Source organism: Phyllobates terribilis, unplaced genomic scaffold (genome assembly GCF_046119375.1).
Source record: "Phyllobates terribilis strain yellow unplaced genomic scaffold, ASM4611937v1 Scaffold_3__8_contigs__length_932513732, whole genome shotgun sequence".
Lineage (NCBI taxonomy): Eukaryota > Metazoa > Chordata > Amphibia > Anura > Dendrobatidae > Phyllobates > Phyllobates terribilis.
In genome coordinates this window covers 7,984,042-8,055,689 of record NW_027362763.1, presented here as the reverse complement: position 1 = coordinate 8,055,689, position 71,648 = coordinate 7,984,042, and the positions used below count along the sequence as shown (strand labels likewise).

Below are 71,648 nucleotides of genomic sequence, written 5' to 3'. Positions count from 1 at the left end.
ACTGCATATTTGGAATGTATTGTAAATTGTTCACTTATTAAGGCACTTTATATAACATTCTTGTTCTAGTGTACTGTGCTTAATATTACTGAGCACACATTATGGGAATAGTGCAATTTGTGTATATGGGAATATTGCAATTTTTGATATAATAGTTGTTTATAGCTATTTATTTGGGACTGAAACAATACTAGCATTTCTATAGATACTTCCAATAGGTAAATAACATTATATGTGATTAAATTGATCTGGAAGGGCCTCCTTGATTAGCTTTTTTTAAGGTTCCTGCTTTTTCTTATCTTTTACTATGTTTTTAAATTGATGAAATAAAAACAATGATTTTACTGGATTTTGTAGTATATCTTCCTTAAAACCAAGTCTATGCAACTTTGGTTTATGTGTGTAATATGTCTATGGTGGAGGAATATTCATTGACCCTTTTGATATAAACTAAAGGGGAACCATGTAGTGGGTGTGGGTGGAGGACGTAGTTAAGGGGAGCACATAGAAGAAAGATATAAGTAGAGACACCATCTTAGATCAGTGTGTTCAGTCAGAGGAGGAGAAGTGACAGGAGCAGAGTCTCTGTACGAGCTCTGCTCCAGAGGTGGGCCTGGACAGTGAGGCCCAAGTCTGGGAGGAGAAGGAGAGAAGAGAGGAGAGGGAGCGGAGAGGCTCCAGGAACAGAAGAAGGGACCCTAGGGGTACGAGCCATGCAGGAGGCCACTTGTACGCCCGCATCTACCGGGAGGTGGAGGGGTCAGGCTGCATACAGGGTACCGGATCCCTCAACAAGCAAAAGATTGCACATCTTAACTAGAAACCAGGGCTGCAGTATTTCATGTCCTGTAGCCAACATTCCATATCAGTCTCACTAGGAAGGTAGCCATATAGGACCCAGGGGACGGAACAGACGTCGCCCGCAAAGGCCCGCAGATACTGGACTGGGACACTTGGTATGAGGTTCAGGGAGACAGCCAGAGAGAAGACACAGAAGAGGGTCCCGCTAAGTACTCCGGAGATATCTCAGGGTGGACTGAACACCAAATTGAGTAAATGCAGCACGACGTGGGCAGTTATACTGAGCTCTGTAACTTGGACTGCAATAACCGTGAGTAAAGACCCAGAGGACTGCACTTCCTTGTCTCTGTGTTTCTTGCTGCGCCATTAACCCCTGAACTACAACGCCCAGCACAACCTGCAATATAATCTACACTGCCTTGGAGCTAAGCTCTACCTGTGGAGAGCTACACCATCCCTGCTGCAGTAACATCAGCTTCAGAGGACCTGCTCCGCAGCGCCGGCTGCCTTTAGCCGCATTCCACAGGTGGCGTCATGAACTCTATAAACATTATAAATCCCCTATACATAACCCCTTTTATTGACAGCCCCGGGTCACGGACCGGGTCACCGCCACTGCGACATTCCCACAGCATCTACCGGCCCGGCACCGGGTACCCCACGGCCCAGGGGGCACGTCATAGTCTCCAAAGTCACAGCTGTTCTATCCCAGGCAGGTGGAGAAGGAAGGGTGAGACTGTTTAATGTTGTACTGTGGCGCCCCTGAGGGTTCGACCGCCACAGGGATGCTGCACTTCTTTAATGGAGTGTAGTATTCCTCCTCTGAGGTAAGAACAGCGTGATGGTCAGGACCCAACCTTCACATCCAACACCACATTTCTCCACCAGAGGGGGCGAGAATGCACTAGGTGCTGCCCTCCTGGTTACAGGGAGACTGGGGAATAGAGATGAGCGTTGTTCGACTCGAACTGTTCGCCAATCTCAAATTCGAGCTGTTTTGGGCGGTGTTCGAGCACTTCGGCGAACACGAACGATTTGAGAAAAATTCGGCTTTTCGAGGTTATGTTCGATAACTGTTCGTGCACCAAAATCATAACTGGATTTTTTCTCAGTAATGATGAAAATTTATGTTAATACGCAGTTTGAGTGTACAGCGGGGCGGGGGGAGGGGCAGGGGATGGATCTCATTTTTTTTTCTCTTTCCCGTATTTACAGTGGGGAGGTGCAATCTGTCAGCCTATCAGCAGCGCACACATGGAGCGAAGTGCTTTTTTTCACACAAGCAAGGGCATGTGTCATTGGCAGTGTATGTCACATGTCCTTGCCCTATAAGACCCAGCCATTTTCCCCGTCGCCACCATTTTCTCACTGCTGCAGCTGCGTGTTAGATGGTACCGCTGTTGCTGTGTGCGCTATACCTTGTTAATTTCAAGCCAATTTTCGCACAAATATACAGATAGCTTGGGAGTAGGGAATAGTTGTGATTGCAGTCCTTTTAAGGACTAGGTTACAGCATTTCCTACGACTTTTATCAGGCAGGTCTGTGCTCTTAAATAGATAGATTGTGGGAGTAAAGACTAATTGTAATTGCAGTCCTTTTCAGGACTAGGTTACATCAGTTCCTATCAGTTTTTGCCAGGCAGGTCTGTGCCAGTGCTGTGCAAGTTTTTTTCACAGCATATGGCTGAATCTAGCAAAGCTAATCCTTTTTGGCCTATTGCAGAGTGTGTTAGTCAGTGGAGTAGCCTATCTGTGTTGCAAGATATACCACCTGTGTATAGAATACCAATTTTTTTACTGCACCTAGTGAAGTAAAATCTTTTGGGCATAGCATCATTCTATTAGTCCATCTATACTGACCTCCATCAGGTTGCAAACTGAATATAATTTTTTTCTGCATCTAGCTCTGAAAAAATATTTGGCCTTTAGCAGTGTGTGGGACTTTCTCTATTAGTCCATCTATACAGACCTCCATCAGGTTGCAAATTAAAAATAATTTATATCTGCATCTAGCTCTGAAAAAATATTTGGGCTTCTAGCTGTGTGTGGGACTTGTTCTATTAGTCCATCTATACAGACCTCCATCACGCTGCAAATTCAAAATAATTTTTATCTGCATCTACCTCTGAAAAAATATTTGGCCTTCTAGCTGTGTGTGGGACTTGTTCTATTAGTCCATCTATACTGACCTCCATCAGGTTGCAAATTGAATATAATTTTTTTCTGCATCTAACCCAGCCAATAGTTTTGGCCTAATACCACAGTTTGGCCACTCAGCTCTGCTCGGTTCCCATCCATTGTTTTTTTGTGCAAACAACTCCAGAGTTGTGAATTAGTTAACCACCAAAATGAGTGGAAAAAGGCCTGCTGCTGGTGGAAAGGGGAATAGGCGTGTTGGGAAGGGGAAAAAAGGTTGTGTCCGTGGGGTAGGTGTTAAAGCAACAGTAACATCTGCAGAAGAAAGACCATCTTCCAGCCAAACTAAAATGTCTACTTCTTTTAGCGGACATTGTGATAAGATCCCTTTCTTACGGCCACGCCAATCGCTACAAATTCCAGATGAGGCACAAAAACAGCAGGTGCTTCAACGGATATCAAGTGCTCCTTTAAGTGGGCTCTCCTCCACATCAACTTCAACATCACAAATACTCCAGTCCTCAAAGGTGTCACCCCAATCGCACTTGCTTCCTCACAGCTCCCAAATCTCCAGCTGCCCGTCTGAGTATGAGGTAGAACAGATGGTTGAGTCTGCAGAGCTGTTTACTCATACTATAGCCTGGGAATCAGAGGTCGACTCCAGCGCTTCTGTGAATCCAGACGAGGAAATGATCTGCACTGATGCCCAGAATCTTTATGAGTCGGATCCAGGACCAGACACAGAAGGTTCTGACCATAATGTAGACCCTCATTGCCAAACTGTAACTCCTGTTGGTGGAGACAATGAGGAAGACGATGATGAGACTCAAATACCTGATTGGAGCGACAACTTTAGTTTTTTGTCAGGGCAGGAACAGGTTGGCTCTTAGGACGCCGGGTGTGATAACGCACAGGGTGATGATGATGAGGTTGGAGATCCCACTTACTGTCAACCCACAGTCAGCCAAGAGATGAGGTCAGCAGAGGAGGTGGAGGAAGATGCTAGTGACGACGAGGTCAGGTTGCACCTTCCTGGACAGAGACGTAGTACTGGAAGCACGTCAACAACTGCATCCTCAAACACAACTCTGCCTCTCACCACAAGTCGTGGTGGCTCTTCAGGTCGCATGGGTGCTAAGCCTTGCATAGCCTGGGCATTTTTTCAGATCGATAAAGATGACCCAACTCGTGTTATTTGTAACATTTGTCAGCAAAAGCTAAGTAGAGGCCAAAAAATACATAGTTTGAGTACTTCATGCATGAACCGGCACATGGACATGAAGCATAAGTTGCAGTGGGAAGCTCAGTGTGCTACAATGCGGCCTAGCCGGCCGGGCCAACCACCGTCTGCCATATCTTGTGGTTCCGCGGCCTCTTCATCCTCTGTGACTGGGGGGACAGCAGTCACACCTGTTTTGGGGCGCAGACCTGCCACCTCTTTACCCACAACAGCCAGCGTGATTGGCAGGTCATCATTTTCTTTGGAGGTGGTATCACCAGCTGGTGTTGAGCGCTGTCCGACATCGATAGCACCACCTTTGGATCAAGGCAACCTAACATGTCCGCCTGCATCTTCCTCACAGACCGGCAGTTTGCCGGGGACACCCTTATCAACCCCGTCTAAGCACAATAGCCAGCCCTCGGTCCCTCAGATGTGGACAAGTAAAAGAGCATTTCTTCCTAGCCATGAGAAAGCTAAGAGGTTGAATTTCACCATCTGCAAGCTCTTGGCTACAGAAATGCTGCCTTTCCACCTGGTGGACACAGAGGATTTTCGAGACCTTATGTCTGTCGCAGTGCCCCAGTACCAGATGCCCAGTCGGCACTACTTCTCAAAGAAAGGTGTGCCTGCGCTCCACCAGCATGTCGCACACAACATCACCGCTTCTTTGAGAAACTCTGTGTGTGACAGGGTGCATTTCACCACAGACACTTGGACGAGTAGGCATGGACAGGGGCGTTACATGTCGCTGACTGGGCACTGGGTAACTATGGTGACAGCAGGACAAGGGGCTGCTGTCCAAGTCTTGCCGTCCCCACGAGTTGTGCGCCAATCCTCTTTATGTCAAAGTTCCTCCACTGCTTCTGCCTCCTCAACCTCCTCTCGGTCTTCCACCTGCACCCAAAGCCTGTCTGGTCATGCCACAAGCTTTCTAACTGCGCAGAAGGGATCCTGCACACCTCCTTACTATGCTGGCAGTAGGGCTCAATGTCATCAGGCAGTTTTTACTCTGAAATGTCTGGGAAATGTGAGTCACACAGCTGAGGAGTTGTGGTCAGCTCTGGAGAACCAGTTTCATGAATGGTTGTCTCCACTGGACCTGAAACCAGGGAAGGCCGTGTGCGACAATGCTGCAAACCTGGGTGCGGCCCTTCGCCGGGGCAATGTCACACACGTGCCTTGTATGGCTCACGTGTTGAACCTGGTTGTCCAGCAATTTTTAGCCCACTATCCCAGACTAGATGGCCTTCTACAGAGGGCACGGTCGCTGTGTGCTCATTTCCGCCGTTCGCATCCCGCAGCTCAGCGACTTACATCTCTACAGAAGTCGTTGGGCCTGCCACTTCACTGGCTAAAATGCGATGTGCCTACCCGGTGGAATTCAACTCTGCACATGTTGCAGCGACTATGGCAGCACCGACAAGCCCTGGTGCAATACGTTCTGACGTATAGCCTGGGCCAACGAGATCCATAGGTGGGGCAAATCACGCTGGAGGAGTGGTCTCAGATCAGGGACCTATGCACCCTTCTGCACAGTTTTGAAATGGTGACGAAGATGTTTAGTGCTGACGATGCCATTATCAGCATGACTATTCCGGTGATTTACTTGCTGGAGCACATGTTAAACAGAATTCGGAGTCAGGTGGTGGCACAAGAGGAGGTGGAGGAAGTAGAGGAGGAGGAGTTGTATGCGGAAGGGCTAACATCTGCAAGGTCCAGACGGTCGGCAGCACCAAGGCGGCAGGCATGTGAGGGTGGAGGAGATGGTTTTACCAGGGCGTATGGTAGCAGCCAAACTAGTGAGGAAGGTGCAGGAGCCCAGGAAGAAGTGGAGGACGAACTGATGGAAGACTCATCAGATGAGGGAGACCTTGATCACATTTCTGTTGTGCGAGGTTGGGGGGAGAGGACAGAGGAAGGAAGCATGATTGTTACCTCGCCACCAACACAGCAGGGACTTGGTGCTCCTGGATGCGCAACACACATGAGTGCCTTCTTGCTGCACTACCTGCAACATGACCCTCGAATTGGGAGAATTAGAAATAATCCTGACTACTGGGTTGCCACACTGTTAGATCCCCGGTACAAAAGTAAATTTGCAGAAATTATTCCTGCCATAGAAAGGGATGCACGCATGCAGGAGTATCAGCAGAGACTGTTGCAGAATCTTACATGTGCTTTTCCACAAAACACCAGTGGTGCACGTAGTGAATCTCACAGTTCCAACTTGCCAACCGTGGGACCGTCAAGTGTTCAGCACTCAAAATGTAACAGAAACACAGTATCTGCTGGTAACATCAATTTTGCGGAATCATTTCACCACTTTTTTAGCCCATCCTTTGCAAGGCCACAGGAGACAAGAAGTCTGACACATAGTCAACGACTAGAGACGATGGTACAGGAGTATCTCCAAGTAAACATTGAAGCCATGACTGTGTCACTGGACCCTTGCTCTTTTTGGGCTTCCAATCTGGATAAATGGCCGGAGCTAGCCACTTACGCCTTGGAGATCTTGTCATGCCACGCAGCCAGCGTTCTGTCTGAACGTGTGTTCAGCGCTGCTGGTGGTGTGCTGACAGATAAGCGCACGCGGCTCTCCACTGATAATGTAGACAGACTCACGTTCATAAAGATGAACAAATCATGGATCCGAAACGACTTTTCTACCCCTGTGTCATCCTGGGGAGAGTAAAAGCTTGATGATTGGTTAAAATCACCTCACCAACCGTTTTAAGCTTTCAAATTACTAATCATGTTTATCTGTATCTTGGCTGGAAAATAATTTGGGCTTTGTAGCTGTGTGCAGCACTGATTCTATTAGGCCATCTATAATAAGCTCCACCAGATTTAAAATTACTAATCATGTTTATCTGTATCTTGACTGGAAAATAATTTGGGCTTTGTAGCAGTGTGCAGCACTGATCCTATTAGGCCATCTATACTAAGCTCCACCAGATTTAAAATTAATAATAATTTTTAGCTGCATCTAGCCCGGAAAATAATTTTGTGGCTCCGAGATGCGCAAGACATGCTGCACTACCTGCAACATGACCCTCATATTGTCAGAATTCGAAGTAATCATGACTACTGGGTTGCCACACTCTTAGATCCCCCAAACTTTTCGATCAACCTTTTCATTTTAATAAAGACCAAAAAATGGTCATTTTTGAAATTATAAGCATTAGCAGGTTATTAGAAACTGAAATCAAACAGTTTTCAACTCAAAACTTTATTCTAGGTGATGTTAAATTTTCACATAGGACCCCTTGTTCGAAAGGAGCTTCTGAACTCTCTCGTCCATTGAATTTGTCTGGTTTTGGATGGTTTCTGCTTCAATTGTTTTGCATGAGGACAGAATACCCTCCCAGAGCTGTTGCTTAGATGTGAACTGCCTCCCGCCATCATAGACACTCCTTTTGATGATGCTCCAGAGGTTCTGAATGGGGTAGAGGTCAGGGGAGCATGGGGGTCACACCATAAGTTTGTCCCCTTTTATGCCCATATAAGCCAGAGATGCAGATGTTTTATGTGCAGCATGAGATGGTGCATTATCATGCAAAAAAATGATCTTGCTGTGAAATACACGGTTCTTCTTCTTGAACCATGGCAGGAAGTGCTGTTTGAGAAAATCCACATACATTATGGAGTTCATCTTTAGCGCCTTCAGGGATCCTTAAGGGGCCGACAATCTCTCTCCCCATGATTCCAGCCCAAAACATTACTCCACCTCCTCCTTGTTGGCGCTGTAGCCGTGTTTGCGTGGGGTGTCCATCAACCAGCCATCCTCCACTCCATCCATCTGGACCATCGAGCGCTGCACGGCACTCATCTGTGAACAAAACAGTTTTGAAATCAGTCTTCATGTAATGTTTGGCCCACTGGAGCCGTTTCTGCTTGTGTGAAGTGGATAGAGGAGGTCGACAGGATGGCGTATGCACAGCTGCAAACCTCTGAAGGACCCTGCATCTTGTTGTTCGGGGGACGTTGGAGGCACCAGCAGCTTAAAAAACTTGTCTGCTGCTATGACAAGGCTTTTTTGCCGCTGCTCTTTTAACCTGACGTAATTGCCTGTAGGAAAGAGTCCTCAATTTGCCCTTATCAGCACGCACATGTGTGTACTGTGAATCAGCTACATACTTCTTGATTGCCAAGACACTTCATCCTGATCATCGCACAATGTTGATTGTAGTCATGCCTTGACCTAAACACTCCACAATTTGTTGCTTCTCAGCTGCCGACACATCCTTTTTCTTTCCCATTTTGGCAGAAAATGTAGGCTGCTTAATAATGTGAGACAGCCTTCTTAAGTAGTCTTGCCTTTCATTGGACACACCTGCCAAACTAATTAGCACAGGTGTCTGCAATTGCTTACAGTGATATAAAGAGCCCTGACACACATCACCATCAATGAGTTTAACTGACAAACAAACAAATTCTTCCCTTATCACTCCTAAACACTTTTTGCATAATAATTTGGAACACAGTGTACATGTGCTTTTCCACAAAACACCAGTGGTTCACGTAGTGAATCTTACAGTTCTAACTTGCCAACCGTGGTCTGTATGGAGTTGTTCAATAAAGGGCCCAAAATTAAGATAACATAGATGGGAGAGGTCTCTATGAATAGGAATTCCTAAGTATTTGATACCCTGTGAGGGCCAGGCAAAGGGAAAGTTGGACTGGATGGAATCCTATATGGATTTGGGGAGGGAGACATCGAGGGCCTCAGACTTCGCTGCATTGATTTTAAAATTTGACCATGTAACAAAGTGATCTATTTCAGCCATAACAGCATGGATGGATATATGTGATTGAGTGATATATACTAGGACATCATCAGCAAATAGAGAGCACTTGTACTCGGTGCCTCCCACCTCAATCCACCTAATATTGGGGTTATGGCGAATTGATGAGAGCAGGTGCTCCATCACTAGGATGTATAAGAGAGGGGACAGAGGACATCCCTGCCTTGTCCCATTGGTGATTGTGAAAGGTGATGAAAATGTTCTGATGCACCCCCTGGGCCTTGGGACACCCGGAGCCGGACCCTTTTTGGTGGATGCTGGTGGTTGTAGTCTTCGTGGCGGCGACCCGGTTCCTTGGCTCAGGATGGTCAAACCAGTGGCGGAACTATTTATGTGGTTTTGATGTTTAAATGTCCGACTACGCCACCCGTGGATTGCGGTCAGAGTGAACCGCCGCTGCAGGGCAGACCGCTGAGGCTGGTGTTGTGGGTGCAGCAGAGCGTAGCATAACTCCCCACGGGAGGAGTATAGCCTCAGGGCAGTGTATGCGGAGGATGGGGGTGATGGTGCAGGGCAGCAGCAGTAATGACACGGAGTCAGTGATGCAGTCCAGGGCCTTTACTCACAGTTCTTATTATCCAGACCACGTCTGCAGGTAACGGCTGCCCACGTCGTACTGTGCTCACCAGGTGAGGGGCTCAGACAACTCCCAGATAACTTTGGAGCGCTTCACAGGACCCCCTTTGTGTGTCCTTTGTCTGGCCTTTCTTACCAACCCTTCTGTCCGGCTGCCTCGGGCCTCCTCTTGGTAAACTTGGCGCCAGTTTCCCTGACCCTATGTGGTGCCTTCCTAGCGGGTGTAGCGAGGGGCTGCGCCACATAAAATGTCAGAGCCTCCGGTTTCTAGCTGAGGGTCGTTTCCTGCCTCCACTAGTTTCGGGGACCGGTCTCCCCCTTTGGCCTGACCCCTCCACGCAGGTGGATTCGGGCGTGCGGTGAAGACTCGTCCGTCCGCACCCCTGAGATCCCTTCATTCCTCGTTCCTGGAGCCTTCTCCGCTCCTCTTCCTTCCTTCTCCCTCTTCCAGGCCTGGGCCTCTGTTACTAGGCCCGCCTCCGGAGCAGTGCTCATGCAGAGCCCCTGCTCCCTGCCACTTCTGCTCAGACTTCTCTGCACTGAACTAAGATGGTGCCCACCTTTTATACTCCCTTCTCAATGCACCCAGGAACTGCTTCCTCCCTGCTCCTGCACTACAGGGTTCCCCTTCCTCAGTGTTCCCTCCCCCCACTCCAGCCAGGGACAGGGACTGTCGTGCCCATCTCAGAGGCATATTGGTCGCCCTGCCCCACGGCAATGTGGTGTAACGCATGCAGGTGTCGGGTCCTGATCCACACTCCATCCTTACCTGAGAGTGAGATATCACACCTCTGGGTGAGGTGCAATACCTCTGTTGCAACCGAGCCCTCAGGGTGCTACAGTTCCATTTATCTTCAGCCTAGGTGACGTATTGTGATACAGGGCCGTGATTTTGGCTATAAAAGGGTCCCCTAGACCCCTACCCCAAGCTTTTTAAGAGAATCATATATGGCGTGCAAGGAGACTCTATGGAATGCTTTCTCAGCATCCAACGAGAGTATCTAATTACAAATTTTTAACTGCATCTAGCCCAGGAAATACTTTGTGCCTAGTAGCAGTGTCTGCTAGTCAGCGGATTATCCCGGCTGTTAAGCAAGCTACACCACCTGTAGTTTGGACGCTTAATTTTTTCAAAGGAAATGCTTCGGGACCACGGGATACTCAGTGAAGAGCATCAGGAGGCACCCCAAGGCATAGGGGCTGGGACTGGCAGTAGGATGCCTTGCGGTGGACAGCCGAGCTCGATCCTTATAAAAGCTTTTTAACTGCAGCAGCTTTAGTGGACGCTACTGGAGCTGGAATTACGCGGCTGCTGGCATGAGACTTGCCCTCCAATAGATCCTTGTTAATGGATTTAAAGTGTATTCATTCAAATTAGAGAGACAATTTAAATTAAAAAGCTTAGAGCTGCCTCCACCACAGGGGGGCTCGCTCGACCCACCAGCGGACAGGCACCAGTATTGGGAGAGGGGGGCTGGCCGTCAGGGTTCACCGCGGCTCTGGCACAAACCCGGCGACACGGAGGTGGCACGGGCAGGAGCGGACTGAACGTGTCGGCTTCTCACTTTTTGGATTTTAGAAGGGCATGACATGCCTATATCTCTGTCTCCCCCTCCTTTTACTCCTCCACCTCTTTTCTTTTCGCATGACTATATGTACTTGTCACTTTTCCATGTGTTAGTTGTGTCTTCTGAGCAGTTTGTCAGCTTTTGGACACCTTTGAAGGTGTTTTCTATGTGTTTCTATGTGTTTTTGTTTGCCTGCCATTGGTTTTAACGGTGTTCGAAGGTGTTCGACGAACAGTTCGACGAACAGTTCGGCGAACACACGGGTGTTCGACGAACCGAACCGAACTCGAACACTACGGGGGTGGCTCAACACTACTGGGGAACCAAGAGTCAGGGGAACCAGTTAGTGGGTGAGTGTGGAGGACTCACAATCTAGTGACACTGTAAATTTGATATTTAATAAGAAACCATCTTGGTTCTTGGTCTGTGTTCTCAGTTCTTTTGACTGTCCTTGTTAGTCAAGTGTACTGGCTGACTCGTACTGTGATCTCCTACCCGGAGAGTGGATCCTGTGTGGGCCTGCAGGGGATGGAGACACAGCCCTCGGACCCTGGCCTTGGGACGAGGGGCAGGTTGCAGACAAGGAATGTCTCAACCCGGTCAAGGACCACGACCAAGAAGGCCCTGAGCTTAATCTGCACAGAGATTGAAGCGTCAGAGACTGGGAGTTCTGTGGAAACTGTTTGGGTAAGAATACAAGGAGAGAACAACGGAAAGGACACCATTGTAGGCACTACAGGCCACCTGGGCAAGCTGAAGATATGGATGAACTCTTTATGTATCAAATGACCAAGTTCTCCAAAAAATATGACGTAGTGGTCATGGGGGATTTCAACTATCCAGACATTTGTTGGGAATCTCTCTCAAGTAAAACTAACAGGTCAAGCAAATTCTTATCCTCTCTTGCTGACAACTTTATCTTCCAAAAGGTAGGAGAGAAAACAAGGGGATCTGCTACTTTGGATCTAATCCTTATAAACGGGGAGGAAATGGTTGAGGAGGTAAAAGTGTCTGGAACCCTAGGAGGCAGTGATCATGCTATTATAGAATTTTGGATAACTAGAGCAGGAAGACATGTGAAGACTCAAACTTCAAAGTTAGATTTCAGAAAGGCAGATTTTAAGCGACTCAGAAAGAGAATAGGAGGAATCCAATGGCTGGATGTCCTTAAGGACAAAAATGTCCAGGAAGTATGGGAAATTTTTAAAAATGAGATTCTCAAAGCGCAATCGTTAACAATCCCGAAAAGTAGGAAGAATGGGAAGCATTTAAGGAAACCAGGATGGATGAAACAGAACTTAAACACATGTTAAAAAGAAAGAAAGAAATGTTTATCAAATGGAAAGAGGGAGGCATATCTAAAGAAGATTATAATGCAGTCTTCAGAACCTGTAGGGTATGTATGAGGTTAGCTAAAGCTGACAATGAAGTAAGGCTTGCAAGAAATGTCAAAAGCAATAAAAAAGGATTTTGGGGGTATGTCAAAAGTAAAAGAAAAGTCAAAGATGCTATAGGATTTTTACAGGATCAAAATGGTGAAATGGTAAGAGAGGATGTTGAGAAGGCTGAACTTTTTAATTCCTATTTCGCATCTGTTTTCTCTCAGAAAGAAAATGTAACATCAACTGATCTTCACTGTCCTATTAAAGGAATAGAAGAATCCAGATTATCTGTAAACAGAAAGACTGTGAGGGAATATTTAGCTAGCATAAATGAGTTCAAGTCTCCAGGTCCAGATGAATTACACCCCAGAGTACTGAAGGAGATCGTAGAAGAAATTTTAGAACCACTCTCCATAATCTTTGAAAATTCATGGAGAACAGGAGAAGTCCCAGAAGACTGGAGAAGAGCAAATGTTGTTCCTATCTTCAAAAAGGGGAAGAAGGTGGACCCAGCGAACTATAGGCCGGTGAGTCTGACTTCTATACCAGGAAAGATCTTTGAACAAATTATTAAACAACATGTATGTAAGTACCTGGATAAGAATGAAGTGATTAACCAGAGTCAGCATGGGTTTGTAACTAACAAGTTATGTCACACTATCTTAATTTCCTTCTATGACAGAATCACTGACTGGGTGGCTCAGGGAAATGCTGTAGATATAGTATATCTTGACTTCAGCAAAGCATTTGACAAAGTATCTCACACCATCCTAATTGAAAAAATGACCAAGTATGGAATGGACAAGGCAACTGTTAGGTGGATTTATAACTGGCTTAGTGATCGGACTCAAAGAGTGGTCGTAAATGGCTTCACATCCAGTTGGATGAATGTCTCAAGTGGGGTACCACAGAGCTCTGTCCTGGGACCTGTATTGTTCATCATCTTTATCAATGATTTAGATGAAGGAATTGAGGGTAAACTGATTAAATTTGCTGATGACACAAAGCTAGGAGGGATAGCTAACACTAGAGAAGAGAGAGAGAGGCTTCAAAAAGACCTAAATAAACTGGAGCAGTGGGCAGCAACTAACAGAATGGTTTTTAACAGGGAAAAATGCAAAGTACTACATCTGGGCAATAAAATTGAAAAACGCATATACAAAATGGGAGGTATAGAGCAAAGCAACAGCACATGTGAAAAAGACTTAGGTATACTAATAGATCATAGACTGAACATGAGTCAACAGTGTGATGCAGCAGCAAAAAAGGCAAAAACAATTCTGGGATGTATTAACAGAAGCACACAGTCTAGATCACGTGAAGTCGTTATCAGACTTTACTCCTCTTTGGTCAGACCTCATCTGGAATACTGCGTCCAGTTTTGGGCACCACATTTTAAAAAAGACTAATTGGCCTCTCTCTTACTAAACACTCCCCTCTCCAATCTGCACCAAAGGCAGCAGCAAGGGTCATATTTCTATCCAGCCGCTACACCGATGCCTCCACTCTGTGCCAGACATTGCACTGGTTGTCCATTAACTGCAGAGTACAATATAAACTTATCTCTCTCGGCCACGAGGCTCTCCACATTTCTGCACCAACGACATCTCCTCCTCATCTCTGCCATATCTCTCCTCGTTCTCTTCGCTCCACTAATGACCTAAGATTGAAATCCTCTACAAGATTTTTCTTTTGCTGCACCAGTTTTCCAAGTCTCCACCCCAGGCAGTCATACAGTATTAATTCCAAGTCTCCAGAGTTTTAAGCGTGCTCTAAAATATATTTCTTTAGACTCATCATCATCATCAAAATGCCCTGGGGCTGAAGGCAGGAGCTCTTCACGCTCTTTTTACAGGACCTTTTCCTGTTTTTTAATTGGTTTTAAAATGTTTTCTAATAAAAAACTGTTTTTTAGTTCTAATTTCTTGGTCGCTTCTGTTTTTTTCTGGATTGAAACTATATATCCGGTAAATTATTGCTAAATTACTGTTAATGCGTATGCAGTAAGTGCAAGGGCTGCCAAAAATTAGGACGCGCTCCAATACCCCTTTGAAGAGATGTAGTGGAGGGCCTCAGTAAAAAATGTTTTCCATTATTAAGGAGTGGGTCTCCTAGACTGGTAATGCCCATACACTAAGTGCGTGCGCTGAAAAACATTGACCCCTGGGGGGTATACATATATATTATACAGAATGTTAGAGGTAGGCCTCTAATAATAGTTCCTACGGGCATCATAAACACCCTGAAAAAAATTAATGGGGGTGCTGCATGATGGTCACCCAGTTGAGATGGTGGTGGAGGAGAAGGAGAAGGAGGAGGATGACATAAAAAGTCTAAATGTTGAAGCATCTACCCATGTCTGGGTGTGAAGGGGTGCATGGGAATAGACCAGAAAAAATGTATTTCAGTTTATGTTCCGCTGATGTCATCTGGTAGTGATGAGACGTCGGCTCCAATCCAGAATTTATTCATTCTGATAAGAGTCAGACAATCAGCATTTTCAGTTGACAGGCGGAAATAGCACAATACAGCAATGCCAGTCACATCAACCAAATCTGGCTGTATGCTGCTAACTAGCAAATGGAGCAGTATGAATGGAATATTATATTACTTCTTGCCAAAAGTATCAGGATCCAGAGCAAAAAGAATATTATCAGCCTGATATCTAGGACTATGGATAGGAGATCCAGCAGCAGAAAGAACGTGCAGCGGCCCCTATTCCGTACTATACGAGGTCTCCACAAACTCTGCCTAACTACTGCTATCAGCGGGATTAATATCCATCAGAATTAGTCTTTACAGGGACTGTTAGTGTAGATTAAATAAATAATAGTGGTGGGATCACAGCCTAAATGCAGGTAAAAATCTCTCCCTGACGCAGCAGCAACTCTCCCTACACTGTCTGATCCGGAGTGACTGTGACGAGCATGGCGGTGCCCGGTCTGATATACACCTGATGACGCTGTGCAGCCAGCCAATCACTGTAATGCCACAACCAACATGGCTGCCGCATTACAGTGACTGACAGACAATCCCTGCATGTTCATTGGCTCTGTAATGAGCGCCAAACATGCAGGGAGGGGACCGGAGCTCCCGCCAAGCAACCCCAGAAATACTCGGTGAGCGCCGAGCATCTCAAGCAATGAGATGTTCAGGCGAGTAATGAGTAGTGACGAGCACGCTCGCTCATCACTATGGGTCACTCATCGGAGGTCTCTTCTGTTCTGGCACCTGGGGGATCGACAAATGATACAAGTCACATGGAGACCTTTCAAGCAAAATCTGCCCTCCAATATGGCGCTCCTTCCTATCTGTGCCTGGCCGTGTCCTCGGACAGTAGCGTCTGATCACATGTGGGGTATTACTGCATTCAGGAGTGATTGCAAACCAAATTATGGGGTCTATATTTTCCTATTACACTTAATGAAAATGAAAAATTTGGGGATAGGCAAGATTTATGTGGAAAAATCTTTGGTGAATCACCTGTGGGTTCATGTTCCTCACCACATCCATAGATGAATTTTTCCTTGGTCAAGTTTTAAAATGAAGTCACTTGTGGGGGTTTTCTGCAGTTTTGGTCCTTAGGGGCTCTGCAAATGCAAAATGACGTCCACAATTTATTACAGTCAAAATTGTGCTTCAAAGGTCTAATAGCGCTCCTTCCCGTCCTGCCGTCTGGCCAAACAGTAGCTTCTGACCAAATGTGGGGTCCTGCTGTTCTCAGGAGATTGCTCAATACATTGCGGGGTCCACTGTTTCCTGTTATCTCTGTGAAAATGAAAAATTTGATGCTAAAGTAAAATTTTAGTGAAAAAAAAAAAAATGTCATTTTTTCCTTTTCTTTTCCTATGAAGCAGCTGAAGGGTTCATACAATTCCCGAATGTGCTCTGAAAACTTTAAGGGTTGTAGCTTTGTAAACGGGGTCTTGTCTGGGCACGATATGACATATAGACCCCTCAAAATTACTTCAAGACTCAAGTTGTCACAAAAAAAACAGGTTTTGTAAATTTTGTACATTTCATTGAAATAATAAAAACTTTTAAGCCTTCTAACATCATAAGAAGATAAAAAGCGGATTAGAAAATGATGTGGAAGTAAAGTTGACATTTGGTGACAGAAGAGACTGAAGGTTTTCTCTCGAGCTCTATTTTTCGGAGGAGGATTTATTATACACAACTCAAAAAACTAAGGGGAACAGTGAAATCCCCCCTCCTAGATCTGATGAATGAAATCTTCTCATTGAATACTTTGTTCTGTAGAAGCTGAATGTGCTGACAACAAAATCACACAAAAATCATCAATGGAAATCACATTTATTAACCAATGGAGGCCTGGATTTGGAGTTACCCCCAAAATTAAAGTGGAAAAACACACTACAGGCCGATCCAACTGTGATGTAATGTCCTTAAAACGAGTCAAAATGAGGCTGAGTATTGTGTGTGGCCTCCACGTGCCTGTATGACCTCCCTACAACGCCTGGGCATGCTCCTGATGAGGCTGAGTATTGTGTGTGGCCTCCACGTGCCTGTATGACCTCCCTACAATGCCTGGGCATGCTCCTGATGAGGCTGAGTATTGTGTGTGGCCTCCACGTGCCTGTATGACCTCTCTACAACGCCTGGGCATGCTCCTGATGAGGCTGAGTATTGTGTGTGGCCTCCACGTGCCTGTATGACCTCCCTACAACGCCTGGGCATGCTCCTGATGAGTCTCAGTATTGTGTGTGGCCTCCACGTGCCTGTATGACCTCCCTACAACGCCTGGGCATGCTCCTGATGAGTCTCAGTATTGTGTGTGGCCTCCACGTGCCTGTATGACCTCCATACAACGCCTGGGCATGCTCCTGATGAGGCTGAGTATTGTGTGTGGCCTCCACGTGCCTGTATGACCTCCCTTCAACGCCTGGGCATGCTCCTGATGAGGCTGAGTATTGTGTGTGGCCTCCACGTGCCTGTATGACCTCCCTTCAACGCCTGGGCATGCTCCTGATGAGGTTGAGTATTGTGTGTGGCCTCCACGTGCCTGTATGACCTCCCTTCAACGCCTGGGCATGCTCCTGATGAGGCTCAGTATTGTGTGTGGCCTCCACGTGCCTGTATGACCTCCCTTCAACGCCTGGGCATGCTCCTGATGAGGCTGAGTATTGTGTGTGGCCTCCACGTGCCTGTATGACCTCCCTACAATGCCTGGGCATGCTCCTGATGAGGCTGAGTATTGTGTGTGGCCTCCACGTGCCTGTATGACCTCCCTACAACGCCTGGGCATGCTCTTGATGAGGCTCAGTATTGTGTGTGGCCTCCACGTGCCTGTATGATCTCCCTTCAACGCCTGGGCATGCTCCTGATGAGGCTGAATATTGTGTGTGGCCTCCACGTGCCTGTATGACCTTCCTACAATGCCTGGGCATGCTCCTGATGAGGCTGAGTATTGTGTGTGGCCTTCACATGCCTGTATGACCTCCCTACAACGCCTGGGCATGCTCCTGATGAGGCTGAGTATTGTGTGTGGCCTTCACGTGCCTGTATGACCTCCATACAAGGCCTGGACATGCTCCTGATGAAGCTGAGTATTGTGTGTGGCCTCCACGTGCCTGTATGACCTTCCTACAATGCCTGGGCATGCTCCTGATGAGGCTGAGAATTGTGTGTGGCCTCCACATGCCTGTATGACCTCCCTACAATGCCTGGGCATGCTCCTGATGAGACTGAGTATTGTGTGTGGCCTCCACGTGCCTGTATGACCTCCCTACAATGCCTGGGCATGCTCCTGATGAGGCTGAGTATTGTGTGTGGCCTCCACGTGCCTGTATGGCCTCCCTACAACGCCTGGGCATGCTCCTGATGAGGCTGAGTATTGTGTGTGGCCTCCACGTGCCTTTATGACCTCCCTACAACACCTGAGCATGCTCCTGATGAGGCTGAGTATTGTGTGTGGCCTTCACGTGCCTGTATGACCTTCCTACAAGGCCTGGACATGCTCCTGATGAGGCTGAGTATTGTGTGTGGCCTCCATGTGCCTGTATGACCTCCCTACAACACCTGGGCATGCTTTTGATGAGGTTGTGTGTGGCCTCCACGTGCCTGTATGACCTCCCTACGACGCCTGGGCATGCTCCTGATCAGGTTGTGTATTATGTGTGGCCTCCACATGCCTGTATGACCTCCCTACAATGCCTGGGCATGCTCTTGATGAGGTTGCGGATGGTCTCCTGTGGGATCTCCTCCCAGACCTGGACTAAAGCATCCGCCAACTCCTGGACAGTCTGTGGTGCAACGTGATGTTGGTGGATGGAGCGAAACATGATGTCCCAGATGTGCTCAATCGGATTCAGGTCTGGGGAACGGGCGGGCCAGTCCATAGCTTCAATGCCTTCATCTTGCAGGAACTGCTGACACACTCCTGTCATATGAGGTCTGGCATTGTCCTGCATTAGGAGGAACCCAGGGCCAACCACACCAGGATATGGTCTCACAAGGGGTCTGAGGATCTCATCTCGGTACCTAATAGCAGTCAGGCTACCTCTTGCGAGCACATGGGGGTCTGTGCAGCCTCCAAAGAAATGCCACCCCACACCATTACTGACCCACTGCCAAACCGGTCATGCTGAAGGATGTTGCAGGTAGCAGGTCGCTCTCCACGGCGTCTCCAGACTCTGTCTCGCCTGTCACATGTGCTCAGTCTGAACCTGCTTTCATCTGTGAAGAGCACAGGGCACCTGTGGAGACTTTGCCTATCCTGGTGTTTTGTGGCAAATGCCAAGCATCCTGCACGGTGTTGGGCTGTGAGCACAACCCCCATCTGTGGATGTCGGGTCCTCATGCCACCCTCATGGAGTCGGTTTCTAAACGTTTGTGCAGACACATGCACATTCGTGGCCTGCTGGAGGTCATTTTGCAGGGCTCTGGCAGTGCTCCGCCAGTTCCTCCTTGCACAAAGACAGAGGTAGCGGTCCTGCTGCTGGGTTGTTGCCCTCCTATGGCCCCCTCCATGTCTCCTGGTGTACTGGCCTGTCTCCTGGTATCGCCTCCAGGCTCTGGACACTACGCTGATAGACACAGCAAACCTTCTTGCCACAACTCGCATTGATGTGCCATCCTGGATGAGCTGCACTACCTGAGCAACTTCTGTGGGTTGTAGAGTCCGTCTCATGCTACCACGAGTGTGAAAGCACAACCAACATTCAAAAGTGACCAAAACATCAGCCAGAAAGCATTGGTACTGAGATGTGGTCTGTGGTCCCCACCTGCAGAACCTCTCCTTTATTGAGGGTGTCTGGATAATTACCAATAATTTCCAACTATTGTCTATTCCATTTGCACAACAGCATGTGAAATTGATTGTCAATCAGTGTTGCTTCCTAAGTGGACAGTTTGATTTCACAGAAGTTTGATTTACTTGGAGTTATATTCTGTTGTTTAAGTGTTCCCTTTATTTTTTTGAGCAGTGTAGTTAATGTTAAAAAAAAAAAGTTTTGCGTTAGCCAGGAATCGAACCCAGGTCAACTGCTTGGAAGGCAGCTATGCTCACCACTATACCACCAACACTTGGACTGGAGGATGGTGTTTTTTTCTGGCTTCCATCGCTCTGCCTGGGGGAAGTACATGAAAGCTCACAGGATATTTCCCATACAGCTCACATACAGCTCAGGTACTTTTTTTGATGGAGATTCTACAATCTTTTCTTTCTCCCCTATCACTTCCGGACTTGTTGCTTAGTTCCTTTCCATCATTCTAACGCCAATGTCTCACAGCTGTGTCTCTGCCATGTGGTCTAGCGGTTAGGATTCCTGGTTTTCACCCAAACGTCCTTGAATTGATTCCCAGTATGGGAAGCTGTTTTCCCTATTTTTTTGTTATTACCTTATTATTGTCACAGTCAGAATCTTATTGACCAGTAATTAATGTACATGTATAATATATTATAGAAATGTACAGTATTATGTGACCCATACACCTGGAGACACAGTGAGGTGATGACGGCAGGAGAGCTGCAGTACACAAGCCTTCGATAGCTCAGCTGCTAGTGCGGAGGTCTGTAGTGGGGCACAGACATCCTTAGGTCACTGGTTTGATTCTGGTTCGTAGGACATTTTATTACTTATTGTTAGTAGGGTATAATTATCTCCAGAATTAAGCAGCCACATTACTGATGGGGTCACATTGGCCACAATATTAATTTTCCTTAACAATCCCTCCTCGCCGTCCGCTCTTCTGAAGTAGGGCTTCTATTAGGGTCATTACGGTTCTTCACTTACAGCGGATTATCCGGACAGAAGTTTCCTCCCTCTCTTCCTCTTCATTTTTGCCTTTTTCGGAAGATGATGTTTTTAGCTCTTTGGCCTCGATTCATGATTGTGTTTTTCGGCTGTACCTCAGTCATTACTTACTTTGAGCCTTTTTTAAGTCTATTTGACGCGCCCCCTGGGACATATTCCTTTTTGAGGGGAATACCCGGCACCGGATCAGATGGGGGGTTGTAGTCTCCGAGCGGCTGTGACCCGGCCCGTGCCCAGGGCGTCAAGCTCAGTGTTATGTGGCAGTCCTACAGATGTTATTAAGAGTTCTTTTGTGTCGACTACGCCACCCGTTGTGATGCGGTCACTGTGGCCGCCGCTGCAGCAGGGTCCGCTGAGGCTGATGGTGGGTGCGCAGCTTGGTGGGATAACCCCCAACGGGAGGGGTATAGCCTCAGGGGGGACAGGTGCAGAGGATGGGGGTTGTGGTGGTGCAGTGCAGACGGCAATGAAGACAGAGTCGGGTTGTGCAGTTAAGGGTGTTTACTTACTGCAGATGTTGTACTGGTCACTCCAGCTTCGAGTGACCACCCGAGCCGTGCTGCGTCCACCAGGTCCTGGATCCAGCCAACCCCCAAACAAGTCCGGAGCGTGACCCTGAGCTCTCCTTCTGTCCCGTTCTCTGGCCGTCCCCACCAGTGATCCACCTAGGTCCAGCTCCCTCGGGCCTTCTGTTGGGACACCCTTGGCCTTGGGTTCCCTGACCCTTCATGTGGTGTGCCTTCGGGGTGGACGTGATGGGTGGCCGTGGCAGATGCTGCCCACGGCCTCCGGTCTCTGGCTGGGGTGTGTTTTGCCCCCCCACCAGCTTGGGTTCCGGTACCCTGTGCCGACTCTTCACCCGGGGATTTAATTTGGGTTCTTGGAGTCCTCTTTTCTGTTTCCCCCTCTGGGTCTCTCTTCTCCTCTCTCACTCTGGGTCTCTCTTCTCCTCTGCTGGCTGACTTGTTCTCTGCATCTGACCCTGATCTTAGTTGGTGCCCACCTTATATACACCCTCTATGTGTGAGCTCAGGTGACCAGCACCCAATGAGCTCCTATCTTTACCCAGGCTGCTCCCCCTATCTGCCCCTACACTACTTGGGATGTACCACCCCCCTCCCACTCCAGCCAGGAACAGACTCGGTCGTACCTGCACATTTCTAAGTGGGAGTACCGTCGGCCTGTTCCCCGGAAATGGGATGTATGTAGTGCATGCAGCCTACCGAGCTCAGTTCCACACTCCATCCTTACCCGGGAGTGGAATATCACACCTCTGGGTTGAGGTGCAATACCCCTGTAGCAGCCGAATCCTCAGGGTGCTACATTCCCCCCTGGTAAATCACAGCACGTCCTCGGGCTGTAAGACATAAACAACACCAAAACATACAAATTTTTTTTTTTTTTTTTCATAAACATATAAAATATATAAAACATTATATATATAAAACTTTCTCGTCGCCTCTGGCTCCTCCTCCGGTCACTGTGCAACGTGTGACCGGGTAAAGTGCGACAGTCTCTCTGGAAAACTGGTTTTCCTATAAAACCGGTAGGGGGCGCTTTAGGAAGCGCAACTATATACAGGGGAAGTTGGCCGCTCTCAGTCCTCGGCCAGTTAAGGAGGGAAAGGGAATGGCTGCTCACAGTCCTCAGCCTGGTATGGATACGGAATAACGGGTACACAGTTCACTCATGCTGGTCCCAACGGGGACTATATATATGTAGCAACAGTTTCTTTGTACCCCGGTCGGGTAACTATTTACATCTACTGCTCTGCCGCACTCAACGGCGTCTTCCTCCTGCTCTTTGCTTGTAGCTGGTTGTAACTTCAGACCCGTCCGGGTCCTCTTGCTCCTCCTCCTCGCACCGCAACTCCTCCTCCGTCAGGCGGTGTACGTGGAGGGCGTAAGGTCCTTTGGCACACTTGTGCCGGGTGAAGGTGACCTCGTCTCCGATGTAGAGGTCACGACCTCTGTGCCCCTCCGGCAGATGGGACTCCACGTCTCTGCGCGTGACAAAGACGTCGCCGGGGGTGTTGTTGTCTCGGATGAAGCCCCACCCATGCTGCTGGTTGAACTTGATCACTGTCCCGATGGTGCGGGGACAATGCGCTGCACGGGGGTCCCTCCTGGTCCGGCTCTTCTGCTCGGCACTCCGTACTTGGGCCTGCTGTTCCCGGACCCGCCTCTCTCTCCGCTCCCTCGCAAACTCTTCGAGCTGCTGTCGGCAACACTCAGCACGCTCCGCTGCAGCTGCCCTGGTTTCCTGAGTGAACCCCATTAGGTCTTCTCCGGTGGGGTCCCACTCAAATTGGGCCTCATCAAGCGGGGGCGAGATCCGTGCCACGGGCTTCGGAGCCGGAATCAGGGGCTCACACAAGGGCCCTAGTCTCTGCTGCCGTTCCAGCTCATGGAATTCTTCGGGCCAGATGAAGGGCCGCCCGTCCGGCCATGTGAGCTGGCTGAACAAGTCCTCCCCCAGGTGTGGCACCCTTGGTTTTACGGGCGCGGGCGCGGTGGTGGTGGCGCCCGGGTTGCCCAGGCCTTGCGGCCAGGCCTGGGGCACCTGGAAGGTGAAGGGCACCGTTAGGACGGCGGCGCCCTGGGCTACCTGGCCTTGCGGCCAGGCCGGAGGCTCCGCGGAGGTAGGGGGCGCTGTTGGTGATGCGGCGCCCGGGGGTACTAGGCCTTGCGACCAGGCTGGTGGTATTTCCTGCTTTGTCACGCTCCGGGTCGAGGCGCGTGACGTCACAGGGGTCGCTGCGGCGGCTTCCGGTCGGGGCCTAGTCTGTGTCGGTGACATGGCGTTTTCGGGCACAGCAGGGGGACTTTCGGGCTCTGCGACGGGGAGCTGGGGCAGGTGGGCGGTTTCCCGGCTTGGGGTATAGGCGTCCCCTTTACCTGCCTCCATGCGTTCGGCTCCCTTCTCGGCGCCGTCTCCGGCCTTGGGTCCTCCCGCGCCATCCTCAGAGGCGGTCTGTCTCCTCATCTTGGCTGGCGTGCTCCGGGTCTTGGTTTGCTGGGCCATCTCTCGGCTCCACTCCGCCAATGTCTCTCGCTGTACCCGGGCCATCCTCCGTGCGAGGCCCTCCAGGGCAGTCTGTGCACACTCCCGGTCTCGGGGGAGCTGTGCAAGGACCTCCACTAGGCCTAGTGGGGTCGTGGTTTCTAGCAGGCTCCTGACCAACGGGTCGGTGCTGCTCTGCTCTCCTTCCTCGGTCTCTAGCAGACTCCTGGCCAGCGGGCCGGTGCTGTTCTGCTTTCTCTCCATCTCCGGGCAAGCTCCTCCGCTACTCCTCTCCAGGCTTCTTGCCTCCGGGTGCGCTCGCTCCAGACTCCTCGTTAGACTTCTTGTCTCCGGGTGCGCTCGCTCCAGACTGCTCCAGGCGGCACCCATCTTCGTTCTTTTCTTTCGTCTCCTCCCACTTCGAGGGCGGTCCCGGGGCAACTCGGTGACTGTCAGCTCCAGGGGTAGTTCTTTCACGCTGACAGACACCTCCAGCATCACAGTCTCTGTTGGTGGGGGCGGTTTCCACTTTTGGCGCCATTTTCTGTCCTGGCCCACGATGGGAGGTGGCCTCTTGCCCTCCTTTGGCACGCCCATAATGGCGTCCGCTGCTCTTCCAAGGCGGGAAATCTGCGGATTTGGCGGGAAGCGTCGCCCAGTGGCGGGAAACTCTGCAGATGGCGGGAACAAGCTGGAAATGGCGGACAATCGGCGGGAAACGAACTGTGATGGGGTCCGATGGCGTGGACCCTCCGGAACCGGCGGGAGACTTCTTTCTGAGGTAAACTTGCACTTTTCTTCAGGCACGCAGTACCCGGTTTTTGTGGGCACGTAATCCTGCCGACTACGCCAAAGTTGACGCGCCCCCTGGGACATATTCCTTTTTGAGGGGAATACCCGGCACCGGATCAGATGGGGGGTTGTAGTCTCCGAGCGGCTGTGACCCGGCCCGTGCCCAGGGCGTCAAGCTCAGTGTTATGTGGCAGTCCTACAGATGTTATTAAGAGTTCTTTTGTGTCGACTACGCCACCCGTTGTGATGCGGTCACTGTGGCCGCCGCTGCAGCAGGGTCCGCTGAGGCTGATGGTGGGTGCGCAGCTTGGTGGGATAACCCCCAACGGGAGGGGTATAGCCTCAGGGGGGACAGGTGCAGAGGATGGGGGTTGTGGTGGTGCAGTGCAGACGGCAATGAAGACAGAGTCGGGTTGTGCAGTTAAGGGTGTTTACTTACTGCAGATGTTGTACTGGTCACTCCAGCTTCGAGTGACCACCCGAGCCGTGCTGCGTCCACCAGGTCCTGGATCCAGCCAACCCCCAAACAAGTCCGGAGCGTGACCCTGAGCTCTCCTTCTGTCCCGTTCTCTGGCCGTCCCCACCAGTGATCCACCTAGGTCCAGCTCCCTCGGGCCTTCTGTTGGGACACCCTTGGCCTTGGGTTCCCTGACCCTTCATGTGGTGTGCCTTCGGGGTGGACGTGATGGGTGGCCGTGGCAGATGCTGCCCACGGCCTCCGGTCTCTGGCTGGGGTGTGTTTTACCCCCCCACCAGCTTGGGTTCCGGTACCCTGTGCCGACTCTTCACCCGGGGATTTAATTTGGGTTCTTGGAGTCCTCTTTTCTGTTTCCCCCTCTGGGTCTCTCTTCTCCTCTCTCACTCTGGGTCTCTCTTCTCCTCTGCTGGCTGACTTGTTCTCTGCATCTGACCCTGATCTTAGTTGGTGCCCACCTTATATACACCCTCTATGTGTGAGCTCAGGTGACCAGCACCCAATGAGCTCCTATCTTTACCCAGGCTGCTCCCCCTATCTGCCCCTACACTACTTGGGATGTACCACCCCCCTCCCACTCCAGCCAGGAACAGACTCGGTCGTACCTGCACATTTCTAAGTGGGAGTACCGTCGGCCTGTTCCCCGGAAATGGGATGTATGTAGTGCATGCAGCCTACCGAGCTCAGTTCCACACTCCATCCTTACCCGGGAGTGGAATATCACACCTCTGGGTTGAGGTGCAATACCCCTGTAGCAGCCGAATCCTCAGGGTGCTACATATTTCCTCTGTGTTCACCTGTTTTTTCTTCTGGTCCCCATTGTGGGCGAGGTTTGGAGTTTCTACGTCAGGGGTGGGGAATCTTTTCTATTCCAGGGTCCATGTGGATATTTACACCATCCTTCGGGGGGGGTATAAATTACCTGCTATCTAAGTATGTCCTGACGTCCTCAGCATTTTGCAGTGAAGACTGCGTACACGTGCTCACCGAGCGAGGAGACATTAACCGTCACAATACAGCTGCCGGCCCCAAGTACTGGGGTCCCCAGATATCTACCCGGGGGCAGATAAAAGGCCATCGAGGGCTGTCAATGTCCCGCGGGCCTGAGGTTCCCCACCCCTGTTCCAGATGTTTTCGACTCATCCAATTGTCACTTTTTAAAAAGTCAACACATTTTTGTTAGAAGATGTTCTCCAGTCTCCCCATGGAGTGAATTTATGGACGTCTATAGTTTTTCTGCAAGTTTGGGGACATTTTAGCCGAACATGTCACTTTTTGCTCTAAAAAGACTCTTAGAAGAGAGAAAAGAAAAATGATAAATGATTTTGCAACAAAATGTAAGAACCGCCTGCGACACTGAAGAAACTGGCGCATAAGATACCAATGAATGGCGCAAGCCCAAAAAGAAAAGTGACTTTCTGTGAATGATTTACCAGGAGACAAGTGAAGCCGTGTCACTTGGTCGCTTGGTGGAGACAAAGGACTAGAACTCTGTTAAGGTCTCCACGTGCAGGTTTGTATCCTGCTGACTACATGAGAAGTTCTTCTGATGGACACTAATTACAGATCTGTGCCTTATAGGGGCTGTTTTGCTGGGTTCACGTTACTTGTATTACAAAAATGCGAATTACATAGAATCCGTGAATTTTGTAAAATGATTAATTGACAACATAAAGCAATTTGGGTAGCTGTCCAAGCAAAAGACACCGACGTCCCTGGGTGGGCTTGAACCACCTACCTTTCGGTTAACAGCCGAACGCGCTAACCGATTGCGCCACAGAGACGTCTGTGCTCAGCAGCTCTGCCTGAACAGCAAATAACCAACATTTCCGCTCAGTGCACATTGCTCATTAGTGGCTGATGGTGACTATTGAGCTCCTGGTTCGGAGGACGACACCACAGAATCCTGGGAATTTCCTCTACATTCAGACATTCTCATTCTTATTCCAGTGACTTATGATCGCTCAGACGATGTCCTGGGAGGTTTCTACGTTTAGGTATCGGTGGCTCCTCTCTTGGGTTTTATAACACTGGATGATGTCGGGTTTTCATATGGACGGTCTTGGGTTCGATTCCTGGAAAGGGAAATTAAGTTTCAATTGTTCCCTCAGAAATTCTATAGTTGTATTATGTGAATAAATATTGTTATTAACTAGAAAACAATATAACGGTATTGAATACATTTCATCACTGTCGTATTGTCTGCGAGCTTATAAAACTCCATCACAACTTTTATGTGATCTTCTTTTATGGGCTTGATGTGTTTTTTGTTCCTTGTATTTTATTTTATATATGAAGGTCTATGGGAAAACAGTTTGAAGACAATCTCCTACAGCGCGTCTCGGACCCCGGGGGCCATTACAATATGTTTTTCTTTGAAATGCTGCAGCGTTTTAGAGTTAAACATACCTGGCTGAGATCATATGTAGCGCCCCGAGGGTTCGGCCGCTACAGGGGTATTGCACCTCAGACCAAAGGTGTGATATTCCACTCCCGGGTAAGGATGGAGTATGGACCAGGGCTCATTTAGCTGCATACAGCACACACACCCCATTTCCGGGGAACAGCTCTATGGTGCTCCCATTTATATATTTATGCAGGCACATCTGACTATGTCCCTGGCTGGAGTGGGGAGGGGGGAGGAAAACCCAGTGATGTAGGAGCAGATAGGGGTTGGGTTCTGAGCGTAGGTAGGGGCTCATTGGGTGCTGGTCACCTGAGCTCACACACAGAGGAGGAGGTATAAAAGGTGGGCACCATCTTAGTTCTGGGAGAAGTTCAGTGGAGAAGTGACAGGGAGCAGAGGCTCTGTAGGAGCTCTGCTCAGAAGGCAGGCCTAGAGAAAAGGCCGGGGCCAGAGAGGAGGAAGGAAGGAGAAGTAGGCCTAGAGAAGAGGCCGAGGGAAGGGGGAGAAGAAGGAACAGGAAAGAAGGAGAAGAGACAGAGAAGTAGAAAGGCTCAGAAACAAGAAGGCAGAAGGGACCCTAAGAACCCACGAGATATCGGGTGAAGGGTCAGGCAGAAGAAGGGTACCGGATCCCAAGTTGGTGGAGGTAAATTATCCCTCAGCCAAAGACCGGAGGTCGTGATCATCTATTGGTGCGACCCCCCGCCAAACCTGCTAGGAAGGCACCAGATAGGATAGCGGGAAACGGGGCCCACGTTTGCCCGCATAGATCCGCAGCAGCTGGACAGAAGTTTGGTCACTGGTGGGGCATGAGCCAGGGAAAGGACAGAAGGGGGTCCTGTGCCATACTCCTGAATTGCCTGGGGGTTGACCGAGCTCCTCACTTGGTGGACGCAGCACGGCTCGGGCAGTCATTGCCGGCAGAAGTGACTCGGATAACAACTGTGAGTAAAAGACCCTGTACTGCATCACTGACCCTGTGTGATTTATGCTGCGCCTGCACCATCACCCCCAGCATCCACCTACACTGCCTCTGGTGACATCTGGGACTAGTGTCCTCCTGGGGATCTGCCATTGTTTCTTTGTGTTTGTTGCTTTCTTTTGTGATATTATATGTGTAATGGACGTGTAACGAGGTGGCACGGGGTGGTAGCCGTGGGCGAGTCTACTGAGCAACCTTCAGCGAGCACCTCGGCACCTCGCACATGAATAAATAGATAGAGTCAGTGCTTTTAAATAAAACCAACTTTACTGACAGATTGCAGTGTACAGGCAGGTGCAGCAGATATTCTCAGGCCCAGGTCTTATGCAGGGACAATAAGCCGTTTCTCTACCTTCCGACTCAGTTTATCACAGCAGGCAGACGCTCACCTTCAGCACACCCTCTGTCCTGGTTGTCTCTTGTCCTAGGGAAGCTGTGCTACTCGGATAAGGCTCCTATCCCTTTTCCACAGTCCCTGTCCTCTCTCGCTGTTCTACTCGGATAGAGATATATACATGTACATCCCTTTTCCACAGCCTCTGTTCAGTCCTCAGCTCCTGCTGAGGGCTTTTGGCACTCTCTCTCCCGCGCACCTTCTAACCCTGGCCTGGGTATATGGCTGCCGGACTCTGCTTAGTGCCTAGTCTCTGTCCTTGCATCCGTGCAACTTCTAACCCTGGCTCAGGTCTCTGGCTGCCGGACTCTCTGGTACTCACATGGACCCTTGATGTCTCGTGTACTGGCCTCTTCTCTGACTGCATTTACACCATCACTGGTCCTTACTCATGGGCTTACGGCCCCACTGCTTCGACCTATCCTCGATCCCGACCTGTCATGAGCAGTTCCTCTCTCGTGGGCTTACGGCCCACACTGCCTCGACTCCTTCTTTGCGGGGACACCCCCGTCTTCACACAAGCTCCCTTTCTCTGGAGCTCTTCTTTGACACCTTGTCCTGGGCATGGCCGCCTGGACACTGCTCCTTGACTTCCTGTCTCCTGTCTCTAAGCTCACTGCCTCTGCTCCTCCCTGCTGCGCTCCTCCCCCGGCCAGCTCTGCCATGCTGCTGTAACTAGGCAACTACTGCACTGTACAATACAGGGAGAACACATAAAAGCATGAACATTACATTAGACATTACACTCACACGGGGACAACTACTGCTGCACGTGGGAATAATAACAGGGAAAAGTCCTTCTTAAAAGGGTGGTGGCGTCCATCCCCCTTACACTCCCCCCCTTCTTAAACATGGCCGTCCTCAGACATGCAGGGACCATGTAAAGAAACACAGCATAAACACAGTCCCAATGTGTGCATCTTAAAGGGGTAACCCACACACATACATTCTGCTCCGGCGGAGTCGCAACGAGTCCACTGCTGTGAAGCATAGAAGTCCAAAACATGCAAAATCCAGCCTCACTTGACGAGGCAACAAAAACAAAAGAAAGACCCCACGAAAAATCTCTTCCCCTTTAAGGGACAAAAATGTCCCTTTAAGAAATGCAAAAATTGCTGCAAAGTGTCCTTTGCATGCCCAACTGCATCCGGGCAAAGTCCATTACATTCCCTGTGTCTACAGGGACACAATTCTGACGCGCCCCTGGGCCTTCTGTGTCGTGCGGCATCGCGCGCACGGGGGCTTACCCGGAGCCGGATCAGATGGGGGTAGTAGTCTCGTGGCGGTGACCCGGTCCGTGCCCAGGGAGTCAAACTAAGTGGCGAGTCTATTAGCAGTAGATGTTGGATGACTACGCCACCCGTTGAATGCAGCTTTGGAGCTGCCGCTGCAGGGCAGACCGCTGGGGCCGGTGGAAGGATGGTGCAGCGGGGATGGTATAACCCCCAACGGGAGGGGTATGGCCTCAGGGCAGCAGGTGTAGATGATGGGGGTTGTGATGGTGCAGCAAGGAGAGTCAGAAACGTATGGTGCAGTTTCAGGGTTTTTACTCACAGATGGTACTTCAGTCACTTCGGCCGGGAGTGACCACCCGAGCCGTACTGCGTTCACCAGGTGCGGGACTCGGCTAACCCCCAGGCAGTTCCGGAGCGTGGTCCTGAGCTCCCCTCTCTCTCTCTTTCTGCTGGCCGTCCCCACCAGGGATCCACCTTTGTCCGGCTCCCTCGGGCCTCTTGGTGGTTAAACCTTCTCTGGCTTTCCTGACCCTACTCGTGGTGTGCCTTCCTGGTGGATATGGTGAGGGTCGTGGCAAATCTTGACCACGACCTCCGGTTCCTGGCTGAGGATCATTAGCCTCCACCAGTTTGGGTTCCGGTACCCGTTTCCGCCAACCCTTCACCCGGTAACTTGTGGGATCTCAGGGTTCCCTCTGGCTCTGCGTCTCTGGGCCTTTCTTCCTCCTCTCTCTCCACTGCAGGCTTGGCCCTGGAGCTGGGCCCAGCCGGAGCCACAGCTCCCCGTCAGCCCTCCTCAGACTGACTGACTGACTGACTGACTGACCGACTGACTGACTCACCCTGTCCTAAGATGGTGCCCACCATATATACTCCCTCTATGTGTGAGCCCAGGTGACTAGCACCCAATGGGCTCCTATCTCTATGCCCAGAGCCCCTCCCCTATCTGCCCCTACACTACTGGGATGTTCCACTCCCCCTCCCACTCCAGCCAGGGACAGACACTGTCGTACCTGCACATTCACCTAGTGGGAGTACCATTGATCTGTCCCCCGGAAATGGGATGAGTGTAGTGCATGCAGCTAGCTGAGCTCAGTCCCACACTCCATCCTTACCCGGGAGTGGAATACCACACCTCTGGCTCGAGGTGCACTACCCCTGTAGCAGCCGAGTCCTCGGGGTGCTACATTCCCCCCTGGTAAACCACAGCACGTCCTCGGGCTGTAAAAGAGCAAAACATACAAACATACAAAAAATTTTAAAGTGCACTTACATATAAGATATTTTAACTTTCACTCATCCCTTTATGGGAGGTACTTTTCTCTTTTAACGTTACAAGTATAAAACATTACGAACACACACATTTATAAAATATCATTAACTCTTTTAGCATAATAAAAACTTTTTCATAAGAAACATTCTTGATCCCTGGCCACCGTGCAACTTGTGACCAGGTAAAGTGCAACAGTCACTTGTAGAAAAACAGTTTTTCTTTAAAACCGGTAGGGGGCGCTTTAGAAAGCGCAACTATATACAGGGTATGGCCGCTCTCAGTCCTCGGCCAGGTAAAGGGAAAGAATGACCGCTCTCAGTCCTCGGTCAGTGGGAATAGGGGAATGGCTGCTCACAGTCCTCAGCCTGTTTAAGGATAGGGGACGCAGGTAACAGTTCACACTTGTCCCAACGGGGAACTCACTTTACTCTAGCAGCATGACAAGTACCTTACGGGTAACTATGTACAGTTCCACTTTACCGTACTTCAGTAACGGCGTCCTCCTGCTCCTTCCTGAGGGTAATCTTCAAACCCGTCCGGGTCCTCTTGATTCTCCTCATACCGCAGCTCTTCCTCCGTCAACCGGTGTACATGAAGGGCGTACGGTCCTTTGGCACACTGGTGCCGGGTGAAAGTGACCTCGTCACCCAGGTAAAGGTCACGTCCGCGATGTCCCTCCGGCAGATGAGACTCGACATCCCTGCGGGTGACAAAGACGTCGCCGGGGGTTCGGTGATCCCGGATAAAGCCACAACCGTGCTCCAGTTGGAACTTAATTACGGTCCCGGTGGCGCGGGGACCGTGGGCCGCACGGCGGTCTCGCCGGGTCCGGCTTTTCTGCTCCGCACTCTGAACTTGCAGCCGCTCCTCGCGGACCCGCCTCTCTCGCCGCTCCCTGTCGAAGACCTCCAGTTGTTGCCGGCAGCACTCCGCACGCTCGGCTGCGGCCGCCCGGGTCTCTTGGGTGAAGCCGATGAGGTTTTCTCCAGTGGGGTCCCATGCAAACTGCGCCTCCTCCAACGGGAGTGGGGTGATCTTGGCGGGTGCCGGAGCCGGGATCAGGGGCTCACACAGGGGCCCTTCCTTCCGGAGTCGGGGATGGTAGTACTCCGGTGGCCACTCAAAGGGCTGCCCATCCGGGCAAACATGCTGGGCGAACAGGTCTTCACCCAAGGGCAGGACTTTGAGGGTTGAGGGCGCGGTGATGGCAGCGGCGCCCGGATTCACCAGGCCTTGTGACCAGGCCGGTGGCACCTTAAAGGTGAAGGGCACTGCTGAGACGGCGGCGCCCGGGGGTACTCGACCTTGCGACCAGGCCAGTGACTTGGTGGAGATAGAGGGCTCTGTTGGAACTGCGGCGCCCGGGGGTACTCGACCTTGCGACCAGGCCAGTGACTTGGTGGAGATAGAGGGCTCTATTGGAACTGCGGCGCCCGGGGATACTCGGCCCTGCGACCAGGCCGGTGGCGTCTCCTGCTTGGCCGCGCTCGGGGTTGAGGCGCGTGACGTCACAGGGGGCTTGGCCGCGGCTCCTGCTTGAGGCCTAGTCTGGAGCGGTGGCGGTGCAGCAACGGGCACGGTCGGTGGGATTTCGGGCTCTGCGACGGGGAGCTGGGGCAGGCTTACGGTTGCTGGGCTTGGGGTAGTAACGTCCCCTTTACCTGCCTCCGTCTCTTCAGCTCCTTCCACGGCGTCGTCTCCGGCCTTCATCCCTTCCGCACCGGCTTCAGGGGCAGGCGTGCTCCTCGTTGCGGGTGGTGTCCTTTGCTGGCGGGTTCCAGCCTGCAGGGCCATCTCTCTGCTCCACTCAGCTAGTACTTCTCGCTGTACTCGGGCCATCTTCCGAGCCAGGCCCTCCAGCGCGGTCCGTGCATGCTCCCGATCTTTGGGGAGCTGTGCCAGAATCTCCACCAGGCCTTCTGGGGTGGCGGCCTGCAGCAGGCTCCTGACCACAGGGTCGGTGCTGCCTGACTCTCCCTCCATCTCCGGGTGCGAACTCTCCAGACTCCTCCAGGCTGCACCCATCCTCACTCTTTTGTTCTTGATCCGCCCACACTGAGGGTGGTCCCGGGGCAACTTGGTGATTGTCAGTTCCAGGGGCAGTCCCCCCACGCTGATGGACACCTCTATCATTGCAGTCTCTGCTGGTGGGGGCGGTCTTTGCTTTTGGCGCTCTTCTGGGACCAGGCCCACGATGGGAGGTAGTCTCTTGCCACCCTCTGGCACGCCCATAATGGCGTCCGCTCTGCCAGGGCGGGAAATCTTCTCAGATGGCGGGAACCGTCTCCCAATGGCGGGAAACTCTGTGAATGGCGGGAAAAGACTGCAGATGGTGGGCAAACGGCGGGAAACGATCCGAGATGGTGTCCGATGGAGGGGACCCTCCAGAACCGGCGGGAGACTTCTTCTTACGGTACAGATAAACTTTTCTTCAGGCACGCAGTACCCGGTGGTGGCGGGCATGTGATCCTGCCGACTACGCCAAAGTTGACGCGCCCCTGGGCCTTCTGTGTCGTGCGGCATCGCGCGCACGGGGGCTTACCCGGAGCCGGAACAGATGGGGGTAGTAGTCTCGTGGTGGTGACCCGGTCCGTGCCCAGGGAGTCAAACTAAGTGGCGAGTCTATTAGCAGTAGATGTTGGATGACTACGCCACCCGTTGAATGCAGCTTTGGAGCTGCCGCTGCAGGGCAGACCGCTGAGGCCGGTGGAAGGATGGTGCAGCGGGGATGGTATAACCCCCAACGGGAGGGGTATGGCCTCAGGGCAGCAGGTGTAGATGATGGGGGTTGTGATGGTGCAGCAAGGAGAGTCAGAAACGTATGGTGCAGTTTCAGGGTTTTTACTCACAGATGGTACTTCAGTCACTTCGGCCGGGAGTGACCACCCGAGCCGTACTGCGTTCACCAGGTGCGGGACTCGGCTAACCCCCAGGCAGTTCCGGAGCGTGGTCCTGAGCTCCCCTCTCTCTCTCTTTCTGCTGGCCGTCCCCACCAGGGATCCACCTTTGTCCGGCTCCCTCGGGCCTCTTGGTGGTTAAACCTTCTCTGGCTTTCCTGACCCTACTCGTGGTGTGCCTTCCTGGTGGATATGGTGAGGGTCGTGGCAAAACTTGACCACGACCTCCGGTTCCTGGCTGAGGATCATTAGCCTCCACCAGTTTGGGTTCCGGTACCCGTTTCCGCCAACCCTTCACCCGGTAACTTGTGGGATCTCAAGGTTCCCTCTGGCTCTGCGTCTCTGGGCCTTTCTTCCTCCTCTCTCTCCACTGCAGGCTTGGCCCTGGAGCTGGGCCCAGCCGGAGCCACAGCTCCCCGTCAGCCCTCCTCAGACTGACTGACTGACTGACTGACTGACCGACTGACTGACTCACCCTGTCCTAAGATGGTGCCCACCATATATACTCCCTCTATGTGTGAGCCCAGGTGACTAGCACCCAATGGGCTCCTATCTCTATGCCCAGAGCCCCTCCCCTATCTGCCCCTACACTACTGGGATGTTCCACCCCTCCTCCCACTCCAGCCAGGGACAGGCACTGTCGTACCTTCACATTCACCTAGTGGGAGTACCATTGATCTGTCCCCCGGAAATGGGATGAGTGTAGTGCATGCAGCTAGCTGAGCTCAGTCCCACACTCCATCCTTACCCGGGAGTGGAATACCACACCTCTGGCTCGAGGTGCACTACCCCTGTAGCAGCCGAGTCCTCGGGGTGCTACAATTCCTTCTCCAACGATACTAATGCATTTAAAGGGGTTACACACACGTGTGCCTGCTCCTGCAAGGCTGCACCAATCCGGACCCCAGCGGCAATTGCTGAGGTCATCAAAGTCCAAGTCCATAACAGGCCTCCGATGTCGAGGCTCCAACTGGTATAAGGGAGAAAACAACAACTGCCATCGCAGCTTCACTTCGGTCCAGTTTGACCGGCTTCAACGCCCTCAACTTGCGGGGTAAAACCCTTTTTCAGCAAAGAAAAATTCTCTTCAACTGTCAACGGGCCTCACTGGAAGTATCAGGAGGGCTCGGCAACATCGGTCTTCCACTCAGATTCACTCTCCAACTTGCAAATGGCGACAGGCCACCTGCACTTCTCCACACGAGGATCCTCCTACCCCCATCGTGCTGCTTGGGGCGGGCGTTCTTCCTCTTTTCCCTCCATCTGCCGGCCTGCAGATAAAATTCTGGGGACTGCCTCCTTCTCTCAGGTCGTCCCCTCAGCACACACTTGCTATCGGAGGGCGGGCCACTTCTTTGCGCGCTTTCTCTGCCTCCCGAGGATTTCGCGCCACTGACCGCCATCTTCTTGTCAGTGTTCGGCGCCATCTTGGACCACAGCGTTGTCGCCACTGCAATGCGCCATGCGGGCGCCGTCTCACAGGCCTCAGGGGTCCTCCCCACTAGTCCGGTGGGCACAGGACGTTTGGATACTATCCTGCCGACTACGCCAAGAGTAATACAGGTACTTTAGATGCAGTGACACAGAAACACAGAGCAGCCAGTACAGGGTTATTAAACAAGGGGGATTTATTGTAACAGGGTCAATCTCCATGCAGGGAGTAACAGGGCCATTATGGGGACAACAAGGGGAGTAGCTGGTAACAGTCTATAACCGAAAATCTACAGTTTCGCTAGATGTAGCAGAGTCGACATGGTTGTAATCGGCAGTTTTTCACTTAGCTGACTCTTGTTCCCCACAAGGCAGTTTCCGGCTGATGCCAGTGTTGTTTTCTTCTGGCTTCCCCACCTAAACATTGTTCTGTCTTCTGGCGGCAGCGGGCGGTTTCCGGTTTGACCTGCTGAGCCCCTAGTCCATAACACTACACCTCACTTGCTCGGCTCCACAGACCCTGCATCTCTTCTCCCTCTAGTCGGGCTTGACCCCAACTGTCAACTCCCTGCTTTTCCACGCAAAACTCCTTTTTCTCCCACTTCCTGGAGACGCCCCCAGCTCCCCAGTCACCTGACTCCTGTGCTCACAGTCTGTTTTCCCCCTGCAACCAGAGGCACAGCCCCGGCAGTTCCGGATCCCTTGTTCTGAAAGTACTTACACCCAGGTCTTCCCCCTTTCAGACGCACAATGTCGGAGCAGTCACCACTCGGGGCCGTTACTCGGCTGTTGTAGACCTCTGAACACTGAGACCTTGTAGTTCTCCAGTGATAGTCGCCTCGTACTGTAATAAGGAGTAGCTGGGGTAACTATGAGATCAGGAGTAAAAAGATTATAACAATTTGATTAAAAAATAAATCAGCGAAAGAAGCTTTGAAGGAACCAATCTCGCTACCTCTCGCATGCTAAGCCATTAATAAACATAAATGCTAATATATGATGGTCCCCAGCACTTATATACTTCTTTATGTGCTCTATTCTATACTGGAGTAGACACGCCACCTGATTTTCGAGGACACATCTTGCAGCAATAATGCTACCATTGTACTGACACCCATCATCTGCCAACTTAGTAAACTTGGGGTGCCATCACAGGACGAGCCTCCCTGACACTCTGACTTCTGTCACCCAGCTAGCTGCCTCACTGTCCTGCAGCTCCGTGCTACCATCCTCCCCCACAACTATCCCCGCGAGCACCTGCTCATTGAGGAGCAAACTCCTTTCCATAATGTCTATGGTTCTCAATGTTGCCAGCTCTTCATTTATACCTGGTGGTATAAATGATGGTGATGGTCAGTGTGAAAGGGAGACATTATGGAGTGAGCCAGTGTAAAGGGGGACATTATGGAGAGGAGCAATATGGGGGGACATTATATAGAGTGTTATTGAGGGGGGGGGGCATTATGGTGAGGGGCAGTGTGGGGGGACGTTATGGAGAGCGGCAGTGTGAGGGACATTATATAAAGGGGCAGTATGCTGAGGACATTATGGTGAGGGGCAGTGTGAGGGACATTTTATAAAGGGGCAGTGTGGGGGACTATTATGGAGGCATTGTTGTGGGGATGTTTTGTGCAGGAAGCACTGTGAGGGGCAATTATTTATTCAGGGGCACAGCATAGGAGACATCTTTATTTATATGGCAGTATAATGATACTTTTATTTTTAAGGGCACCATGTCGGGATGTGCTGCTGAAGATGGAGAAGAGGCAAGTCTGCAGAGATGAGCTCTGGGTGCGGAGTCTCATCATGACATCTGTGCTACATGGAGACGAAAGCGATGGGAACAAGTCCAATCAGGGAAGATGTCACCTATAAGGTACCTGGATGCAAATATTTACTTTTGTGATACTGACTACGTCTCATCAATACTGTGATTCTTTCATGGTCTGCAGTCTGATGATTGCTGGTAACAATAACTCCCAGTATCTCATTAACATTGTTGAGGATATAATGAGAATTGTAGGTTCATGTGATACAATTATGGGGATAGGCAAGATTTTTGCCGAAAAAACTTTGGTGAATCACCTGTGGGTTCATGTTGCTCCCCACATCCATAGATGAATTTTTCCTTGGTCAAGTTTTAAAATGAAGTCACTTGTGGGGGTTTTCTGCTGTTTTGGTCCTTAGGGGCTCTGCAAATGCAAAATGACGTCCACAATTTATTACAGTCAAAATTGTGCTTCAAAGGTCTAATAGCGCTCCTTCCCGTCCTGCCGTCTGGCCAAACAGTAGCTTCTGACCAAATGTGGGGTCCTGCTGTACTCAGGAGATTGCTCAATACATTGCGGGGTCCACTGTTTCCTGTTATCTCTGTGAAAATGAAAAATTTGATGCTAAAGTAAAATTTTAGTGAAAAAAAATAAAATGTCATTTTTTCCTTTTGTTTTCCTATGAAGCAGCTGAAGGGTTCATACAATTCCTGAATGTGTAATCAGGAGGAGCCACCAGGCTCAAAAAATGATGATCCAACAAAAGTATTTTATCAAAATATATGAATTTTGTTATGCAAATACAATTACGTAATTTAGTGGATAAACATACATAGGAACCACAAAGTGTATTAGAATGGCGCACATAGTGGAAGCAAAATGTCCATAGTCCTGTGAAAAATCATTAGGACTCCTGAGGGTAACTGATTGTATAGTATGGTAAAATGTGACACCACCAGGTGTCATAACAATGGTAGGTACTGTAATGCAGTGGCATTACTGTAATGGTCCTGTGTGTGTGCACTGGATGGTTATATAAACCCTGGTAGATTTGAGACAGATGTGAAAGGCATGAGGCCTGTTCCTGTGTGGGACACCGTGAGAGTGATGGCCTGGTGAAGCCTGGTGGACTCCTGGAGGGTGAAGCCTGGATCCTTGTGTGTGTGTAAGCGATGCCAGTAAGCCTTGGAGTGCCAGAGGCTTGGAAGATAAGCGTCCAGGAAGGCAGAGCCTGGATCTGTGTGTATGAGAGATGCCTGTGGCCTTGGATGGGATAAGGGCTGGAGACCACGTTTGGTAAGCCTTAGAGCCACAGGGGTGTCGGACTGAAGCAGCTGTAACCCAGCAAAGGTAAAAACACTGCTTATTGTGGACATTTATGCTATTACCTTGCTGAAGGCTGTGACTGGAGCCAAGTGGGCCTGTCTGCCACTTGAGGCTCCTGGACATTGTATGTTTATGACGCGCCCCCTGGGCCATGTTGTTAGGGATACCCGGAGCCGGATCAGATGGGGGTTGTAGTCTCCGAGTGGCTGTGACCCGGTCCGTGCCCAGGGTGTCAAGCTCAGTGTGTGGCAGTCCTTATAGATGTTACTAGATGTTCTTTTATGTCGACTACGCCACCCGTTGATTTGCGGTCAATACGGCCGCCGCTGCAGCAGGGTCCACTGAGGCTGGTGATGTGTGTGCAGCTTAGGTAGTATAACCCCCAACGGGAGGGGTATAGCCTCAGGGGGTCAGCCGTGGAGGATGGTGGTTGTGAAGGTGCAGCAAGGAGACTCAGAGGCATAAAATGCAGTTCCAGGGTTTTACTTACTGGTGTTGCTCGGGTCATTGTGTACAGCAGTGACCACCCAAGCCGTGCTGCGTCCACCAGGTCCTGGACTCGGTCAACTCCCAGGCAACTCCGGAGTGTGGTCCTGAGCTCCTTTCTGTCTCTCCCTTCTTCTGGCCGTTCCCACCAGGGATCCACCTAAGTCCGGCTCCCTCGGGCCTCTTGTTGGTCAAGCCTCCTCTGGGCTCCCTGACCCTATTCTTGGTCTGCCTTCCGGGTGGATTTAGTGGGTGATCGTGGCAGATCCTGCCCACGACCTCCAGTTCCTGGCTAAGGTGTGCTGTAGCCTCTGCCAGCTTGGGATCCGGTACCCTGTTGCCGACCCTTCACCCTATTAGCTCTCTTATGGCTCTTGGGGTCCCCTCTGCGCCTCTGGGTCTCTCTCTCTTCTCCTCTGCTCTGCTTCTCAGGTTCTCAGACAGACTGTCTGACTGGCTGACTGACAACCGACTGACGTCTCACAGACTGACCCTGATCTAAGATGGTGCCCACCTTAAATACTCCCTCTATGTGTGAGCTCAGGTGACCAGCACCCAATGAGCTCCTAACTTTACCCAGGCTGCTCCCCCCATCTGCCCCTACACTACTGGGATGTTCCACCCCCCTCCCACTCCAGCCAGGAACAGACACTGTCGTACCTGCACATTTCTCTAGTGGGAGTACCATCGGTCTGTTCCCCGGAAATGGGATGTGTGTAGTGCATGCAGCCTACTAGCTCAGTTCCACACTCCATCCTTACCCGGGAGTGGAATATCACACCTCTGGGTTGAGGTGCAATACCCCTGTAGCAGCCGAATCCTCAGGGTGCTACATTCCCCCCTGGTAAACCACAGCACGTCCTCGGGCTGTAAAATATAAACATCCAAAACATACAAAAATTTTTTTTTTTTTTCATAAACATAAACATAGAAAACATCAGCAATAAACTTTTCATATATAACATTCTTGTTTCTGGTTCCTCCGGTCACGGTGCAACTTGTGACCGGGTAAAGTGCTACAGTCTCTTGAAGAAAACAGTTTCCTATAAAACCGGTAGGGGGCGCTTTAGGAAGCGCAACTATATACAAGGGGATATGGCCGCTCTCAGTCCTCGGCCAGGTATTAGGAACTAGGGACACACGGGCATCAGTTCAATTGGCTGGTCCCAACGGGGACTATATTTTAACTAGAACAGTTCTTATACCCTGACGGGTAACTATGTACAGTCTCTCTCTACCGTACTTCAACGACGGCGTCCTCCTGCTCCTTCTTTAGATTCTTCAGACCCGTCCGGGTCCTCTTGCTCCTCCTCACACCGCAGTTCCTCCTCCGTCAGGCGATGCACATGGAGGGCGTAGGGTCCTTTGGCACACTTGTGCCGGGTGAAGGTGACCTCGTCCCCTACATACAGGTCACGACCTCTGTGTCCTTCTGGCAGATGGCTTTCTACGTCTCTGCGGGTTACAAAGACGTCGCCGGGGGTCTGATGGTCTCTGATAAAGCCCCATCCGTGCTGCATGTTGAATTTTATCACAGTCCCGGTGGAAGGGGGACCATGTGCTGCACAGGGATTCCTCCTGGTCCGGCTCTTCTGCTCCGCGCTCCTTATCTGCGCTTGCTGTTCCCGGACCCGCCTCTCTCTCCGCTCCCTCTTGAAGACCTCGAGCTGCTGCCGGCAGCACTCTGCACGCTCTGCTGCGGCCGCCCGAGTCTCCTGAGTGAACCCCATGAGGTCTTCTCCGGTGGGGTACCACTCGAACTGTGCCTCCTCCAGCGGGGGCGAGGTCCTCTTTACAGGCTTCGGAGCCGGAATCAGGGGCTCGTCTAGGGGTCTCTCTTTCCGGAGTCGGGGATGGTGAAACTCCGGTGGCCATATGAAGGGCTGCCCATCCGGGCACGTATGCTGGCCGAACAGGTCCTCACCCAGGTGCGGTACTTTAGGTGCTATGGGCGCTGTGGTGGTAGCGGCGCCCGGGTTGACCAGGCCTTGCGACCAGGCTTGGGGCACGCTAAAGGAAAAGGGCACCGTAAGAACGGCGGCGCCCGTGGTTACTCGGCCCTGCGGCCAGGCCGGTGGCTCCGCGGAGGTAGGGGGCGCTGTTGGTATTGCGGCGCCCGGAGGTACTAGGCCTTGCGACCAGGCCGGTGGTATTTCCTGCTTGGCCACGCTCGAGGTCGAGGCGTGTGACGTCACAGGGGTCGCGGCCGCGGTTTCCGGTTGAGGCCTAGTCGGCGGCGGTGACGATGCAGCGACGGGCACGGCAGGGGGAACTTCGGGCTCTGCGACGGGGAGCTGGGGCAGGCACGCGGTTTCCCGGCTCGGGGTAGAGACGTCCCCTTTACCTGCCTCCGTCCGTTCAGCTCCCTTCTCGGCGCCGTCTCCTGCCTTCATTCCTCCTGCGCCATCCTCAGAGGCGGTCTGTCTCCTCGTCTCGGGTGGCGTGCTCCGCTGACGGGTGCCGGTCTGCTGGGCCATCTCTCGGCTCCACTCCGCCAACGTCTCCCGCTGCACCCGGGCCATCCTCCGTGCGAGGCCCTCCAACGCGGTCTGTGCACACTCCCGGTCTCGGGGGAGCTGTGCTAGGATCTCCAGCAGGCCTTCTGGAGTGGCGACCTGCAACAGGCTCCTGACCACTGGGTCGGTGCTGCCTGACTCTCCCTCCATCTCCGGGTAGGCTCTCTCTGGACTCTCTTCCAGACGTCTTGTCTCCGGGTGCGCTCTCTCTAGACTGCTCCAGGCGACACCCATCTTTGTTCTCTTGTTCTGTCTCCGCCCACATTGAGGGTGGTCCCGGGGCAACTTAGTGATTGTCAGTTCCAGGGGCAGTTCTCTTACGCTGATGGACACTTCCAGCATCACAGTCTCTGTTGGTGGGCGCGGTTTCCGCTTTTGGCGCCATTCTTCGACCTGGCCCACGATGGGAGGTGGCCTTTTGCCACCCTCTGGCACGCCCATAATGGGGTCCGCTCTTCCAAGGCGGGAAATCTTCGGAAATGGCGGGAATCGTCTCCCAGTGGCGGGAAACTCCATGGATGGCGGGAAAAAGCTGCAAATGGCGGACAACTGGCGGGAAACGACCTGTGATGGGGTCCGTTGGCGGGGACCCTCCGGAACCGGCGGGAGACTTCTTTTTGAGGTAAATGCGAACTTTTCTTCAGGCACGCAGTACCCGGTTGTTGCGGGCACGTTATCCTGCCGACTACGCCAAAGTTGACGCGCCCCCTGGGCCATGTTGTTAGGGATACCCGGAGCCGGATCAGATGGGGGTTGTAGTCTCCGAGTGGCTGTGACCCGGTCCGTGCCCAGGGTGTCAAGCTCAGTGTGTGGCAGTCCTTATAGATGTTACTAGATGTTCTTTTATGTCGACTACGCCACCCGTTGATTTGCGGTCAATACGGCCGCCGCTGCAGCAGGGTCCACTGAGGCTGGTGATGTGTGTGCAGCTTAGGTAGTATAACCCCCAACGGGAGGGGTATAGCCTCAGGGGGTCAGACGTGGAGGATGGTGGTTGTGAAGGTGCAGCAAGGAGACTCAGAGGCATAAAATGCAGTTCCAGGGTTTTACTTACTGGTGTTGCTCGGGTCACTGTGTACAGCAGTGACCACCCAAGCCGTGCTGCGTCCACCAGGTCCTGGACTCGGTCAACTCCCAGGCAACTCCGGAGTGTGGTCCTGAGCTCCTTTCTGTCTCTCCCTTCTTCTGGCCGTTCCCACCAGGGATCCACCTAGGTCCGGCTCCCTCGGGCCTCTTGTTGGTCAAGCCTCCTCTGGGCTCCCTGACCCTATTCTTGGTCTGCCTTCCGGGTGGATTTAGTGGGTGATCATGGCAGATCCTGCCCACGACCTCCAGTTCCTGGCTAAGGTGTGCTGTAGCCTCTGCCAGCTTGGGATCCGGTACCCTGTTGCCGACCCTTCACCCTATTAGCTCTCTTATGGGCTCTTGGGGTCCCCTCTGCGCCTCTGGGTCTCTCTCTCTTCTCCTCTGCTCTGCTTCTCAGGTTCTCAGACAGACTGTCTGACTGGCTGACTGACAACCGACTGACGTCTCACAGACTGACCCTGATCTAAGATGGTGCCCACCTTAAATACTCCCTCTATGTGTGAGCTCAGGTGACCAGCACCCAATGAGCTCCTAACTTTACCCAGGCTGCTCCCCCTATCTGCCCCTACACTACTGGGATGTTCCACCCCCCTCCCACTCCAGCCAGGAACAGACACTGTCGTGCCTGCACATTTATCTAGTGGGAGTACCATCGGTCTGTTCCCCGGAAATGGGATGTGTGTAGTGCATGCAGCCTACTAGCTCAGTTCCACACTCCATCCTTACCCGGGAGTGGAATATCACACCTCTGGGTTGAGGTGCAATACCCCTGTAGCAGCCGAATCCTCAGGGTGCTACATTTATGCCGGTGAGCCACTAAGATGGACTGTGTGATCAGCAGTTTATGAAGTGTAATAAACTGCTGGATGGTGAAATACCGGAAAACGTGGCTGGTGTGCATTAATTGACCCGGCGCAGCGAGTATCCCCCAGGATGATGACTAGCGCTGCCTTACATGTGGTTCGAGAATGCGGGCAACTGCAGCCCGGTTGCTAGGGGCAACTGCAGCCCGGTTGCTAGGGGCTACTGCAGCCCGGTTGCTAGGGGCAATGGCGCAGGTCGACGAGTATGGATACAAGTATCTTGCTGTGACTCGGCGGGGTCACGAAGATTAAAGCATCTGGCTGCAACTCGGTGGGGTTGCGAAGATTGTCGTCGCACTCAAGCCTGGTTTGCTGTGGCTCGGCGGGCCACGAATTTTTTTTCGGGGAGAGCGGTATAAAGTGTCTAGTGTGTACAGCGATGGCCATGAATGGTGCAGTATCTCCAGACGGAATGGAAAAGGAGTTAAATGACCGTGTGCAATCGCTCTTCGGCATAATGGAGTGTCCTGAAGAAATGTAGGAGCTGATAAAGATGGCTGTGAAAGGAGCAGCAAATGAGTCTGAAGCTGTTGAGAGATTGAAATGCCTGGTGGAGTCGCAGCAGCAGGCATTTGAGAAACAGCAACAGGCATTTGAGAAACAGCGACAGGACTCACATGAGGTATTTGAGAAACTTCTACAGGACATGGTGCAGGAACTGCAGGAGCTGTGGGCACCATATAGAATGGCGGCAGTGGACCATTCTTTGAACCTTCAGGGGGTGCCAGTGTTGTCCCAGAGTGCCCGGGGAGGTGGTAAGAGATATTGTGCACTGAGTCCTAAGACTATTGCTGATTTTTTTTGTAAAAATTCCCCTGCCGCTGTGGTTGTTTAAAAGGGGGCGGAGTCTAAAAAGGGGCGGATTTTCACAAGAGCGTAGAGTGTAGAAAACTGAAAATTGTTACTGGTTGTGGGTTGGTACCTCAAAAAAATGACAATGTGACCGTTGATAACGGGGTAGCTCCAGTAGAAGGGGGTGATGTCAAAGTGGGAGGTGACCTGTTAGTCCACAACACCATGGGGAGTGACACAGACCCCGCAGCTGACGGTCACACTACGGAAGTAGAAGGAGAGGTCAGTCAGGAGGGGATAGACGAGGTGAGAATGTCCCCCTCTCGTCGACGGCGCAAGGGCCACAAAAATGTTGCTCCTGTAGTCTTGACTGAAAGTGAAAATAAAGAAAATGTAATGCTGTGTGCCGTTGTTTCAAGTGTGGATCCTCCTTCCGAGGCAGAAGAGAAGGTGATGTTGCCAGTAGCAACCTCCGGTACGGTACCGAGTCAGAAGGATCGGACAGCCCTGGAAGAGGAGGCGGCCAATCCTGACCAAGAGCTGGAGCCTATCAGGCAGCAGTGTCAGAGTGACGTGCAGCAACTATGGGAAAACCTGGAGATCGTGTCCTCAGACCAGCTGAGCCTGGAGTCTGAACAGCAGAAATTATACCAGGTAATGAGGAATTTACAGCGAGACCTGAAGGGAAGCAACGAGGAAATTAACCAGTGGAAGGAAATGTTGTACGAAATTAAAGAGGACCGCCACAAAATCAAGGGAGAGGTTTTGCAGTTGAAGCTTGAGAAGGAGACGCGGCAGGATGGAGTTTCTGGACGTGATCAGGAACTAGAACGACTGCGCGAACAGTTCAACCAGGAGCTGTGTAAATCCAAAAAGGAGTATGATGAACTCATGAGGGAGCTGCAGCAATTCCAGGACCAAGTAAAACCTCTAATGCAGGAGAAGGAGCGGCTGGAGGACTCTGTACCAGCGAGACCGGGAGCTATCCACCCTGAAAGAGGCAATAAAAGTTGAAGTGTCTGGTCACGACCATGAGGCAGAAAAGAGGCATGGAAAGTTCAGTGAGGAACTGCAACAGATTAAGAGAGATTTTGAAGATCTCCTCAAGGTTAAAGAAAAACTAGAGAAGGGTAAGGCAGATGCAGAGCAAGAGCGCCAAGTGGTTGAGACCACTCTGCAAGACACCCGTGGTGAAAATGGTGATCCCCGCAGAAAGACCTTAGGTCTGGAAGCTCAGGTGAAGGAGCTGCAGACGTTCTGTGATAATCTCCAGAGGGCAGAGATGTGCCTTAAGGAAAGGCTCAGCAAGATGGAAGCTAAGCCGGAAAAGATGGAGGAGTCCATCGGAGAAGCCACAGACCAGGGCCAGGAGTTGGCCGCTGGTGATGGGAGGTATGAAGCAGATACCTCCTCGAGTGATGGGAGTTCGGATGATTCGGTGGATGTAGGAGCCGAGATCAAGTAGCTCAAGGAGTCGCTACAAACCCATTGGAAGCAAGAGAAGCTTGAGAGACTGGCTGTTGAGAGCCGAGTGGGCGCATTGGAGACAGAGAGGTCTGATAGAACTCTACTGTTAAAGGAACAGTTGAAGCAGGAAGAGCTTCAGAGACGGGCCGCTGAGAGACGAGTGGCGGAGCTAGAGGAAGAAGTTTCCGGGCTCAAAAGTCGCCTGACAAAGTATCACTCAGTGAACGAGGCCTCCTTGGAGAAGGAAAAAGGCAAACAAGTTACACTCACTCCCTTAGACCATGAGAAGGTGGACCTGAGGAGAGCTAAGAGAGTGTTAACAGATGATCATTTGGAGACCACTGGTGAGACCAAAACGTCTCAGTACAAGTGTCTCGTAGATGTACCCGAGGATTTGAGGGAAGAATGCACCAGCGAGTCCGTGCATGTGACGCGCCCCTGGGCCTACTGTGTCGTGCGGCATCGCGTGCACGGGGGCTTACCCGGAGCCGGATCAGATGGGGGTAGTAGTCTCGTGGCGGTGACCCGGTCCGTGCCCAGGGAGTCAAACTAAGTGGCGAGTCTATTAGCAGTAGATGTTGGATGACTACGCCACCCGTTGAATGCAGCTTTGGAGCTGCCGCTGCAGGGCAGACCGCTGAGGCCGGTGGAAGGATGGTGCAGCGGGGATGGTATAACCCCCAACGGGAGGGGTATGGCCTCAGGGCAGCCGACGTGGATGATGGGGGTAGCAGTAACCACTCAGAGACGGTACGGTGTAGTTCAGGGTCTTTACTGGTGACAACGATAGACCCTCCCGGAGTACTGGCTAGCGATTGGGGCCTGGTCAGTCCTTGAGCAGATGGGATCTCCCCTGGCCAGGTGGAGTTGTAGGCCTCCCAAACTAACGATACTCTTCTGGCTACCTTGCTAGAAGCGAGTATAAGTAGCCCACGTCCCTGAGTGTACCGTGTGGTGCTCACCCGTATGGCCGGTGACTCGGGGCCTTCTAGTAGCTTCCGCTCCACGACGGCGGTGCTGGTCCCATGCGTGTGACCGTGCCTTCGGGTTTCTTGGCCAGAGGACCTGAAATCCCCTGCCTGACGGATTCTGCTGCTGGGTAGGAGTTAGTCCCCACAGCCTCGGACTCCGGGTCCGGTAAGAAATCTTCTCAGTCAGGGCGAGCTCTGCAGCTGCCAGCCCCTGACTCTTTGTAACACTGCTCCCACAGAGCTCCTGTTGTTTCTTCCTATGCTGCTTCTCTTCTCTACTTCTGGCATGGCCCAGGAGCTGGGCCCAGCCGGAGCCACAGCTCCCTGTCAGCCCTCCTGGCTGAACTCTCCCTCTCAACTCTCTAACCCTGCCTCAGCCCCAGGTTTATACAGGGGAAGTTCTTCCCCTCCCAGGACTGGGCAGGAGGTGTGGCATGCATAGGATTCCTGACCAAGAGACCTCCCACCTGCTCTCAGACATAACATTGCTGTTACTGTGGAAACCAGACCCCTGGGGTGCCACATTCCCCCCTAGTGAAATTTAGTACTCCGGGACTAAACATATTTTTAAACATAACAAGGTATAAACAATAATAGTACAATAAGAAAAACATATAAAGATGGTCACGGCATGTCCGCAACCGGGTGCACTTTTTGAAGAAAAGCAAGGTGTCCATTTCACCAAAACAGGGAGACGTAACCAGGTAGGGGTCTGTCCTGCCCCGAGTCCTTAACAGTCTTTAGTCCGTCCTGGGTTACGCTCCAACTATGTACAAAGGATTCCCGGCAAATCCACCAAAGACTCCCATAAATTACTAGAAACACATAATTATTTACAGGATATGGCCGCTCTCAGTCCTCGGCCAGTGGGGATAAGGAATGGCTGCTCACAGTCCTCAGCCTGGTTTAAGATAGGGGCACATGGGGAACAATTCACTAATCCCAACGGGGACCATATTTTAATTAGCAGCAGTCCTTGTACCCTTACGGGTAACTATTTACAGCTCTTTATTCACGCTACTTCCCTTCAGTAGCTATGTCCTCTTTGTGCTCCCTCCTGAGGGTAGTCCTCAGACCCGTCCGGGTCCTCTTGGCTTTCCTCGTATTGGTAGTACTGCAGCTCCTCCTCGGTTAGCTGTGTTAGTATCTCTGCGACAGTCCTCCTCCCAGGTGGCCAGGACTTTACCTCCCTTTGGGCTGCCCCGGTTAATTGGGCCACCAGGATGCTCACTTTTTGCTCCTCTGTGAGGGGGTACACCTGGAAGAGGCTATCCAGCTTTTCTCTAAAGTCATGCAGGGTATGTGACTCCCCTGAGTACTGGGGTAGCCAGGCTGCCCCCGGGATATAGGGCATGGTGAAAGGCATGACCGCAACAGCGGTGGCGCTGGCGGGGGTTGAAGCGGTGAAGCTCTCCTCCGTATCCGGCATCCTTCTCCCCCCTAGTGGACCGTGGCCTACCTTGCGATGATCCTCTTCCGTAGGCCGCGACTCCGCAGTGAATCGTCAGGGTTGAGGACCTTCCGTCGCGCTCCTGTGACGTCAGCGTCTGCTGGGCTCCTTCCAGGACCTTACGCAACGTCCGGACGTGAGGCGGGGCTTCAGTTCTCGCGCGCTTTCGGAGTCCACGCCCCTCTTCTTCCCGCGCGGCGTCCTCAAGATGGCGTCCAATGGCGGGAAAACTCCACGTATGGCGGGAAGAAGGCTGAAGATGGCGCCGGATGGCGGGAAAACTCCACGGATGGCGGGAAGGAAGCGGAAGATGGCGCCGGATGGCGGGAATCTTCACCACTGGTAAGTTTGAACAGTCTTTTTCAGGCACGCAGTACCCGGTGGTTGCGGGCACGAGATCCTGCCGACTACGCCAAAAGTTGACGCGCCCCTGGGCCTTCTGTGTCGTGCGGCATCGCGTGCACGGGGGCTTACCCGGAGCCGGATCAGATGGGGGTAGTAGTCTCGTGGCGGTGACCCGGTCCGTGCCCAGGGAGTCAAACTAAGTGGCGAGTCTATTAGCAGTAGATGTTGGATGACTACGCCACCCGTTGAATGCAGCTTTGGAGCTGCCGCTGCAGGGCAGACCGCTGAGGCCGGTGGAAGGATGGTGCAGCGGGGATGGTATAACCCCCAACGGGAGGGGTATGGCCTCAGGGCAGCCGACGTGGATGATGGGGGTAGCAGGAACCACTCAGAGACGGTACGGTGTAGTTCAGGGTCTTTACTGGTGACAACGATAGACCCTCCCGGAGTACTGGCTAGCGATTGGGTCCTGGTCAGTCCTTGAGCAGATGGGATCTCCCCTGGCCAGGCGGAGTTGTAGGCCTCCCAAACTAACGATACTCTTCTGGCTACCTTGCTAGAAGCGAGTATAAGTAGCCCACGTCCCTGAGTGTACCGTGTGGTGCTCACCCGTATGGCCGGTGACTCGGGGCCTTCTAGTAGCTTCCGCTCCACGACGGCGGTGCTGGTCCCATGCGTGTGACCGTGCCTTCGGGTTTCTTGGCCAGAGGACCTGAAATCCCCTGCCTGACGGATTCTGCTGCTGGGTAGGAGTTAGTCCCCACAGCCTCGGACTCCGGGTCCGGTAAGAAATCTTCTCAGTCAGGGCGAGCTCTGCAGCTGCCAGCCCCTGACTCTTTGTAACACTGCTCCCACAGAGCTCCTGTTGTTTCTTCCTATGCTGCTTCTCTTCTCTACTTCTGGCATGGCCCAGGAGCTGGGCCCAGCCGGAGCCACAGCTCCCTGTCAGCCCTCCTGGCTGAACTCTCCCTCTCAACTCTCTAACCCTGCCTCAGCCCCAGGTTTATACAGGGGAAGTTCTTCCCCTCCCAGGACTGGGCAGGAGGTGTGGCATGCATAGGATTCCTGACCAAGAGACCTCCCACCTGCTCTCAGACATAACATTGCTGTTACTGTGGAAACCAGACCCCTGGGGTGCCACACATGCAGCGTTTAAGAAGGCCGTGGGAGCCTGTAAGGTATACTCGACCTCAGAAGCTAAACAGCTGGTGGTCCTGTCCATGACCGAAGTCACAGTGAAGAGGGTGGCGACCCTAAGTGACATGCACTGTCGATTTATTCGCACGAAGCGGTTTCTCCGGTTGAAGACGGAACAAGCCGCTAGACAACTGGAGCTGATGAGAAAAGCTCACAGTCTGCGGGAAGAGGTCATCCGGGTGCATTATGTTCTGGTGAGAAAGCTCCTTGGGAGAAATGCAAATGATGGTAAAAAAATCTGGCGTGATGAAAGTAAGCAGTCCACGTGATCGTCAGGACTGGATACCAGATGAAGACGGCATGGTGTCATTCTCCGCTGTAGGAAAGGAGGAAAATCTTGCATATATACGTATGCTGATGGAGTACCGAGTGACCTACCTGCAAGAGGTAGAACAGCTGAATCTCGCTAGACTGCGAGTGGATAGACAGCATCGTCTGAGCAGCAGAAGATGGCAGCCGTCTAGAAATTGTGAGACCAGACAGAGAAAGGGCCCCCTAAATAGCAGAACAGCTACAGCTGAAGTTAGGGACCTTTCAAGATGTCCTGAGAGTAGTGGGTGTGGGTTTAGAGGTAGTGAGACCTCCAGTGACTCAGGTTTGGGTGGCCCATACAAATGACCCAATAGAGTGCGGGACAGTACGGAGTCGAACCGAACCTTAAATACCAGAGCATGTGAGTCACACTGCTGTATGGACCGCTGGGAGCGGGGGAGGCCTGACAGGGTTTCGACTGACCGCTGGGAGCGGGGAAGGTCTGACAAGGTTACGACTGACCGCTTGGAGCCGGGGAGGTCTGACAAGTTTACGACCCGGAAATGTGACTTGACGAAATCAGTGACAATGGCAGATAATAGGTCCCTGAGGAATGGGCTGATGTCGTTGACTAATGTTCCAGGGGCTGAGCAGCGCAATTGTCAAGTACATGATCTCTGTGGGTTATAAACTATTTGTGTATATTATGTGTTCAACCCCACAAGTTTGAACAAAGGGGGGGATATGTAATGCAGTGGCATTACTGTAATGGTCCTGTGTGTGTGCACTGGATGGTTATATAAACCCTGGTAGATTTGAGACAGGTGTGAAAGGCATGAGGCCTGTTCCTGTGTGGGACACCGTGAGAGTGAGAGGCCTGGTAAGGCCTGGTGAAGCCTGGTGGACTCCTGGAAGGTGAAGCCTGGATCCTTGTGTGTGTGTAAGCGATGCCAGCAAGCCTTGGAGTGCCAGAGGCTTGGAAGATAAGCGTCCTGGAAGGCAGAGCCTGGATCTGTGTGTATGAGAGATGCCAGTGGCCTTGGATGGGATAAGGGCTGGAGACCACGTTTGGTAAGCCTTAGAGCCACAGGGGTGGCGGACTGAAGCAGCTATAACCCGGCAAAGGTAAAAACACTGCTTATTGTGGACATTTATGCTATTACCTTGCTGAAGGCTGTGACTGGAGCCAAGTGGGCCTGTCTGCCACTTGAGGATCCTGGACATTGTATGTTTATGCCAGTGAGCCACTAAGATGGACTGTGTGATCAGCAGTTTATGAAGTGTAATAAACTGCTGGATGGTGAAATACCGGAAAACGTGGCTGGTGTGCATTAATAGACCCGGCGCAGCGAGTATCCCCCAGGATGATGACTAGCGCTGCCTTACAGTACATAATTAATACATACTTATACATCATGCACATCTTTGAGATATAATAAACCTGTTAATAACAGAGCCACCCTTCAGTCACTGCCAACTGTGCGCCAGCCCCGACGCACGTTTCGGCAAACGAGCCTTTGTCAAGAGGTATACTCCTTGTAAACCTTTGTAAACAGGATCTTGTTTGGGCACAAATTGCCATACAGAACCCTCAAAATTACTTCAAGACTCAAGTTGTCACAAAAAAAAACAGGTTTTGTAAATTTTGTACATTTCATTGAAATAATAACAAATTTTAAGCCTTCTGACATCATTACAAAATAAAAAGCGGATTAGAAAATGATGTGGAAGTAAAGTTGACATTTGGTTGACAGAAGAGACTCAGGGTTTTCTTTCGAGCTCTATTTTTGGACAATTTATTGTAGTTAATGCTAGAAAAAAAATGTTCTGCGTTGGCCGGGAATCGAACCCGGGTCAATTGCTTGGAAGGCAGCTATGCTCACCACTATACCACCAACGCTTGAACTGGAGGATGGTGTTTTTTTCTGGCTTCCATCACTCTGCCTGGGGGAAGTACATGAAAGCTCACAGGATATTTCCCATACAGCTCACATACAGCTCAGGTACTTTTTTTGATGGAGATTCTCCAATCTTTTCTTTCTCCCCTATCACTTCTGGACTTGCTGCTTAGAACCTTTCCATCATTCAAACGCCAATGATTCATTAAGGTGTCTCTCCCATATGGTCTAGCGGTTAGGATTCCTGGTTTTCACACAGGCGGCCCGAAGATGTCTTTTTCTTTTTTTGGTTGTTACCTTATTATTGTCACAGTCAGAATCTTATTGACCAGTAATTAATGTACATGTATAATATATTATAGAAATGTCCAGTATTATGTGACCCATACACCTGGAGACGCAGTGAGGTGATGACGGCAGGAGAGCTGCTGTACACAAGCCTTCGATAGCTCAGCTGGTAGAGCGGAGGACTGTAGTGGGGCACAGACATCCTTAGGTCACTGGTTCGACTCCGGTTCGAAGGACATTTTATTACTTATTGTTAGTAGGGTATAATTATCTCCAGAATTAAGCAGCCACATTACTGGTGGGGTCACATTAGCCACATTATTAATTTTCCTTAACAATCCCTCCTCGCCGTCCGCTCTCCTGAAGTAGGGCTTCTATTAGGGTCATTACGGTTCTTCACTTACAGCGGATTATCCGGACAGAAGTTTCCTCCCTCTCTTCCTCCTCATTTTTGACTTTTTCGGAAGATGATGTTTTTAGCTCTTTGGCCTCGATTCATGATTGTGTTTTTCGGCTGTACCTCAGTCATTACATACTTTGAGCCTTTTTTAAGTCTATTTCCTATAGGTGGCACTAGCGAGGTGGATTACTTCTATGATCGGATATTCACACAGAAAATGATTTCTACAACTGATCTGTCAGTCATACAGAAATGACAGGAGTAGTCCGTCCACCTACGACAGCCTCCTGTATACAACGGCCTCCCATTTTCAGATTAAATTAGTATTTTTTTTTTTGAAAAACAAGATCTTACCCGTAGTCGGCAGGATTTGAACCTGCGCGGGGAGACCCCAATGGATTTCTAGTCCATCGCCTTAACCACTCGGCCACGACTACAGCTGTTTACACCAGATGTGGAGTCACCGGCTCACTATCTACACACACAGCGTTCTCTATTCTGAGGAGGAGACATTAGTGTCACCACCCAACTCCACAATGTGCTCCGAGGAGGAGACATCGATCCTACACGTGAGGTCCTGCCGGCAGCCATGTGATACTTTCATCTGGTGACATCTGGGACTAGTGTCCTCCTGGGGATCGGCCATTGTTTCTTTGTGTTTGTTGCTTTATTTGTGATATTATGGGTGTAATGGACGTGTAACGAGGTGGCACGGGGTGGTAGCCGTGGGCGAGTCTACTGAGCAACCTTCAGCGAGCACCTCGGCACCTCGCACATGAATAAATAGATAGAGTCAGTGCTTTTAAATAAAACCAACTTTACTGACAGATTGCAGTGTACAGGCAGGTGCAGCAGATATTCTCAGGCCCAGGTCTTATGCAGGGACAATAAGCCGTTTCTCTACCTTCCGACTCAGTTTATCACAGCAGGCCGACTCTCACCTTCAGCACACCCTCTGTGCTGGTTGTCGCTTGTCCTAGGGAAGCTGTGCTACTCGGATAAGGCTCCTATCCCTTTTCCACAGTCCCTGTCCTCTCTCGCTGTGCTACTCAAATATAGATATATATATATGTACATCCCTTTTCCACAGCCTCTGTTCGGTCCTCAGCTCCTGCTGAGGGCTGTCGGCACTCTCTCTCTCTCCCGCGCACCTTCTAACCCTGGCCTGGGTCTATGGCTGCTGGACTCTGCTTAGTGCCTAGTCTCTGTCCTCGGATCTGCGCACCTACTAACCCTGGCCTGGGTCTATGGCTGCCGGACTCTGCTTAGTGCCTAGTCTCTGTGCTCGGATCCGCGCACCTTCTAACCCTGGCCTGGGTCTATGGCTGCCGGACTCTGCTTAGTGCTTAGTCTCTGTCCTCGGATCTGCGCACCTACTAACCCTGGCCTGGGTCTATGGCTGCCGGACTCTGCTTAGTGCCTAGTCTCTGTCCTCGGATCCGCGCACCTTCTAACCCTGGCCTGGGTCTATGGCTGCCGGACTCTGCTTAGTGCCTAGTCTCTGTCCTCGGATCTGCGCACCTTCTAACCCTGGCCTGGGTCTATGGCTGCCGGACTCTGCTTAGTGCCTAGTCTCTGTCCTCGGATCTGCGCACCTTCTAACCTTGGCCTGGGTCTATGGCTGCCGGACTCTGCTTAGTGCCTAGTCTCTGTCCTCGCATCCGCACACCTTCTAACCCTGGCCTGGGTCTATTGCTGCCGGACTCTGCTTAGCGCCTAGTCTCTGTCCTCAGGTCCGTGCACTTCTAACCCTGGCCTGGGTCTATGGCTGCCGGACTCTTCTTGGTGCCTAGTCTCTGTCGTCATATCTGCGCACCTTCTAACCCTGGCTCAGGTCTATGGCTGCCGGACTCTGCTTAGTGCCTAGTCTCTGTCCTCGGATCTGCGCACCTTCTAACCCTGGCTCAGGTCTATGGCTGCCGGACTCTGCTTAGTGCCTAGTCTCTGTCCTCTGATCTGCGCACCTTCTAACCCTGGCTCGGGTCTCTGGCTGACGGACTCTGCTTAGTGCCTAGTCTCTGTCCTCGGATCCGCGCACCTTCTAACCCTGGCCTGGGTCTATGGGTGCAGGACTCTGCTTAGTGCCTAGTCTCTGTCCTCGGATCCGCGCACCTTCTAACCCTGGCCTGGGTCTATGGGTGCCGGACTCTTCTTAGTGCCTAGTCTCTGTCCTCGGATCCGCACACCTTCTAACCGTGGCTCAGGTCTCTGGCTGCCGAACTCTCTGGTACTCACATGGACCCTTGATGTCTCATGTACTAGCCTCTTCTCTGAGTGCATTTACACCATCACTGGTCCTTACTCATGGGCTTACGGCCCCACTGCTTTGACCTGTCCTTGATCCCGACCTGTCACGAGCAGGTCCTCTCTCGTGGGCGTACACCCCCGTCTACATACAAGCTCCCTTTCTCTGGAGCTCTTCTTTGACACCTTGTCCTTTGCATGCCCAACTGCATCCGGGCACAGTCCATTACATTCCCTGTGGCAACAGGGACACGTTTCCTTCTACAACGGTACTAAAGCATTTAAAGGGGTTACACACACGTGTGCCTGCTCCTGCAAGGCAGCACCGATCCGGACCCCAGTGGCAATTGCTGAAGTCATCAAAGTCTAAGTCCATAACAGGCCTCCGATGTCGAGGCTCCAACTGGTATAAGGGAGAAAACAACAACTGCCATCGCGGCTTCACTTCGGTCCAGTTTGACCGGCTTCAACGTCCTCAGCTTGCGGGGCAACACCCTTTTTCAGCAAAGAAAAATTCTCTTCAACTCTCAACGGGCCTCACTGGAAGTATCAGGAGGGCTCGGCAACATCGGTCTTCCACTCAGATTCACTCTCCAACTTGCAAATGGCAACAGGCCACCTGCACTGCTCCACACGAGGATCCTCCTACCCCCATCGTGCTGCTTGGGGCGGGCCTTCTTCCTCTTTTCCCTCCATCTGCCGGCCTGAAGATACAATCCTGGGGACTGCCTCCTTCTCTCAGGTCGTCACCTCAGCACACACTTGCTCTCGGAGGGCGGGCCACTTCTTCGCGCGCTTTCTCTGCCTGCCGAGGATTTCGCGCCACTGACCGCCATCTTCTTGTCAGTGTTCGGCGCCATCTTGGACCACAGCGTTGTCGCCACTGCAATGCGCCATGTGGGCGCCGTCTCACAGGCCTCAGGGGTCCTCCCCACTAGTCCGGTAGGCACAGGACGTTTGGATATGATCCTGCCGACTACGCCAAATGTAATACAGGTACTTTAGTTGCAGTGACACAGAAACACAGAGCAGCCAGTACAGGGTTAATAAACAAGGGGGATTTATTGTAACAGGGTCAATCTCCACGCAGGGAGTAACAGGGCAATTATGGGGACAACAAGGGGAGTAGCAGGTAACAGTCTATAACCGACAATCCACAGATTGGCTAGATGTAGCAGAGTCAACATGGTTGTAATCGGCAGTTTTACACTTAGCTGACTCTTGTTCCCCACAAGGCAGTTGCCGGCTGATGCCAGTGTTGTTTTCTTCTGGCTTCCCTGCCTAAACAATGCTCCGTCTTCTGGCGGCAGCGGGCGGTCTCCGGTTTGACCCACTGAGCCCCTAGTCCATAACACTGCACCTCACTAGCTCGGCTCCACAGACCCTGCATCTCTTCTCCCTCTAGTCGGGCTTGACCCCAACTGTCAACTCCCTGCTTTTCCACGCAAAACTCCTTTTTCTCCCTCTTCCAAGACACGCCCCCAGCTCCCCAGTCACCTGACTCCTCAGCTCTCCCCCTGGACACGCCCTCAGCTTCCCGGTCACCTGACTCCTGTGCTCGCAGTCTGTCTTCCCCCTGCAACCAGAGGCACAGCCCTAGCAGTTCCGGATCCCTTGTTCTGAAAGTACTTACACCCCGGTCTTCCCCCTTTCAGACGCACAATGTCGGAGCAGTCACCACTCGGGGCCTTTATTCGGCTGTTGTAGACCCCTGAACACTGAAACCTTGTAGTTCTCCAGTGATAGTCGTCTTGTACTGTAATAAGGAGTAGCTGGGGTAACTATGGGATCAGGAGTAAAAAGATTATAATTTGATTAAAAAATTAAATCAGCGAAAGAAGCTTTGAAGGAATCAATCTCGCTACCTCTCGCACGCTAAGCCATTAATAAACATAAATGCTAATATATGATGGTCCCCAGCACTTATATACTTCTTTATGTGTTCTATTCTATACTGGAGTAGACACGCTGCCGGATTTTCGAGGACACATCTTGCAGCAATAATGCTACCATTGTACTGACACCCATCATCTGCCAACTTAGTAAACTTGTTGGGGTGCCATCACAGGACGAGCCTCCCTGACACTCTGACTTCTGTCACCCAGCTAGCTGCCTCACTGTCCTGCAGCTCCGTTCTACCATCATCCCCCACATCTATCCCCGCGAGCACCTGCTCATTGAGGAGCAAACTCCTTACCATAATGTCTATGGTTCTCAATGTTGCCAGCTATTCATTTATACCTGGTGTTATAAATGATGGTGATGGTCAGTGTGAAAGGGAGACATTATGAAGTGAGCCAGTGTAAAGGGGGACATTATGGAGAGGAGCAATATGGAGGGACATTATATAGAGTGTTATTGTGGGGGGGACATTATGGTGAGGGGCAGTGTGGGGGGATGTTATGGAGAGGGGCAGTGTGAGGGACATTTTATAAAGGGGCAGTATGCTGAGGACATTATTGAGAGCGGCAGTGTGTTGGGGACATTATGGAGAGCGGCAGTGTGGGGGAGTATTATGGAGGCAGTGTTGTGGGGATGTTTTGTGCAGGAAGCACTGTGAGGGGCAATTATTTATTCAGGGGCACAGCATAGGAGACATCTTTATATGGCAGTATAATGATACTTTTATTTTTAAGGGCACCGTGTCGGGATGTGCTGCTGAAGATGGAGAAGAGGCAAGTCTGCAGAGATGAGCTCTGGGTGTGGAGTCTCATCATGACATCTGTGCTACATGGAGACGAAAGTGATGGGAGCAAGTCCAATCAGGGAAGATGTCACCTATAAGGCACCTGGATGCAAATATTTGCTTTTGTGATACTGACTACGTCTCATCAATACTGTGATTCTTTCATGGTCTGCAGTCTGATGATTGCTGGTAACAATAACTCCCAGTATCTCATTAACATTGCTGAGGACATAATGAGAATAGTAGGTTCATGTGATACAATTATACATGGAGCTGACCTGACATTACAATTAATTTCTGTATTAAGCCTGATACTTTATACATATACTGATGGTGGTTCTGGCGCTGCACTAATATACTGAGGGTAGTTCTGGCACTGCAGTTATGTTCTGCCGGTGATTCTGGTGCTGCATTTATTTGCTGCCTGCTATTCTGGTGCTGCATCCATATTCTGACAGTGATTCTGGCACTGCATTCATGTACTGATGGTGGTTCTGGCTCTGCATTCATGTACTGGCCTGGGAGGTCAGGGAGCACAGTGCACGTCAAAGGGCCTGTCACAGATAATTCTATGATAATTAAGCACATAGGCGGAGATTTAGGGGAATAATAAGCACATAGGCGGGGATTTCTTGGCTTTCCCCGGACACTAAGCCTGTACAAGACAGAATTGAATAAAGCGCTTTTCTCTGCAATCAGACCTCTGCTATTGGCCATACAGGTAAGTATAGATTTACATTCCTCTACCCTGTATGGCCATAGTAGAGGTCTGATAACTCCAAAGTGGTGACAGATTCCCTTTACCTTAAAGGGAACCCGTCACGTCCTAGCTACTATCTACACTGCCCCCATAACGTTGTCAGTAAAGCACTAACAAGCTTTTTTTCATTAAAATCGGTGGTAATATAATGATTTTCAAACATTATATACACTTTGTCCTACCTGCTGTATTCATTCATAGTAGTGTGATCCTACTACTCAGTCATGGGCTGCCGGCAGGACCTCACGTGTAGGATAGATGTCTCCTCCTCGGAGCACATTGTGGAGTTGGGTGATGACACTAATGTCTTCTCCTCAGAATAGAGAACGCTGTGTGTGTAGATAGTGAGACGGTGACTCTACATCTGGTGTATGCATTTGTAGTCGTGGCCGAGTGGTTAAGGCGATGGACTAGAAATCCATTGGGGTCTCCCCGCGCAGGTTCAAATCCTGCCGACTACGTGGAAGATCTAGTTTTTGAAAAAAGAAAATACTAATTTAATCTAAAAATGGGAGGCCGTTGTATAGAGGAGGCTGTCGTAGGTGGACGGGTTACTCCTGTCATTTCTATATGACTGACGGATCAGTGTAGAAATCATTTTCTGTGTGAATATACGATTATAGAAGTAATCCACCTATAGGTGGATATCCTGTAAATCATCTAAAGAGACAGAAATTTACAAGGCACGGGCCTTTAGGGCCCCTAACAGGATCATTTTCTTCTTTATGGAGAGGATCTATCTTGGATACATTACATAAAGACTTGTTACCAACAAGATCCTCATAAGGAGAATCCGGAGCTTCCATGAATCCGGACGATCTCTGACTGTAGAAACCTCCCTCATCGGTGATTACTGTAATGTACTGATGTAATGTCCGCCATCAGGAGACGGGTCTGGAGACTTTCTGGGGGGTCTTAGTTATTTTCTTTGCCATGTTGTCCAGTTCTAGGATGCCCGGTGTTGTCTGATTATGAAGATGCCGGTCCCACAATGGCTGATCCATGTTCATTATTCACATTAGTGATTGGTGTCATATTTGGATAGTTAGGAGGCCGACACCATCTCTTGGTGACCTGCTATAACATTCAATGGGGGTGTTGATGGGTTGACAGTGGGAGCCACCCCCTCTAACTGTTTTGGTGTTATGGTCGCTATTGGTTGTGGCATCTAAGGAAACAAAGAGGAGGAGAGGTGCGAGACCAAGAGCGTGATACTTACCTAACTCCTGTAGACAGTTTAACGCCTTCAATACCACGACCAGTCGTGGCCATCACACCTAAAGAACACATCAAAATCAAAAGTATAACCTGCCATTGGTTGACACGAGAGGTAAAAGTTGCAGTGAAAAGCATGTACCTAAGCACGTGAGAGGAAATGGGATCGATACCTGCATCCTCCACCTTTTCTTCAAATGGAGGAACAGTTATTATTGAGTTATTCTTTTAATTTTTTTAGTCCTGATAAAGTAATCCCCCTGTTTAAACTGTATTACAGTATGAGGCGACCATCACTGGAGAACTACGAGGTCCTACTGTACAGAAATCTACAACAGAAGAGTAACGGCCCCGAGAGGTGACGGCACCGAGATTGTACGGCCATTACTAATCACCTAGGAGCCGATAGAGCCGAACACTGCACTACTTATTACTTTCAAGTCTACAAAATTGTGGGGGAAATTCTGTCACAGGACAGAGATATCTTTGTACTGAGTTCACCAATAGATAAAAAAATATTATGAATTGAGAGTCCTCAGTGGCTGATACCTTCTAATGTTGAACTGAAAAGATGGTGATAAACATCAGCTCTGGAGACTCCTCCGGTCTCTTCATCAGGCTCAGTATAATACAAAATTTGAAGGGTCACAGATTTATACTCAACATAACACAGAATAATGCAGTAATAAGACAAGTGTCGTGAAGCAGAACGATCAATCTGAGAACGGGAGAAGCAGATGTGGCAGTAAATAATGATTGAGCTCTGGTCCAGGTTTGTGATGACCCCACAAGGTCAGAGGAGCACATTTCTTAATTCATGTAAAAAGGCATAAATCCATCCAATATCTGCTTTCCTATTCTGTATGTGTCACCGGTCATCATAAGTTTGTGCTCCCAGACTCTTCTGTCTCTGAGATGTGTATTTTTCTTTCAATACCAGCAATTTCATGTCCATGATGCTATGATCAGGGCTACAGAAATCTTTGGCCACTGGTAATATTTTTCCTTTAATCAGTTGGCGATTTGCAATTGTAGTCACCTACCATCCAGATTTGGTTGATAGGTGACTACTAGAGGGATTCAGTGGCTTTCTTTAGTTTTGTAAAGTAGGAGATGATTCCTTGATATTCTAGTGGCTTTTGCAATCTGGTTTTTAATTGTTGTTGGATGGTAGCCATGATTCAAAAGTGATATATAGGATCTGGCAGGGTTGGACTGGCCCACCAGAGAACCGGAGAATCCTCCGGTGGGCCCTGGCTTCTCCTTTAGGAGAGTTCATAGTACAAATCTTGCAGCTGCTATGGGGCACTTGAGTGGGGGAGAAAGGTGGGCCCTCAGAATCAAATCCTCTGGTGGGCCCAATGTTCTTCAGTCTGACACTGGGGTCTGAACCTATCTCATTGTATCTGATGGCTCAATGAGATTTTATGTGTTTGGGATGAAACCTGTCCCATGTAAAGTGAACCTGACAGCTGATACATAATGCCACGTTCGTGGCCACCGGCTGTATGATCTCAGCCAGGTATGTTTAACTCTAAAACGCTGCAGCATTTCAAAGAAAAACATATTGTAATGGCCCCCGGGGTCCGAGACGCGCTGTAGGAGATTGTCTTCAAACTGTTTTCCCATAGACCTTCATATATAAAATAAAATACAAGGAACAAAAAACACATCAAGCCCATATAAGAATATCACATAAAAGTTGTGATGGAGTTTTATAAGCTCGCAGACAATACGACAGTGATGAAATGTATTCAATACCGTTATATTGTTTTCTAGTTAATAACAATATTTATTCACATAATACAACTATAGAATTTCTCAGGGAACAATTGAAACTTAATTTCCCTTTCCAGGAGTCGAACCCAAGACCGTCCATATGAAAAATGTAGAAACCTCCCAGGACATCGTCTGAGCGATCATAAGTCACTGGAATAAGAATGAGAATGTCTGAATGAAGAGGAAATTCCCAGGATTCTGTGGTGTCGTCCTCCGACCCAGGAGCTCAATAGTCACCATCAGCCGCTAATGAGCAATGTGCACTGAGCCGAAATGTTGGTTATTTGCTGTTCAGGCAGAGCTGCTGATCACAGACGTCTCTGTGGCGCAATCTGTTAGCGTGTTCCGCTGTTAACCGAAAGGTTGGTGGTTCAAGCCCACCCAGGGATGTTCGTGTCTTTTGCTTGGACAGCTACCCAAATTGTTTTATGTTGTCAATTAATCATTTTACAAAATTTACGGATTCTATATAATTCGCATTTTTGGAATACAAGTAACGTGAACCCAGCAAAACAGCCCCTATAAGGCACAGATCTGTAATTAGTGTCCATCAGAAGAACTTCTCATGTAGTCAGCAGGATACAAACCTGCACGTGGAGACCTTAACAGATTTCTAGTCCTTTGCCTCCACCAAGCGACCAGGCGACACGGCTTCACTTGTCTCCTGATAAATCATTCACAGAAAGTCACTTTTCTTTTTTGGCTTGCGCCATTCATTGGTATCTTATGCGCCAGTTTCTTCAGTGTCGCAGGCGGTTCTTACATTTTGTTGCAAAATCATTTATCATTTTTGTCTTCTCTCTTTTAGGAGTCTTTTTAGAGCAAAAAGTGACATGTTCGGCTAAAATGTCCCCAAACTTGCAGGAAAACTATAGACGTCCATAAATTCACTCCATGGGGAGACTGGAGAACATCTTTTAACAAAAATGTGTTTGTGGCACCCCAGGTCTGGTCGCCACAGTGGCAGCAATGTCATGTCTGAGAGCAGGTGGGAGGTTCCCTGGTTGGGGACAATTAGCATGCAGCACCTCCTGCCTCAGTCCAGGCAGGGGAGAAACCTGCCCTTTAAAAACTGGATCTGGGGAGAGGTTAGAGAGACCAGCCAGAGAGAAGTTCCAGACAAGTCGCAGATAGGGACAGGTCAGCAGCAGGCTGAGGAGTCCCTGTAGGCAGAGGAGGAACACGAGGCCAGGAGGGGAGCCAGCAGAGCTCATCCTGACTAGAGACTTACAAAGCCGGACACTGGAGTCCGTGGCTGTGAGGGTTATAAGCCCAGAACTAGAAAACCACCACGCAGGGGACTTCAAGTCCTCTGGCCCAAGGAAGCCCGGTGGCTCAGCCACACGAGAGGGACCACTACTGCCCCGGAGGGGTGAGAAGTACGGAAGGCCCGAGTCGCCAGTCATAGTGGCGAGAACAACACGGTACACTCAAAGACGTGGGCTACCACTACACTACAGCGGGATAGCCAAGAAAGAGTGAAGACAGTACGGTAAGCCTACAAACTCCCCCTGACCAGCGGGATTTCCCAGTTGCTCTCAGACTGACCAGGCCTCCATTGTTAACCTGTATTCTGGACGGGTCTCTTAATACCACCAACAGTAAAGACCCTGGATTGCATGACAGACTCCATGTGGTTACTGCTGCACCCGCGCACCATCACCACCGACATCCCTATTTACTGCCCTGAGGCTATACTCCCGTGGGGAGTTATACTACCCTCAGCTGCACCCACAACACCAGCCTCAGCGGTCTGCCCTGCTGCAGCGGTTCACTCTGACCGCATTCAACTGGTGGCGTAGTCGGACATTCAGCAAATAGATCGCCATTTGGGTTGACCACCCTGAGCCACGGGAGAGGACCCCCGCCACGCAAGGACTACAACCCCCAGCATCCACAAAAGATCCGGTTCCGGGTATCCCCTCACACCCACGGCCCAGGGGGCGTGTCAACTTTTTGGCGTAGTCGGCAGGATTTCGTGCCCGCCCCCAACGGGTACAGCGTGCCTGAAGAAAGTCTGTAATACTTACCTTAGGTGGAGTTTCCCGCCATCCGCAGCTGTTTCCCGCCATCCGCAGCCATTTTCCCGCCATCGGGCGCCATCTTAGGGACGCCGCGCGGGAAGAAGAGGGGCGTGGATGACAAAAGCACGCGAGAACTGAAGCCCCGCCTTACGCACGGACGCTGCGCAAGGTCCTGAAGGGAGCCGAGCAGACGCTGACACCACCAGGACGCGACGCAAGGTCCTCAACCCTGACGGTCGCCTGCGGAGCCGCGGCCTACAGAAGAAAAGCAACGGAAGGTAGGCCACGGTTGACTAGGGGGGAAGAGGATGACGGAAGCGGAGGGAACTGTCACCGCCAGCGCGGCCGCTGCTGCAGTAATGCCGTTCACGATGCCCTATATCCCCGGAGTGGCCTGGTTGCCCCAGTACTCAGGGGAGTCGCATACCCTGAGCGACTTTAAAGAGAGACTGTATAGCCTATTCAAAGTATACCCCCTGAAGGAGGAACAAAAAGTGACCATATTGATAGGCCAGTTAACCGGCGCGGCCCAACGAGAAGTAAAGTCCTGGTCAGTCTGAGACAAGGGGACCTTGAAGGAGATTTTAGCCCTTTTAAAGGACACTTTTGATACCCGCACCTCAGCAGAGATCAAAATTAGATTTTATGGGTGCAAGCAGCCGGCCCAAGACAGTATAAGAGACTATGCTTTGAATTTGCAAGAGGCCCTGAGAGCCATTAAGCAGACAGACCCTGACAGTGTGAGGAATGCAGATAAACTGCTGACTGAACAATTCATTGAGGGTCTGCTGTCCAGTGCCCACCGAACCCAGTTACGCCTGATGGCCCTGCAGAACCCTGAGTTAGACTTTGCACAGTTTAAGGACAGAGCCATCCGGGTACTCCGAGAACCCGCACCCGGTGGCGTTGCGGCCTCCAGGCACCCTGCTATCACTTATTACCAGGAGGCGGTGCCCCAGTCTACAGAACCTGCAGGAGCCAATGCACAGACTATGAATAGTACCCCGTCTACAGACCTGCACCATCAGGTCCAAGAACTGACCAAAAGAGTTGCCGCACTAACCAGGACTGTGCAGTCGTTACAGGTATCCTCTCCAGAAAAGATCCAGCTGGCTACCAGTCCGGAGGATGTCCCGTGGCGCCGAGAGAAGAGGATCTGACTCGCCCCCTGGGCCGTGGGGCACGCGGAATCGGGCAATAGGGAGATGCTGGGAGTAGTAGTGGCGGCCCGGTCCCGCGGCTCAGGGTGGTCAGACCAATGGTAGTCTGCTATGCTCTATTGATGATAATGTCCGACTACGCCACCCGTGGATTGCGGTTATTAGGAACCGCCGCTGCAAGGCAGTCCACTGGGGCTGATGATGTGTGCAGCTGGGATGGTGTGACTCCCCACGGGAAGAGTGCGGCCCCAGGGCAGTGTAGTGGATGGTGGGAGTGATGGTAGTGAGAGTCTCAGTACTGATTGTGCTGGAGGCGCGAAGGAGCACACGGACAACAAGTTACAGTCCAGGGTCTTTACTCACAGTTCATTTGTTCCGGGTCACTTCTGTCAGCAGTGACCGCCCGAGCCGTGCTGCGTCCACCAGGTGAGGGGCTCTGTCAACTCCCAGGCAGTTCAGGAGCATGGCACAGGACCCCCTTTAATCCTTTCTCTGGCCTGCCTCACCAGTGACCCACTTTTGTCCGGTCGCCGTGGACCTGCGCAGGTAAACGTGGGCCCCGTTCCCCGCTGTCCTTTATGGTGCCTTCCTAGCAGGTTTGATGAGGTGCTGCACCAATAAATGGTCACAGCCTCCGGTCTTTGGCTGAGGGTTGTTTCTCCTCCATCAACTTGGGATCCGGTACCCTTAATCTGCCCGACCCTGCACCCTGGATTCTCGTGGGTTCTTAGGGTCCCTTCCACCTTCTTGTTCCTGAGCCCTCCTATTTCTCTGTCTCTTCTTCTCTTTTTCTGTTCCTTCCTGTTCCTTTCTGTTCCGTTCTCTTGGAGCTGAGATGAGCCAAAATCTCAGCTCCCCTTCACCTCCTCCTCGGCCTCTCACTAGGCCCTTCTGGAGTAGAGCTCCTACAGAGCCTCTACTCCCTGTCTTCTTCTCTCTCTGCACAGACTGAACCTAGATCTAAGATGGTGCCCACCTTTTATACCTCCCTCTGACCATGAGCCCAGGTGACCAGCAACCAATGGGCTCCTATCTACGCTCAGGAACCAACCCCTATCTGCCCCTACAGCACTGGGTGTTCCACCCCCCCTCCCCACTCCAGGCAGGGACATAGTCGGTCGTGCCTGCACTTATGTCTAGTGGGAGCACCGTTGAGCTGTCCCTCGGAAATGGGGTGTGTGTGCTGTATGCAGCTAACTGAGCCCTGGTCCATACCCCATCCTTACCTGGGAGTGGAATATCACACCTCTGGCAGAGGTGCAATACCCCTGTAGCGGCCGAACCCTCGGGGCGCTACATTCCCCCCTGGTAAAGCACATCAGAAAACAGGCAATACGGTTCAATTCCCTTTATGGGAAACGCTTTTCTTTCTTGTCACACTATTATAAAACGCATACTAGTACTTCTGGAACTCTTTTAACATCTGTCTTATAAAACGGTTTCAAGATTATGTAAAACATTTTCTAGCAGCATATTAAATTTTCTCACGTAAAACATTTTTAGGCAAGACACATTCTTGTATTCTTGGATCATGGCCGCGGTGCAACTTGCGACCAGGTAAAGGTGCAACAGTCCAGTAAACTTGTCTTGAGGTAGACGTTGCAGGCTTTTTTATAAAACCAGTAGGGGGCGCTTTAGGAAGCGCAACTATTTGCAGGGGATTGGCCGTTCCCAGTCCTCGGCCGGATGAAAAAGGGGGGATGGCTGCTCACAGTCCTCAGCCTGGTTACTTAGGGGATAGGGCAACAATCAAACAGTCCTATATCAGTCCCAACGGGGACCACACTCAATTTGAAACAGTCCCACACAGTTTCTTTATACCCTGACGGGTAACTATTTACATTGGCGCTTCTTCTTACTTTCTATCGTCGTCCTCCATATGCGCCTTGCTCCTCCTCGTCATCTTCAGGCCCATCCGGGTCCTCTTGGTACTCAGCGTCCGAGTAGTGCTGTTCCTCCTCCTCTACTACTCTGTGGACGTGGAGGGCGTACCATCCCTTCACGCCTTGGTGTCGGGTGTAAGACACCACATCCCCTGGAAACAGATCTCGCCCTCGATGACCCTCCGGCAGGTGGCTCTCCACATCTCTCCTCGTCACGAACACATCGCTGATGGTCTCAGGGTCTTTAATGAAACTCCAGCCATGTTCCATGTGAAATTTCATGACAGTCCCGGTGACTCGGGGACTGCGGGCTGCTCGGGGATCTCGCCGGGTCTTCATCTTCTGCTCCGCACTCTGGACCTGCAGCTTCTCCTGTTTCATGCGCCGCTCCCGCTGCTCCCTCTCGAACATCTCCAGCTGTTGGCGGCAGTACTCCCGTCAACGGGCGGCGTCCGGGGGCGCTAGACCTTGCGACCGGGCCTGCGATTGTGGTCTGCTGATCATGCCCGGGGTCAGAGGGCACGGCGTGGAGCGGGGCTCGCTGGCGGTGTCGATGGCCTGGGAACCGATTGGTAGCGGTGGAGGCACGGTGTCGATAGCGGGTTCAGGTACGTTGGGCTCCGCAACAGGGTGCAGGGGCAGGTCGGCGGCCCCAGGGTTCGGGGTAGGGGCGTCTCCGTTACCTGCCTCTGCTGTCGCGGCCTCCTCCGCGGCGTCGTCCTCCGCTCTGCTTTCACTGCCCTTTTTAAAAAGTGACAGTTGGATGAGTCGAAAACATCTGGAATAGGGGTGGGGAACCTCAGGCCCACAGGACATTTACAAGCCTCGATGACCGTTTATCTGCCCCCGAGTAGATATCCGGGGACCCCAGTACTTGGGGCCGGCAGCTGTATTGTGACGGTTAATGTCTCCTCGCTCGGTGAGCACGTGTACGCAGTCTTCACTGCCGAACGCTGAGGCGCATGCACTGAAATATTACGTCCTGACACCAGCGCCGCATCAGGACGTACTTAGTTAAAGGGTAATTTATACGTCCCCTGAAGGATGATATAAATATCCACATGGCTCCTGGAAGAGAAAAGATTCCCCACCCCTGACGTAGAAACTCCAAACCTCACCCACAATGGGGACCAGAAGAAAACACAGGTGAACACAGAGGAAATAGACTTAAAAAAAGCTCAAAGTAAGTAATGACTGAGGTACAGCCGAAAAACACAATCATGAATCGAGGCCAAAGAGCTAAAAACATCATCTTCCGAAAAAGTCAAAAATGAGGAGGAAGAGAGGGAGGAAACTTCTGTCCGGATAATCCGCTGTAAGTGAAGAACCGTAATGACCCTAATAGAAGCCCTACTTCAGGAGAGCGGACTGCGAGGAGGGATTGCTAAGGAAAATTAATATTGTGGCCAGGGCCGGCTCCAGGTTTTTCTTGGCCCCGGGCGAAAGAGTCTCAGTGGGCCCCGTTAATACATACCACGATTCATGATGCACAGATACCACAGAGAAATATATATATATATATATATATATATAGTACAATGCAAAGATTTCACTTCTTACATTACATGAGCGATATCTATTGTAAATTCTACAATAGCCCAGAAACCAGCGAATCGCTCCACACAGAATTCTGGCCCCCATAAAATGCTCCATACAGGATACTGGCCCCCATAAAATGCTCCATACAGGATACTGGCCCCCATATGAGGCCCCATACGAAATACTGGCCCCCATATGAGGCCCCATACGGAATACTGGCCCCCATATAAGGCCCAATACGGAATACTGGCCCCCATATGAAGCCCCATATGGAATACTGGCCCCCATATAAGGCCCAATACGGAATACTGGCCCCCATATAAGGCCCAATACGGAATACTGGCCCCCATATAAGGCCCCATATGGAATACTGGCCCCCATATAAGGACCCATACGGAATACTGGCCCCCATATAAGGCCCAATACGGAATACTGGCCCCCATATAAGGCCCCATATGGAATACTGGCCCCCATTTAAGGACCCATACGGAATACTGGCCCCCATATGAGGACCCATATGGAATACTGGCCCCCATATAAGGACCCATACGGAATACTGGCCCCCATATAAGGCCCCATACGGAATACTGGCCCCCATATAAGGCCCCATACGGAATACTGGCCCCCATATAAGGCCCCATACGGAATACTGGCCCCCATATAAGGCGCCATACAGAATACTGGCCCCCATATAACGCTCCATACAGGATACTGGTCCCCTTATAAAGCTCCATACAGGATAATGGCCCCCATATAACGCTCCATACAGGATACTGGTCCCCTTATAAAGCTCCATACAGGATACTGGCCCCCATATAACGCTCCATACAGGATACTGGCCCCCATATAATGCTCCATACAGGATACTGGTCCCCTTATAATGCTCCATACAGGATACTGGCCCCCATATAATGCTGCATGCAGGCTGTTACCCCCTACATAATGCCCCATACAGGCTGTCCCCCCCTTATAATGCTCCATGCAGGCTGTTACCCCCCACATAATGCCCCATACAGGCTGCCCCCCCCCCCTTATAATGCTCCATGCAGGCTGTTCCCCCCACATAATGCACTATGCAGGCCGTCCCGTCCCCCCTTATAATGCCCCATGCAGGCTATTCCCCACCTTATAATGCCCCATGCAGGCTGTCACACCTCCTCTTTATAATGCCCCATGCAGGATGTCACCCCCCTCTCTTTATAATGCCCCATGCAGGATGTCACCCCCCCTCTTTGTAATGCCCCATACAGGATGTCACCCCCTCTTTTTATAATGCCCCATGCAGGATGTCACCCCCCTCTCTTTATAATGCCCCATGCAGGATGTCACCCCCCCTCTCTTTATAATGCCCCATGCAGGATGTCACCCCCTCTTTTTATAATGCCCCATGCAGGATGTCACCCCCCTCTCTTTATAATGCCCCATGCAGGATGTCACCCCCCCTCTTTTTATAATGCCCAATGCAGGATGTCACCCCCCTCTCTTTATAATGCCCCATGCAGTCTGTCACCCCCCCTCTCTTTATAATGCCCCATGCAAGATGTCACCCCCCCATATTATGACCCATGCCACCTCCCCTCTCTTTATAATGCCCCATGCAGGATGTCATCTCCCCCTCTCTTTATAATGCCCCATGCAGTCTGTCACCCCCCCTCTCTTTATAATGCCCCATGCAGGATGTCACCCCCCTCTCTTTATAATGCCCCATGCAGTCTGTCACCCCCCCTCTCTTTATAATGCCCCATGCAAGATGTCATCCCCCCATATTATGCCCCATGCCACCCCCCCCTCTCTTTATAATGTCCCATGCAGGATGTCACCCCCCCTCTCTTTATACTGCCCCATGCAATCTGTCATCCCCTCCTCTCTTTATAATGCCCCATGCAAGATGTCACCCCCCCATATTATGCCTCGTGCCTCCATACATTAAAAAAAAAAAATCAAATACTCACCTCCCTCCTCCTCACCTGCTGCCCGCTGCTCGGGTCCGGACTCCAGGGTTGCCGGCGTCGTCCCGCTCTGCGCTCCTTGTGATGGCTCAGGTGAGCGCGCGGTGGAAAGACGTCACCGCACCCTCTGACCTGACATGTCACAGGGAGCGCAGAGCAGGAAGACAGCGGATCTGCAGAGGCACGGGGAGAGGTAAGTATCCGGCTGCCGGGGCCCTGAGCAAATGGTGGAGAAGGGCGGGCGCTGACACAGCTCTCCTCCGCCCATAGCCCAGCGGGGTGCGCGACCGCCAGTGGGCCCCCTGCCTGCTCAGGGACCCGGCACTTGCCCGGGTGCTGACGCCGGCCCTGATTGTGGCTAATGTGACCCCACAGTAATATGGCTTCTTAATTCTGGAGATAATTATACTCTACTAACAATAAGTAGTAAAATATCCTTCGAACCGGAATTGAACCAGTGACCTAAAGATGTCTGTGCCCCACTACAGTCCTCCGCACTACCAGCTGAGCTATCAAAGGCTTGTGTACTGCAGCTCTCCTGCCGTCATCACCTCACTGCGTCTCCAGGTTTATACAGTCAATAAGATTCTGACTGTGACAATAATAAGGTAATAACAAAAAAAAGGAAAAACATCTTCCTATACAGGGAGTTGAACTAAGGACTAAGGACGCCTGGGTGAAAACCAGGAATCCTAACCGCTAGACCATATGGCAAAGACACGAAAGTGAGACATTGGCGTTTAAATAATGGAAAGGAGCTAAGCAGCAAGTCCAGAAGTGATAGGGGAGAAAGAAAGATTGTAGAATCTTCATCAAAAAAAGTACCTGAGCTGTATGTGAGCTGTATGGGAAATATCCTGTGAGCTTTCATGTACTTTCCCCAGGCAGAGCGATGGAAGCCAGAAAAAAACACCACCCTCCAGTTCAAGCGTTGGTGGTATAGTGGTGTGCATAGCTGCCTTCCAAGCAGTTGACCCAGGCTTGTTTACCGGCCAACGTAGAACATTTTTTTTTTTTAGCATTAACTACACTGCTCAAAAAATAAAGGGAACACTTAAACAACAGAATATAACTCCAAGTAAATGAAACTTCTGTGAAATCAAACTGTCCACATAGGAAGCAAAACTGATTGACAATGAATTTCACATACTGTTGTGCAAATGGAATAGACAATAGATGAAAATTATTGGAAATTATCAACACACCCTCAATAAAGGAGTGGCTCTGCAGGTGGGGACCACAGACCACATCTCAGTACCAATGCTTTCTGGCTGATGTTTTGGTCACTTTTGAATGTTGGTTGTGCTTTCACACTCGTGGTAGCATGAGACGGACTCTACAACCCACAGAAGTTGCTCAGGTAGTGCAGCTCATCCAGGATGGCACATCAATGCGAGTTGTGGCATGAAGGTTTGCTGTGTCTGTCAGCGTAGTGTCTAGAGGCTGGAGGCGCTACCAGGAGACAGGACAGTACACCAGGAGATGTGGAGGGGGCCGTAGGAGGGCAAGAACCCAGCAGCAGGACCGCTACCTCCGCCTTTGTGCAAGGAGGAACAGGAGGAGCACTGCCAGAGCCCTGCAAAATGACCTCCAGCAGGCCACAAATGTGCATGTGTCTGCACAAACGGTTAGAAACCGACTCCATGAG

General features: G+C 51.1%; 5 non-coding genes across 5 annotated transcripts; 2 read left to right on the top strand and 3 right to left on the bottom strand.

Annotated features, from left to right (window-relative positions):
- Positions 1–26,746: 26,746 nt before the first annotated feature.
- TRNAN-GUU (transfer RNA asparagine (anticodon GUU)) lies at positions 26,747–26,820 on the bottom strand. The gene has a single exon. It is a non-coding gene; the product is annotated as a tRNA-Asn (tRNA).
- A 25,183-nt stretch (positions 26,821–52,003) lies between these two features.
- Positions 52,004–52,075, bottom strand: TRNAG-UCC (transfer RNA glycine (anticodon UCC)). The gene has a single exon. It is a non-coding gene; the product is annotated as a tRNA-Gly (tRNA).
- A 437-nt stretch (positions 52,076–52,512) lies between these two features.
- TRNAY-GUA (transfer RNA tyrosine (anticodon GUA)) lies at positions 52,513–52,597 on the top strand. The gene is given in 2 exon segments: positions 52,513–52,549; positions 52,562–52,597. It is a non-coding gene; the product is annotated as a tRNA-Tyr (tRNA).
- A 519-nt stretch (positions 52,598–53,116) lies between these two features.
- TRNAS-AGA (transfer RNA serine (anticodon AGA)) lies at positions 53,117–53,198 on the bottom strand. Its single transcript has one exon. It is a non-coding gene; the product is annotated as a tRNA-Ser (tRNA).
- Positions 53,199–58,830: 5,632 nt separating this feature from the next.
- Positions 58,831–58,912, top strand: TRNAS-AGA (transfer RNA serine (anticodon AGA)). Its single transcript has one exon. It is a non-coding gene; the product is annotated as a tRNA-Ser (tRNA).
- The last annotated feature ends 12,736 nt before the right edge of the window (positions 58,913–71,648 follow it).